Source organism: Glossina fuscipes, unplaced genomic scaffold (genome assembly GCF_014805625.2).
Source record: "Glossina fuscipes isolate IAEA_lab_2018 unplaced genomic scaffold, Yale_Gfus_2 43, whole genome shotgun sequence".
NCBI classification, from domain to species: Eukaryota; Metazoa; Arthropoda; class Insecta; order Diptera; family Glossinidae; genus Glossina; species Glossina fuscipes.
The window spans coordinates 920,337-992,425 of record NW_023998427.1 but is presented as its reverse complement, the minus strand read 5'-3'; the positions used below and the strand labels follow the sequence as shown (position 1 = coordinate 992,425).

The window sequence follows — 72,089 nt, the reverse complement described above, 5'->3', positions numbered from 1 at the left end:
CCCAGAACCTTAATCACTTCGACTAATTGATCAACACCAGAATCACCGGGAAATATCGGTTGACCCAAAAGTAATTCAGCTAATACACAACCGGCGCTCCACACATCTTTAAAAGATCAATACAATATTAAAATATATATGTTAAAAATGAAAAATGCTTTCATATTTCATGTCATCGCATGTGATGATGACATGATAGAATGAAGAAGAGCAAAAAGTCTTACCAATTTTTGTTGTATAATTAATGGCTCCAAATATTAATTCGGGTGCACGATAATAACGCGAACATATATATGAGACATTCGGTTCACCATGTAATAACTGCTTGGCGCTTCCAAAATCGCACAATTTCAATACCGCTGTCTCTGGGTCCAGTAAAAGATTTTGCGGTTTTATATCACGATGACAAATACCCAATGAGTGTATATAAGCCAAACTTCTAAATAGTTGATACATGTAAAGCTAAAAAATAGAATAAAAATTTGCAAATAATTTCAGATTTTTAGTACGCGACAACGGGTAGGGGGGAGGAGAGGGAAGCTATTGAAAAGAAAACTGCTACTCACCCTTATAAAATTAATGGGTATTGTTTGCTTGGTTTTGGCGTACTGACGAGCCACTTTATAAACGGTTTCTGGTATATATTCGAGTACTAAATTCAAAAATACTTCATCACGCTTCATATGAAAGAAAAATTGGCAAAGAAATGTTCAATTATTGATTTTCAAATTGAAATAAAATCACTTACGATATATCTTAGGAGAAGAAAAAAGCTTTTATGTTTAAAATGATAAAGAGAAACAAACTAAATAGTAATAATAAAATAATGAAGAACAAGTATATTGTATATTTTAAATGTTTGAACAAATTGTCCGAATCTCATATACACTACACTAAAAATTTAACAACTAAAATAGAGTATTGGGGGGTAATTAATTTTTTCCAAAAAATAAAAAAATAAAAAAAATTAAATTAAATTAAAATAAAAAACCAAAGATAAAAAAATTAAAAGTACATTCAACGGATATAGCCTCCGATTAAGGCATGACATCAAATTTTATAGAAAGGCGATAGAAAAAAGCCTTACTTTCAACTATCCAACTTCGATCTCAATTGCTCCTTATAATGAGCGAATTAAGTAGTAAGGGGAATGGGACATTCATTCGACTCACGCTCAGATAAATTGACTTTTTTTTTTTTTTCTTTCTTTCTTTTTTCAAATATACATATTGTAGACGCGTATCCAAACTAGAGAGAAAAACTTTGGCCTTGGAGTTAAAATCAATTGGAAAATTATTTATGTCCACTAATAACTAACTAGACGTTTTTCACTTTAATCCCGTTATAATTCCGTTCCGTTTAGTATAGTAGTAATTTCGAAAATGTCTCGTTCGCATACGTATCATCATATAGGTGAGTTGTCGTACTCGGCTTAAGAAAACATTCATTCAATTTCGTCATGTGTATAGCTTACGTTTAAGAGCTTTATTTGCCATACATACTATAAAGTAGCGAAGGAAAATAACGTGAGGTATTTTTCATTTTTGTATTTCTTAAAAAAGGAAAAAGGAAGAACGAAGAAGAATCATGGCTTGGCGATTGGACGATTAGATTCCGACGTTGGCCAATCATCAACTATTTCGTTAGGGATGTTTGGAGTGATGTCCTACTCGTAATGGATCGGCTAATGACCGAAATAATTTCAAAATTCTTCAAACAAAATTATATAGCGAAGCACGTGAGGTCTGTATTCAAGAATATATTTATATGGTTTGCATTTAGTGCGATTATAAATCAATCGCTTTTGCTGTAAGTTTTTATCGCTTGAAAAAAAACAAAAAAAAAAAAAAATAAATAACTAAATACATAAATAAATAAAATAAAAAACGACTTGACTAGGAGAGAGCAAGCACACACTTCTTACAAGTGGGCAAGGCAAGGCAAGGTAGTAGGTAGCAAAGTAGTAGTCGTATTTATGTAAATTTCAATTGAAGCAACTCGGACAAGCCAGGCTGTCGCGAATTGCTAGCATACACGGGTAAAATGAAAGAACAAGAGAACACACGATCACTTGGAGTTTTTGAAATGAAAAAGAAAATAAGATTCTGAAAATAATACATTATACATACATTTAGGTAAGAGGTGTGATTGTAAACGTAGGAAAATTGGTAGGCAACGTATTTTAATGTACAGCTTTTTTTTTTTTTTGTTTTTTTTTTGTTTTTTTAGCGGTGAGTACTATGATGTAAGTGGTGAGAGAGCAGATGAATACTGCATATTTCGTTCTATTATTTTTTATTCTTATTTTTATTTTTATTTTTTTTTTTGTTTTCTTGGCGAATAATTTCTTATTCTCGAACGAAAATTGAAAGATACGTATGCATGTTTGTATGTATGTACACAATTAATGAAGAAAAAAGAGAATAGCTTTATAAAAATGGTCAAACATTTTGCAGAATTTGAATTTGATTGGTTTGATGAGCGTTGTGAAAAGGTACCTGTGGCTTAAGCACCCCCGCAAGAGCGCCCAAATCAATTGGAAATTCGGCCAACTTGTTGTTGGGAGTTGTTGGGAAAATCAAATAGATTTCAATTTCAGTTTTCGGACGGTTAAAAATTGAATTGAATTGTTTTTTGGTTTTTGGCGTATTAAAATAGGTTTTTTTTTTTTTGTTTTTGTTTTAGTTTTCATTTTGTATTTTTTTATTTTTTTTATTTTTTGGTAAAGTTGTATGTGAAGAGGATTTTTATGTACCCACATAACGTTTAGAAAACAAAAGGAGAAACGAAACAGAAAAAAAAAACAAAACGAAAAATAAATTTTACTTCGAAAAATTAATTTATATCAGAGAAAAATTCAAATCTACGAAAAGTGGAGAAGAGAGTAAAGTAAAGTAAAGTAAAGAAAATTAAGACATTTCATTATACTTGAACTTGAAAATTCAATTTATAAAGGGGAAAACACATGCTTGCATATACATAATGTTATGTGATTCGTATTAAAAAAAAAAAAAAAAAAAAATAATAATAATAATAATAATAATAATCAATAAATAAATTAATTAATAAATATATAATTAAAAATAAAAAAAGTGAAGAAAAAAAAACAAAAAACAAAGAAGGAAGAGCAAAGTCCATATTGATAAGAAAACATCTTAAGTATACCCACCACCATTTTGGGGTTTGGGTGGGGTTAGTTGGTGTTTCATTCGAAGATTCCTAGTATTAAATAATTGCAAACGAAACTTTTATGCATATTGTTAACTATTTACCTTTTCACCGCTCGAATAGAAAAAATACAAAAGTTTTACAATATTACAATGTTCCAATTTACGCATTATTTGCAATTCGCGATTCTGTAAAAGATCAAATAATCAATAAAATTATATATATATATATATATATATATATTCTTCATATAATTAATTTATTTAATTACCTTAAATCGTCTATCTTGTAAAACTTTTTTAATTGCCACCAATTCACCAGTATCGCAAAGTCGGGCCTGAAAGACCACACCGAAGCTGCCGTTACCAATTACCTTTGTATCGGTGTAGGAAACTTCTTGTACACGATCCGTACCCTGACCGGGTGTGGCCACGACTGTGGTAATTTTCGCACCATCTCTGCCTAAATAAAAAGTAAAACCCATTATATAAATATATATATATATGTATGCCCATAATTAAGAATATCAAAGTTTCAATGACTTCCTCGATGCTTGCCTTGTTCAAGCAAAGCGAAAAGTGGCGTCAGGCTTCAGAAAATTGAATAAAACCTCATAAAAAAGAAAACATAGTCGACTTAAACGAAACACATGAAGATAAAATATCCTATTCATCATATAATGAATATTATGAATATTCACTTCACGGTGAAAACAACTACAAAACCGTAGCAACTAAGAAAATTATATTCGGTCATAGCCGAATCTATATTATACCCATCACCGTTATCCTAAAAATTGGCAAAAAAAAAAAAGGAAAAAGAATTAAATTTTCATCCACTATGAAGAATATAATATGGAGTGGGCGAGGTTGATTTTATTCTATTTTCAAAATAAAAGTTTTTATCCCATAGGTGGAAGTGTGGAAGTTGTAGGCGTATCCTTTGAAAATAACTTTTGAAAATTTGTAGGCGATTTCTTCATTCTCACTAAAGGGAGAATGTTTACCGCAGCTAGTAGGTAGTTGAGCAGGCGCAGGGGCTTCTAACTCGAACGACATAATACAAGCGATAATAAATGAGTTGTAATTGTAGCGAACAAGGGAGCTGGCTTTGCTTTATTATTATTATTATTATTTTTTTTTTTTTTTTTTTGCACTTTTCTAAAGTCCTATATAAGGATTCCAATTTTTATGATGAAACTTATATAGGAAGTAAGTAGGATGAAAAAACTCCCTTTAGCGTAGAATATTAAGGCAATTGATATGAATGATCTCGAATAGTGCATAACTTCATATTAGTTGTAGATAGAGAACAATTCATTAATGTTAATGTTTTTACGGATTTTACCTTCAGTTTCCTCAACACCTTCAATTTTCTCTTTAGCTGCATCAATTTCTTTTGGAATGGAGAGTGCGACACTGTGTTCGGGCCATAAATCATTTAGTTTACCAACTAATTGTTTCATAGCTAATATGTGTGTGTGTTTAGTTTTTTTTTTTTTTCAAATAAATAAAAACAAAAGAAAAAGCAGAAGCAGAAGAAGCAAAGCGTCGTTAAATTTTTGAAAAGTTCGTAGAGCGCAAAGAGGGAGAATGAGAGACGAAGAATTTATAGCCTAAAACGTAATAATTTTAACATAGCTTGCTGCTAGCTATCTTTTTATTATGAACCTCGTATCTATTATATTACGACAAAAAAAAAAAAAAAAAAAGAAAAAGATCTTTACTATTACATTGCGTTCATATAAAAAAGAAAGGCAGCCGCGTAATGATATACTGACGACGTTGGGTAGATTTGTACCAGAGCTTATCTTTTATTTTACAATGGTGCCATAGCGACAGACATGGGTTTTTTTATTTATTTATTTATTTAATTATTTTTATTTATTTTTTTTTTACCGCAATTTAAAAGCAAACAAAGGCACTATTAGCTCTAGGAATGTGTCTTAATAAAAATAATAATAACAACGAGTCGCTGAAAAACTATTACTTCATAGTCTAAATGGCTAAAGGTCATTATTGATTGTTTACATATTAAACACACTTACACACCTACACACCTACACACCCATATCAATCTGAAAATGTTGTGAACATTTAATTTTTGCTCTCTGATCTTGCGGCAGATGCATGCGTTCACTAAACTTTATGCCATTCGTGCCAAGCGGTACGAACATATCTCTATTACTAGAGACGGCCACCACTTAATATAACTTCGTTAATTGTCGTATCATTTATGAAGTTCTTCAAGTCTCTTCTTCTTCTTCTTCTTCGCAAAGTTACGAGCCAACGGAGTTGACAAATATCTTAGGCCATTTTTTTGATATAATTTCGTAGAAATGCATGGACAAATGGACAAACGTAACGGCGGCGTTTTAATAAATGTGCTCCGACAAGAAAATCCTTACAAATGTTTATTAACCTTTATTAACCTCGCTTTTTGCAATTTTTATTATTCATATTTAAGTTCAATTCGCGAATTGAACTAAATTTATTCTTTAACCTATTAGTGGCAAACACCCTCAAGTTCCGGATTTAAGAAAGGAATGCTTTGAAGCAACTTCTCTTCTCTTACAAAAGTTGATTGGAAAAAGAATATGAAAAAATTGATTCCGGAGACTAAATCACTTTAATCACTTCCATCACTTCTATCACTTCTACTTTACTGTCCTTTCATCAATTTCGAGTAAAGAATTGAAAATATTTCGATAGAACACACTCTTTCTTTAATATAAAATTGATGAAGCTTTTTTTTTTTTTTTTTTTTTTTTGATATTTTCTCTCCCTCCCTCTTTCTCTTTGAATTTGTTTCGCTGCTCCAGCTTCTTCTTATTCGTATTACTTGGATCTTTATAACTTTTTGAATTTGCACGCATTACAGGTTTCAGAATTCTTTTCTGTTTTGATTTAGTTGATGCTTTGGTATTTGAAGCATATGACTGTGTCGCCGGAGACGAAGACGAACTACTAGTTGTCGTATTATTTGACGTTGACGTTGACGACGACGAAGACGTCGACGATGATGATGATGACGACGATGAGAATAATGATGATTTACCGGGTATTTTTTTAATTGAACTACAACGACGTATAATTTTTTTCGTAACTATACGTTTGACATTATTTACGGAGGTCGTTCTATTGAAAACTGGGCCACTGTCATTTGCGAGGGTCTTATCATTATTGAAGGAAGAACTGAGAGAATTTTTACGTTCGGTATCATTGGAAGTAGACTCGCCGCAGTCATTTTTCTTTTTCTTGCGTATAATTTTGATAATTTTACGCGGGCGCTTCTCCGTTCCGTGATTCACTTTGACGATTTTTGGAGCTCAGTTACTCAGTTTTAAATTTCCAAAAGTTTTTTTTTTTTACTTTATTTAGAACGAAAAAAAAAAAAATAGAAAATAGAAAATGAAAATAAAAATAAAAATAAAAACGAAAAGAGAAGACAAGATAAATAAGAAACGTGGCAAGGCAACAATATATATATCACGTAATGCTATCTATCAACTTTTACGGCACAATTAAAAAGTTTCCCCGACTTTAAATTTCTCTTCTTTTTAACGTTTTTTTTGCAAAATTTCTTAAAATTAATTACTTCAACTCTTTATTTATTTAAGCTTTAATTTGTTCAAATTTATTTTTACAAATTTTATATTTATTTTCGTTCTTTTTATTTAAAATTTTTTTTTTTTTTTTTTTGAGATTTTTTAAAAAGAGTTTCAATTGCTTTAGCGTCTGTTGGAAAACTAGTTCATTATTGCCAAATTTTGATGCCAGAGACCCAATCTAAAAATGCTATCTTCTTCTTCTTAATTGACATTGTTTTTGTTTTTATTTTGTAAAAAACCAAACATAAAAAAGGTATTTATTTGAGATTTGTACCGAATCTTCGATATGCATCACACCTCTACCAATATACAGGTATATAGAGAGACCGAAATATGAAGGACAGCCTGACGACTAAGTATCCGATTAGTTGGGATAAATGCATAAATGAATGAACGCGTGCATACGTATATGAACACATGAATCAATTTGAGATATCTTTTAGCCCGATACGATATAATAAGATTCTCAATGGGCTTGATATGTTCATATGACTGCGTCCGTCAATTCAAAATTTGTATGGACTTACGACAACTACAATATCCGCTCGAGAGAAATCTATAAATTATGTTTCTTACAGTTCGTGTGTATGTAATCATCAAGAAGAATACCAGATGTGCGTTCACTATGCAATGAGATTCGATTTTTCCAGAATGCTTTCATGTTAAGGCAGCTGAAATAGAGCAACACACTTCCGCACAATAAACGAATGTAAATGTAAATATAATATATACATATATATATATATATATATATATATATATATATATATATATATATAATATTTATATAAAAAAAAAAAACTAACGTAAAAGAAAATAATTTCATTTTTAATCAATTTTTTCCCCCCACCTCTACACTTTATATACGCAGTGTATGGAATTTTCTTTGTTTACTTCCACGCAGACGAGGTGAAAAAATTAATATGCTTTTCTCAAATATATGGTATAAAATAAGCAAAATAAAATCTGTTCGATTTGATTTGATTGCTCATCTCCTCTCCTCTTCGGTGTGCACCATGCACTATGCAATCTTTGCAATTTTTTTAATTGGCATCAAAAAGTCGTATTATCTTTGTCTATGTTTCTTCCAATAATACCGATCAATGTTGTTGATAACAGGCAATGCGCTGTTGTTGCTGCTGCGACAGTAGAGCAATAAACCGTATAAAATATTTCAAAGGTAAATTAGCTGTAGTTTCGTGTGATTGCATTTGTTTTTAAAATATAAATAAATAAAAATTTTTGCTAAATTTTCTCTTTTGTTTTTTAGATCGAAATCAAATAAATTTTGCGTAAACTTGCATTATTATATATATATATATATATTTACTTTTTCACCTTCAAAATTTCCTTTTCATAAAATCATAATCATCACATTCAATCAAATCGATTGATGTGTGCTGTGTAGCTTGTAGTTCTCGGTACATTGCCATAACACACGTTCCATTGCAAATTTGAAAATGATGAAAATTGATAAAAATATTATTAGAAATGAAATAAACATTTTATATCAAGTCATAGATTTCATTGGGTTCAAGTCCTACTCATAATTGGGGGCTATGAAGACCCCTAAGGCTTAATAGCGCTAGATTCATATTTACACGACCCTCTTATCGATACATGTCTCAGACCCCGTCGCAATAGAAGAGTGAGAACAACAATTCAATTTTTAGTCTCCAATATCTTAGCTTACAAAAACGATTTTAGCGTGTACTGAGAACGGCACATCTGCGAAGAAATTCACGAATTGAAATAGAGAGTTGGCTTGGAGATGCTTGTAACACCTATACATGATAGTCAAAAAAATTTAAGAAGAGTTTATTTTGGTCGTAGCTACAGTGAGTGCTCCAATTGGCTGCGGCCACATCCTTATCTTTCTTCCTAACTCTTTCTCTTTCAGACCATGTTTTTTTTTTTTTTTTATTAAAAAATAACGATTCTTGATATACGACGTCAATCTAAAATACGACAGTCAAAGGTTTATCGGAATCGTGTAAACAATTCACGTTGTAAAATCCTATATATTGCACTGAGATTAAAGTTGTCGGTGTCCATTTTGTTGCATAAGTATTATGACCATTTTCCAAGTCTTAATTTGAAGATAACCTAAACGCAACAGGGACGACGTGCTAAGCAAGTTATGACATTTACAATATATATGCTAAAGATTATCGCGTATTCTGGCATTTAACAAAGGCAAAGATTACAGGCAATTACAAAGACGACAGATTGCAATCACGAGTCAAACCTAGAACATAGGAAAAGAAATTTTGGAAGAAAAATGTAAGCTTTACGGGTAATGAATAATATGGGGGCGAAAATCTTACAAGTGAGATGGAAGATAATTGAAACTTGATACCTTAACTGCATGGTGGTAGCCGAATAACAACGTCTAGGCAAAGAGCAATGTTGCTTGGCATCAGTTTAGCATGAAACTACTATGTGCACATACCGTAAGTACGTGAATGAGAAGATGGGAAGCTGAACTGCCTGCTTGATATAAAAAAGTATGCAATGGAAACGCACGTGGTGTTTATTCTTAATTTACAAGCAAGAGATGTAAATTTGGATAAATTTGATTTGCATTATGCATTAGATATTATAATATTTTAGGCGAAGACGAAGAAAGACGGACTATTTTGCAACATTTTACACTAAAACTCAAATACACTTTTCTTTTATTTAAAAAAATTAAAAAAAAAAAAGATAAAAAAAATCTTTGTAAAATATAAGCAATTATATGCAATTTTGTTTAATAAATATCGGTCAGGTGTCTATCTAAATATAGCTATATTCCATATCCGTATAGAGCTACAGCAGTAACTCGCAGATGTAAGTTCGTTTTTCGAGTGCAAACATATAGTTGCGTGCAAATCACTCGAAATTGGAGTTCCATAGCGAGATCATAAGATGACATAATGAAGAATTTCATCTACACTTTTCAACTACTGTACAAGCAGGGCATAGCGCCCAAAATATACAGTGCGTTTGCGCGCTATCGATTGTGATTAAATTTCTCTTACCATCAACATACGCACGTAACGAATTTGTTGACTGATCTGCGCAAGAGTCGTTCTTGACTTTATCGTATTGATATTGTAAATAAATTATAGTGAAAAAATAGCTAGATTTACGTCAGTCATTCTTATAACGCAATTACTTTCGATTCGAGTTGAGAAGTATGTATCTCAAGGTTTTTCTCTGGCTGTCAACCTTCCTATATACCTTAATAGGCCGGTTTAATGTTAAAAAGATTTGTATTTTATTGTGGAAAATGCCCCACGATATTTTATCATTCCCTTGTAGGTATATTATATAAAAAATTGCATAACATACACAATTACATATTCTATTTTCTGAATTTTTTTTTTTTTTTTTTTTTTTTTTTTTCTTCAAAACAATGCCGGATTTTTTTTTGCGAATAATATACAAATCGATTAATAACAAGTTGTTGCAAAATCAATCAATCTACTGCTCTCAACCAAAATCCCCTACATAAAGATAAAAGATCCTTCTCTCTTCGTTGCCAATCAAGCAAAAACAAAGTACACAAGCTAAAAGATTGAAAGCAATACCGCGTGTCGAGGGCTGAAGCAAATAGCACAAAAGGATGAGTAATTAATAATAGATTCGGTAGAAATTGATTACAACGCAAAGACCCAGCAGTCAGTAATCGCTAAGGAAGATAAATAATATGGAAAAGCGGTAAAAATTATCGCTGAAAAAATGCAATATCTCTAATTTATTTTTTCATTTTTGCTTATTTTTACTTAAATGTTTATTTATTTATTTTTTTCTTGCCATTTCACATGAAGATGTTAATCATATAAGCATGCTTTTAACTTTAAAAAAGCGTAGCTGAACAGAGAATGTGAAAACATTAGATAAATATTTTATTATAGTGCGATTAGTATGAATTTTATGGTACTCATCACTTGCTAGTATTTCACACGCGAATACACATACATTGAAAATTAAATAATATTTTCATTCGAAATGTATGCATATATAATATGTTATGTAAGCGTAGTTAGGTATATATATATATATATATATGTATACATATATATATGAAATATTATATTCAAGCGTAATAACACTGCGATGTGTATGCATGCCACTGCTGTTATCTAACATATCGCCCAAAAGAATACATTACGCATACTAAATAACCGACATATTGTGTTAACACAACAATATAATGGAAGAAATATTCGCACAAAGGACAAAGAACAGATAAAATAATACAAAAGTGAAGATAGTTCTAATAGTTAGTTCCACTACTTTGAAATTCCATTACACGAGTCATTTTGCCTATCAACAGAATGAGATAGGGATAGATGTGAAAGTGTAGCTAAAATCGATTCCGCTGTTGTTGATTGTGGATAAAAAAAAATAAAAAAAATAAAAAAAAAAAAAAAATTCACTACCATTGTGATCATTATCGTTATCCGTTCCATCATTATCGCAACGGTGTGATTGATATGTCACGAGAATTTTTTTGTATTTTGCTTAATTAAATGATTAAATTTAAATCGCCAAAGTAACAACAACAAAATACTTCTATTTATAGATAATACAAAATAAAATATAGGAAAAAGAAGACTAACAATAACATTAAAAATATTTGGCTAAAAAATCAATATCACATTTAGTGTAAATATTTAAAGTAAAAATAGTTCAACACAACAAAACAATTACGCTCGAACGTAATTTTTTATTTTTTTCATTTTATATGATAATGTTTTTTTTTTTTTCAAAAAAAAAAAAAAAAATTTAAACCTAATTCCAAAAATATTTAGTCCAAAACTCACTTTCCGTAACTTATCTCAAAAATCTTTTATCTCAAGAATTTTTTTTTTTTTTTTTGCTTGCAAAACTTCTTTAGATTGATCGCGAAACTCTTTCACTTTATTTTTCTCAAATTATTTACGATTCTTTATATCGCTTCGATTATTACTCTGAGGCGCACAAGTTGAGAGACAATGCTCTCGAGAACAAATTAAATGAAATGATTGTTCTGTTGAACAAAATTGAGTAGCGATAAAAAATTTATATATTGTAGCATACTTTCGGGATGCATTGAAATTAAGATTATGTGCATGCACACACAGCCCTATATAACTTTTGAATTTCAAATTGAATTTGAATCGATCAATTCACGTTTTAAAGGCAAATTTCGGACAAAGAGAAAAATTTCAAAAATCGATTGTAAACTTTGAGTCGTTCAAGAATTAACTGAAGACACTTTTAAGAATTTGTTTTGTGATTTAAAAAGACGATGTGCAGAGATTATTATTAGAAATATATTGTAATCTAAATACGCCTGCCTCTCGTGATTTCATGTCATGTCAGCACTCATATTCAATTCCTTTTTCAAGTTAGTATCGCTGAATTGTGATTTTTATCTATTTACAAATTATTTAGAGGAACTTATATTTACAGCGCTTTAATGCTCATCCTGGCCTTATCCGCTCGAATATAGGAATTCAACTCTCTTGACTCGACTCTCTTACAACTCACTTTTTAATTTTACTTGTCTTGCGCAAATATTCTGCTTATATATTCTTTTACAAGCAAATTACTATTATCTAAATTCCACGCGACATATGTACGTGGATCCATTTTTCCGGTAAATTTCTGCCATTTGCTGTTAATCTTTCCGTCAGTCAGCAGCCCCTGCATGACGCAGCAGGTAATGCGCTACGATTGTGTACCCCCCCTCCTTAGAATTTTCTTAAATTTAAATACGGCATTTTCCTAACAATATTATTATCGAAGCACGACGGTATATTCATTTTGTCCAAACGTTTGCAGTCCAAAGTATCCAAAAGGAAACTTCGGAGAGATCCTAGGAAGAAGGACATATATTCTTGATGGACGTAAAATTTTGAATAGATCCAACCGTGTCTGTCCATCTGTAAGAATATATGCGAATATGTTTTTGCTGAGTAAGATATCGATTTGAAAGTTGGCAGAAACATTTCTACATTTTGCAAAGAGCTTGGTATTTTGAAAATGGGCTCAATCGATCGAAAAGCACGCTCATAATAAAGTGTTGAACAAAAGGCATCCATTCTATTTCACTAAATAAAAATTGTACGGATCGTTGCTCAATGCCGATAACTCCGATGCATTCATGCTAATCAGAAATGGAAAAAATCGGCCGCGCCCATCTAAACCTTATAAATAATCAAATTTTGCATTTTTTCGCTTTTTTAACTTTTTTTTCTTATTACTGATAAACAAGGTAAACAAGACTAAAATTACTCTCTACATTCTCTGTTCACGAACATACATTGTATTTAGTTAAAAAAAAAAAAAAAAAATTGAACACGCCCACTCGTTGTTGTAAAATGCAAAAATGTAGTTAGTTTAGTTATTAATTTTTTCACTTATTATTCGTAGGTTACAGTGGGAAGAGCATCAATCAATATACGTTATATAGATAGTTTATTCCAAAAATGGAAAATATGAAATATGAGTCCAGTCCCAGTCGCATATGATTTTCTTAATTGTTGTTAATTGTGATAGGATTTCGAATTCGGTTAGCCCTGCCTTTTCGTTGATAAAACGCTGTAATCCTCTAAAGTACAGCGGTGTAATATTTTGAAAGCACGTGGGCTATTACTTCCAAACGTCCAAACGTCGTCGTTCGACGCAGGCAAGATTCATCTATGGCGATGCCCACGATAGTTAAAATATATATGAAGAAACATCGCAGAAAAAAGCGATTAATTTCAAAGAGGATTTAGAAGGTCCAGGCGCATGGGAAACGTAAACAGTACAAGCATTTACCTTATCGGTGCTATGCTGCCCTCTCATGAAGATTGTGCTTTTACTTAAAGAAGATCACTCTTTGTATTCTATAAAGAAATAAATGAATTGTAATGGACGAAGGGACGGAACGTACCCTACTACAATTTTTCATTCACTAACTTTCTGTTTTGTTTTTTTTCACTTTCTCGACTTAAGTACAAGGCGCACGCTTTCGTTGTCCTTTCGACGAATTAATCTCTTTGTTAAATTTTATAATGGGATAAGTGCTTCTTTGCACTCTTGAACGTTCGTTCTCGCTTGTTGGAGCCCTAATCGCTAGTAACGGACGCCATTATAATAACATCTTATGGAACAGGAGTATAAAGATCATTAAAGTCGCATCAGATTGCCGTATATTTTGATCCCGTCCAAGGAAACGAACGCATAATGTAAACTGTATTCAGTAAACACCGTAGGGGTAATATTCTGATTTGGATTGGTTTTTGCTAGTCTCGATTATTGAGGGCAGAATATGTAGGTTCTACTACATCGAGAAATGCAATGGAGCCGTCCACTATTTATGATTTTGTACTGAGCATGGGCTTCTAAATCCCATGTGTCAGAAATTTCTCGGAAGCATGGATTACAGATGCCAAGCTGTAGTGGGTAATTTCGGATAAAGCCTAATATATTGAGTGGGTGACGAAGATATCATCATTAGTTTTTAACTACTATTACCTTATTTAGCCCAATTTCTTGCAGGTAAGAAGCTTTAGCTTTATGCTTTTTTTTTTTCCTTTTTTTTATATATATGTCCAAAATTTTTAAATTTATTCTCACGGTGGTGTTATCTATGTGTGCAGGAGTGTTTATCTATCTATCTATTGAAAATTCCACTTGAATGCTTTTATTAGAGCAATCGCAAATGCAAGTGTGAGTTTGAGTTGTCAATTAGCATCTGTACGACAACAGATCAACAGAAACGGGTCGTGAAGATTTCCTTCTATTTTTGCTATAATTCGCATTAGTCCGTCTCATTTATATGATGATATTGCTATCGTTTAGAGGTTAAATTTTGATCTAAATTCGTTTTCTTCTTCGTCGACCAATAGCAATCGTTGCTAAAAGATTTGGAACCTTGGATCATACGATACCCACATCTTTTTAAGCCAGCACAAAATCAGATCAATTGAAGGCCGATTTTATCGATTAACTTTCTAATAAACTCGTGGTTATCTATGGTTCATATTTTTTAGAAAAGTTTCTCTTCTTATCACGGACTATAACCATTTTGATCATTTTCAATGCATCTGTCTTAACCTAAAAATGAGAAGTGAAGTTGTCTTTCGACAATCGACAATTCCTTAGTATTTATTGCCAAAAAGTTCGTATAAGCTCTCATACTCGCCTACACATCCTGATCCGTGTCTTTGTACAGTTGTATTATGTGTTATCTGATACAACAAATGAATGATGAGTTGAATTAAATAATGGACTTTGGGCTTCCGATTCGGTAAATGCAAAGTTCCAATATCATACACGTTATATACAATACATTATATACATATATAATAATTATTGTTATTATTAAATATAGACAACAATAACAAGACAAATGGCTACAATTAAATTATTAAGTAAATAACAAAATTACATTTGGCTGTAAACGAATCTTTTAAATCCCAACACGTTTCTCTTAAAGGATGTCCTCAGTTTATGTTGCACTGTAGACGTGTCCTTCTCTTGACCCGCTATGGGTCATTTTCATGACCGCACTAAATTAAATTTAAAATCGATAGCAAACGGACGGACGGACGGACGGGTAAGTTTCATGATCAAAAATGTGCATATATCACATGGGGTCTCTGCTAACCTTCGGTGATCGATATAAAAACAACAAAGCATTCTTTTACTATTTGAAACCCGCTAATACCGCGTTATAGATAAGAGCGAGAATCAAATGTAATATATAGTAGACTTGCAGTACAGCGAACATGTTTCAAAAGATGATCTGAGACATCCGTCACAATAATAGACAATTATCTGTTTATTGAATACATAAATATGTCGTTGTTGTTCAAACCTAACGGAAAATCCTATTTCATGGAAAAAAGATTAAGTAAACTATTGTATGCATAATATACAATAATATAAGCAATCTTTTGATTCATCGCTAAAGTATCGATTGTACACTACTACAATTGTCATTTCGCATATGCATGCGGGAAATACGCGTCATGGTTGACTACAACACTACACTAAGGTATCCTTTTGCAAAATGGAGTGAATCGAAATATTTCCGTCGCCTTGTCCGCTGTGGCGCTCCACCAAGTTGAATGAAATGTGGAATATTTTCAAGAGAGTCTTTAAATTAAAAATTAACTTGGGCACACACAACACACAAACATATTTTTTGGATTCCATACGAATTAAAAGGTTTTTTTTTGCCCCCCTAGAAAGCAAGCTTTATCTGCCAATAAAGTAGTTATCGTAGTCTATGATGAAAAGAAATGAAAAATAATTAAAATTCTTGAAGAGAAAATTAAATTTTTTTATTAATTTCGACCGTGTCACTTGACATTCTAAGTGCCAATCCAATTGTAACCGTTTAGTAAACCTTTTCACAAAGAACTTGCAAAACGAAGCCGATTGATTATAAGCTGTATTCGTTGTCGACTTCTCTATTAAAATTACGACTATAGCTCGTACTACTTTGATGACTTTATTTACAAAGAATAAATTTAAATTTAAATTTCTCGTTTCGCTCATGTCAAGGTCAAAAGAATGATAAATCATATAAAAAAAAACAAAAGTATCGGAAAGTCAAGTTCAATTTGTAACTTTTCCGAGTTCTTAGACGCAACACCACACAACTGCACGACGAGAAAAGGAAGCGCTCGAAAGAATTGGATCGAGCGGAAAGCTTCCAATTGCTTTTGTGCATTTACAAGAAATGACAAGATGACACCTTAAGGATATGAGCAAAGTGCTCGCTCGCTATATAAGTCGATCGCGGCAATGGCGAAATTTGAATTGTCACCCGCGACTTCGTTTTGTCGAGATTTGATATCTTCCCTACTCCAAGAGAGGAATGCTTTGTATCACAGGATGAGATCGTGTGAAAACTGAAACGTATTTTGTGTTTGTGTCTTGGCAAAAACTTTCTACACCAAACACACCTAAATATGCTAGAGAAGCATTGCCGATGCCGGTGGTGATCTGATTGATGATGAATTTTGAATTGAATTTTGCAAAAAGATATTTTTGTACCTTATCCCAGGATTTATTGACCGTTGTATGTGTTGTTAGTACCATATTTACGTTTGCTAAAAATCTGCGAGAGCCTAATAATTTCAAATAATTCCAAATAAATTTTTTTCGCTGCGTTGATGATAATCATAAAAAAAAAAACAAAAAAAAAAAAATTCGTTCCAAGCTGAGTATATTGCTTTCTTCATGTTTTGATGTTTTCATTTTGAACATCTAAGATTACTTATATTCGATCGTGACCGAATCTTTTATACCCATCACCATTATCCTAAAAATTGGCAAAATAAAATAAATAAAGAATTAAACGAATTAAATTTTCATCCTCTACGAACAATATAGAGTGGGCGAGATTGATTTATTCTATTTTCAAAATAAAATTTTTTTTTCCCATAGGCGTGTGGAAATTGTAGGCGTGTCCTTTGAAAAGTACTTTTAAAAATTTGTAAGCGATGTCGTCTTTATTCTCACTAAAGGGAGAATCTTTACCGTAGCTAGTAGGCAGTTGAGCAAGCGCACAAATGAATAGAGAGACGCTTAGGTGCATTCGAAATTTGTGTACTTTATCTTGGTTTGCGAAGCTCGTTTCTACGCTTTATAATGGTATCGGGAAAAAAAAAAGTTAAATTTTGAAACTCTATAATATTGCAAGAGACGGGGGATAGACAGACATGCTTATAATGATTTAAAAATTGATGCTCATCAAGAATATATGTATACTTTGTGGATGTGGCTGGCTTTGATGTTTCGTTCTGGGCATGTGCCCCTCCTCATACTCATCTTTTCATCGTTCGGTGATGAGTATAAAAATTAATTTTTATAACGAAACAGATGCTCTTACCTGTTCTCTGTTATGAAAGTCTTAATATATGTTTCTTTCATATTCAATTCAAATTAAGTCACACTTACCTAAAAGTAAAAAATAAAAATAAAGAGAAATAATAGATTAGCGTTGAGAGAAAAATTCAAATGTTTTTTTTGTTTTGTTAAAATACTTAATGTAAAATTATCTTTAAGCCAAAAATTATGTATAGAAAAAATGAATTCCTTTATTTTTACCTAAAATATTTTTAAACTTATGCACAACTTTTGTCCAACTAACACATGTGGTCGTGGAAGATTTTGTTAAACTATTTTGAGACTCCGTTGATTGATGTTTTCCGATCGCTTTCACTTCGTCTGCGCCACCAAACACAACAACCTCAACATTTTTCTTACAATTATTAACATCATTATTGGCGGTGGCCTGGCGGCTATGGCTGCTATTATCATTATCATCACCATCATCATTGTCGCGATTATTAGCTTTATTTTTTCTTACATGACTAAATTTTTTATTATTTGTATCACAGTGAGTTGCAACAAAATATTTGGACTTATTGGTTGAATGATAGATATTGGTAACATCAGCGAACGATGGATCGTCTTCTGTTGTAAGAGTTATGTTGCGTTTTCCTGTAGTTCCTGTTGTTGTTGTTGTTGTTGTTGTTGTTGTTGTAGTTGTAGTTGTAGTTGTCGTTATCTGATCTCTTTTTTGATAATTCTTCGTTCTTAACTGTTGTTGTTGTAATTTCAGTTCTTTCTGCTTTTGTTTTCGGGCGTATTTTTCACGCAGCTTAGGACTACCAAATTCGTCTAGATAGTACATGGTGTCCTGCAGGCCGTCCTTTTTATTAATCAATTTAGGATTTATGAAGTGCTCCTCACTGATATTAAGCAGAGGAAAGCGATAGTGGCCGTCAGTGGCTAAAACTTGTTGTTGTTTAGATGAAAAGGATGATGTCAGAGTAGGCGTTTGGGGAGTTTTGACTTTAGCTTTATCTTTGAACGCTAAAGCATTTGAGTATTGTGACTGTCTTCCATTATCATTATCCGGCGATTTGATTGAACGATCCACAGTCATTTGTAGGCCGCTATCGTTGGCGTCGTCTTCGTCCTCATCTTCTTCCAAGGCAAGGCTAGTGCTATCGCCATCGTCGCATTCATCATCTCCATCCTCGAGGTCTTCATCGTTCTCATTCAGATGTAAATCTTCGACTTCATCTATGCGATCTTCCAAGCCCAAACCCAAGGTACCAGCACTGCTACAAGGCTTATATCGAGGCCGTCTAAGACCAAAACTATGTATACTGCCAGCGTAACCCGAAGAAACATCAGTTTCTGCAGATAATTCACCTGATGAATTATTTACCAATGATTCGCTGCTTGACGAAGAGCAATTATTCAATTTTAATTGTTGTTGAGAACCATTTGTTGAATCTGTCTCGCCGTCTATTCCGCTGTCTTGAGACAAAAGCTGACGATAGGCAGGCTGTTTCAATTTTTGTAATTGTGATTTGGGATGAGCCGCAACACCTTGCAAGCTCAGTGAGGTACTGCGTGATTTAAAGGAAGGTAACAAAAGTAGGTTCTTTTGCTGATAAGCCAACGAAGTGGAAGACGAAGCATTTGTGGCCACCGAAGTATTAACGCCGCAACCGCTATCTGCCGAACCGGTAGATAATTGCGTAGAGAAACGCTCTGGTATCTTAATGGGTTTACTGGTCAATGTTGCCGCAACCGCTGCTGTTGCTGTTGCTGTTGCTATTGCTTTCGTAGTACGGTTCTTGTCAGCAACAACATTTGTGTGGGCATTTGTTTGCATTAAATTTGTTGTTGCCATTAGGTTTTATTTTCACAGTTTTCTTGTTATACAATTCTTTGGTAGTTAATTGGCTTAAATCACGTTTTGAAAATTCTCGAGTTTTCTTTTAGTTTACAAACTATATGTGCACATATACATATACATATACATATATAATATATATATATATATATAGATATATATATATATATTTTTTTTTTTAATTAATTTATTTATTTATTTTTTTTTTTTTTTTTGAAAAAATGCGCTATTTTAAGTTTTATTTAAAAGATGTGTCACATTTTTGTTGAAATTTTTACTGCTCGCAAAAATTAAATCATATAGTTTAAACGAAGATTTTGGCTAAAATTGTTAAAATTATTATTATTTTTTTTTTAATTTATTTTTTTTTTTCCACTTCTTTTCGAGTTAATTAATGTACACACAGAAGAAAGGCTTTTGTTTTAAATTAAAATATAATATATAAAAGAATTTGTTTAGCTTTTACTATATTTAACTAAACATTTTTTCCCTCGTAGCTAGACGATACTGTTGTTGTCTCTCATAGGTTTCAAAATGCACTGAAGACGTGTAAAGAAAATTGTTTTGTTTTTGTTGTGTTTCAGTGTAGTAGAGTAGAAAATCAAACAACGCAAATATCACAAGAACAGCAACAACAATGAATGCGTTTTGCATTGCACACAAATACACTTACGAGAATTATTTAGTTAAGTATGTATGTGCGTGTGTATTAACATATACAAACAAATAAGAAAGAATGAGTAGGAGAGGAAAATGCCATCTATCTCCAATAAATTTATACATTTATTATTAACTATTATCAGCCCTGAGCTAAGTAAAAGTGATAAGAGTATATATATATATATATATATACATATATATATATATATATATATATATATACATATATATATATATATATATGCAGTACATGCATGTATGAGTTGTATATTCACAACAAACTGTTAAAAGTCAATATGTGCATGTAAATATTTTCTATACGTACACCGTTTTGTAGTATTTATATGTATATGTATTTTGTTAAATATTTTATGTTATGTTATGACGATTATTCTATATAATAACATCGATTCTATAGTTTTTAAGATAGAAAAGCGAAAGTTTTTTTTTTTTTTTTTTTTCTTTTATAATTGCTCCGCTTCCTGTTATTATAATAAGATATTAATTATCAGAGTAACGAAGGGCGTCGTGTCGTGTAAAGCTTTTTTTTCTCATCTCTTGTTTCTATGCATCATTCAAATATGGAAAAAAGACTTTTATGTAGAGAAGATGACGAAAAAAAAAGAAGAAGAAGAATAACAGATTTATAGATTTGCCTTTGTATGCATTTACATTATTCATACACTTCCATATAATATTTAATCAAACTTACAAGAATGCGGTGCGTATGAATAATATAAACTACATGTTGAATATTGTTTTATAATATATAAAAAAGAGCAGTGAAGAGATGAGATGAGACGAGACGAGACGAGACGAGGCGCACGCATATAATTATGTAAGCAAATTTATGATGATAAATATAAATATAAATAAATTCATTTTCCCTTTATCGTTCGCACTAAAAAATATTCTCTAAAAAATCCCAACGATAATATTTTATTTGAAGTCTTTGTTCGACTTGCGACTATTGGAATTTTTATGGGAAACGCCTTTCATTTTGTTACTAAACAGAATAATGGCGCATATTAATTTCATCATTGAGCGTAAAGCAATAAACGTAAAGAGCAGGCGGCTCCGCGTACGAATGAATTTTGAATAGTGTTTCATTTTTTTTTTAAATTTTGTTTAAATTTTTCGTAACAACAAAGCTCATAAAGAGGCGGCAAATCCTTACGTAGTTATGATGTAAATATATTACAATCCTAAACCTGTTAAGAAAGTATTGTAATGAAAAAAAAAAAAAAATGTTTTAGATAAGAGACGAAAATGCCAACATAGACATATAGACTATTCAAAATAATTAATCTTTGCTTAAAGAGAGACTAAATTCTACTAACCTACTGCTAAGTCTTTTAAGATTTAGTGGGAGCTTGTTCCAGCAACGAACGCGAACGTACAACGAACAATTTATCAGCGACTGAGGTCATTATGAAGACAATATGACTATTTGGGGATTCGTATTAGAGATCGGCTAAATTGAAATCGCCTGTAACGGAGGTCGGGTGATTGAAATTTGACTTTCAATAAGGTAAGGAATTCAAAGAATGTTCGGAAATACGACACACGAAGACACATGATCTCTGAGGCGGATATTACAGATAAACATTATAGACATTATATTATGAATGATTGAGTTTAGTTTAGCAAGATTATATAGAGAATATGCGGCAACGTTTGATTTATGGATTCTTGGAACAGAATGGCAGAATACCTCGGTCTTAAATTATCCAAGGCAAATGAACGTTTCTGTGTTAGTCTAATTTTTGTTCATTTTAAAATTGTGGAAAAACCGTGAGGTAGTAAGAATAATCGATGATGGGAAGTAAATGGAAATATTAAGTTTAATTAGCTGAATGAAGAATCCATTAAACCTTACGGCGGTGGATTTAAATAAAAAATCCATTTTATTAACGTTGGCAAAAGAGAAAGATCGATATGCGGGACATGAAGACGGCTTTTAATAAAGTAGTTATTGAACTTATTGCCGTCCAAGCTGCATAACAGATCAACAGCTTCGTGCAATAGGTTCCATATATTTTTTGAGTTCGCATTAGAGAATCGTCTTTTCTTTTTTTTTTTTTTGGAACCTATAAGGATCTTTTTCCTAGTACATAGGCCTAGAATGTGTCTGCCTGTTATCATTATATCATGAACATAGTGTTGATATGCTATGCTAAGCAAGCGCGAGCATGTTATCTCCCGAGAGTTAAGCCGGGAATTGAGAAAATTTAATAACAGAAGTTGGTAGGAGAAAGAAGTTCATGAAATAATTCTTCTGAAAAAAGATGAGTTGGTTTTTTATACAATTGTTCGAATACAACACCAAGGAAAAGTCAACCGCACGCAAGTGACTGGTCAGAGCATTTAAATCTTTTCTACTGTAATGGGTGAAAAAGGTGAGTGGTTGAATATAATCGTCTCTAATAGAGATGTCAAGAAAAATGAATGCATGTTATGTCAGGCATTATTGCTTGCTTCGAATTAGCAGGAGCTATGTGTCCACTCGTCAAATAGTAATCTATAAAGGAACTAGTAGATCAATATTGAAGACTGAAGTGGTTTGGGAGCGATATATGCTTACAGATCAAGTGGTTACGGTAGCAAAAGGACCGGATATCGAAAGATTTAAAAGATTTGAAGAAATCGTAATTGAAATCACCAACTATGGGGGCATTATCGTGGAGCACGAGCAAATCTCTGTGATCTTCTTCTGCAAATGCGCGTCAATATCTCCTCTACGAATGTAGACATCAATTATGATAACTAGCTTATATACGCCGAATATTTGAACGGAATGAGTCAGTTCGAAGGGAACATTTGAGTTGAGAAGAAAGTTGAAGTTAAGAATGCTGTCAAACAAAAGTGAACAAGTCTACCCTTAAATCAATTGATTGCAAATAAAACCACGATCTTGTAATACGAACCTGATCGGGAAAAGAATTTCGCAATAGTTGACATTGGCAATAGGTCCAAGTTTATCATTAAGCAGCGTTCATATCGATGGATAGCAAGGGCAAGGTTAATGTACTTGCAGAACTAAACACATACAAATGCATCGTACATCATATCGAATAAGTAAATAAGATATAGAAATCTAAATGAATAAATAGCAAATACAACAACTTAAATATTGCATTTTTAAATTGTAAGTAAATCAAAATCAAATGAGAAAAAAAAAAAACGAAGAAACAACGAAATAATTGAACTGCCAGATAAACCGAGCTAAGCTGAGAAGCGAAAACATCACTTGGCTGCTGTAAACATAAAAGCAAATACTGATATGAAATTTACATTGTGTTTCGGGAAAGAAAGAAAGAAAGAAAAAAAGAAGAAGAAGAACAAGCCAAAAAAGAAAGAAAAACAACAACAACAAAATAAATATGGCGGCCTCACAAGGCTGTGAGGCAAGTTCAAATTGCGGTTTAAGACACTCATCAATCATATTCGTTCATAAGGCCGTAGCAGTCGGACTGCGTTGGAGAATCGTCGTTTCCGAAAAGCGTTACCGTCGGTAGAGAACTTCAATTTGTAGAGTCTTCAAAAACATGCGTGTCGGGTGTTCTAGCTTCGATAAAACCACCAATAATATCACATCATTTTAATATAATGTGACTTGAAATAATTCTTCTTCTGCTTTTTTCAGTGATATTATGACGTTGAGAACAGATACGATTTTTATGGACAATGGACTGATTAGGTTTCACACGCGTTAAACTATTCTTCTAACGTTTTAAGATCTGCGTCAAGTTAACAGCCTCACAATATGCTTTAAAAACTTGGCATCAAAATTCTCATTGATTTGATTGGCGACAAATTGCAAATTGGTCAGGCAAGCACCGTCTGCCTTCGACACTCCCAACAATTGCACAAAAAGGCGAAAGGTGAGGGCAGGATAGTGATCATTCAGTGGCAATGTTTCTACATTCACTATGTATGTAAATTATTTTCGCATTTCATACATGACATGATTGATGACTGCAATGGAAGCGACATATCGCCTTATGCACAAACAACAAACAACAATTCAGCGAAATAAGTAGACTGGATTAAGGGTAGCAAATTAAATAGCAATTGCCCGGAAAAATTAAATTGTTTGAATAACTTGCGTCATTTTTTTACAGTAGTTTAATTAGCATTTCAGTAGATAAGCAGAAAACAACTACAGGCACTACGGTATAGGATTGTCCAATTGTTCAATCATTAGTTTTAATGAATTTATCGCGTGTAGGGTGCGGTGCGCATAGTTAATAAATAATTAATGTAATTGATTTTATTTTGAAAGTCACGTCTCCATTCTTATCCTTTGGAGGCAGTCGAAAAACTCTTGAGAGATTTCGTAAAAGCGAATCACTGAACCTGACCAAATTTACCTTCGCTCGACCATTTATCTGCCGTCTGCTATTGGACGCATAGTGCGTATGCAAGTTGAAAACGTGCACAAACCATTCGTAGTACAAACATTTACAAAAGTTTAAAAAAAAAAAAATGCCGTCCCCCTGCTCCCCCCCTCCCGCGGATGAACAACATTTTTCGAATTTTACAAGTGTTGATAGCCGCATTAATCCTCAATGTGACAATCAAGCACTTATTGCAAAGGATTTTCACTTTAAATTGAAATTCATTCTTACGTGTACAAGCAAGCACAGGCTGGCTGGCTTATAATAATGAAGTGATTATAAAATTTTATAATCTTGAACTTGACAACACACAATCCCGACAATCACATTTTAAACTTAATTAATTGGTTATCATACCCACAAATCTTATCGCATGAAGTAACTATAACGCGTAAATAAAAAAAAAAAAAAGGCTACAAACAAATTCTTTTCTTTTGAAAAATTTTGTAAAAATAATTTACAAAGAATTCCGGAAATGGCGAAGAGCCCTTTCAACAAAGCAATGAATGAAACCAATCGCGTTGAAAATGAAAGCCAAAAAAAAAAAAAAAGCTTTCAAAGCAGAATAATGAAAGGAATATAATAAATAGGACAAGTTACGTATGTGTACGTAGATTACAGCAAAAATAGTAAAAGCGTGAACAATTAAACGACTACTTACTGACTGACTGACTGACTGGCAGTCCGCACTTGAAGGCCGTGAAAGTCTTGATATTTGCACACAAAAGATATTCAGTTATTACAAAATATTTCTTTCGAAAAATATTTCATTGAGCAACAAGTTTAAAACAATATTAAAAAAATAAAAAAAATAAAAAAAATGGATGAACAGATGGACGGTTTAGACTGAATGTTTTATTAATTATTCTCTGGCATATAATTGTTTTCATCACCTATTCTGAGTAAACATTTGTCGTCTTGCAACTTGAAAAGAGCGAGAGGACTGCAAGCCAGAAAACGGACATTGATCATTCAATTTCTTTGTTAATATTGATGGAAATTTTATGCACTCTTTGCGGCAAAAATTCATAAACTTAATGCATTCTTTTGCAGTATTTAATAGCATATGAAAGAATGTCAAGATCTAACTAACCGACTTGTTTGATGAGCAGCCGTTCTCTTCTAGCCCTAAAAATACTTAACACACCTACCATTATGTGGTTGTATACGATTATCGAGAGCATTTGAACACTTTGCTATACGCTGTCGAGGAGCTATAGGCAAGATTTGGAATAAGACTTCAATATCGGCCGTCTAAAGGCGATCCTTCTGCACATGAGACACATCAAGCTCGCCAGATTCATTTATATTGCTGTTTACCTCTGAACGAGAGAGGAGATCCATATTATTGCCTCTGTCTGCTAATTATGGGGAATGGAAAGGCGCTATCGGTCAATTTAAATTAATGCCTTGTTCCAATAAGACGAATTTATGCACTGTACGCAGTCTGTCAAGCAATCGATTTATTACGCAATTGCGTAATCTAATAATTTCAAACAATTCCGATGTCGAGCGCTTTCGATCTGGACTATTTCTTATGAGTGAAATGGGCGAAAATAGACCAGGCCAAATTAGAGGTGCCAAAGTAAGGCAAAATAGATTGCATAACTAATTATTAAATAGTTTTCAAAATAGAGGCAATTACAGCTACTCTATAAGATTATTTCAATATTTTATCGATAGTTATCGATAATTAACGATAAAATTTGCTTTCTCTATATTTCACACGTGTTATTTATATCTTATTTATCCGAGTGTTTACATAATTAATAAGTTATGGATTTTATTTCATTTTTATTTATTTTGTTTCTTCTCTTGTTTGCTTTTTTTTTTTTGTTGATCTATTCACTCTGTTATTGTAATATTATTATTAAAATGATTGCGATAATTTGCTTTAAAATCACACGTGTTAACAATAATAATCATGACGATAATAATAATAATAGTAATAGCAATAACGAAATTGAATTGAAATGTTTTTTGGCTCATGACGATTCTCGCGACGCCCAACATTATAAATTTAGCGCGAAGCCGGAAAAAAAATAAAAAATATTGTATATCGCATTAACGGCATTGGGGAAAGTCTCCAGTTGATTTTAATTTATTTCGAATCTTTGACGGGCAGGGCAGACACGATAGCGGCCAGTTGAGATTAAATCATTTTAAATATTTCGAAAGTGTTGCAAAAAGCACAACACATTTAATATGCTTGCATATCTATGCGGCCAACTATAACTAAGGAAACATATGCCTGTAGAAATAATTTGTTTATGTTTGGGTTGGATTATACTTTTACTTATGCTATCTAATCTTGAAAATTGCAGGTAAAGAAATACACACATTGGGTAGTATTTCAAACAATTAACGGCCATAAACGGAACTAATCGCGAGAGATAATAGAATTTAAAGAAACAAAGTAGGCATAGAACGCTTTTACAAACGCGATTTCGTATAGTTCTCGGTTAATAAGGTTTATTTTCGCCTGCATACGTATGTCAATTTATGCATATTCGGCGGCTAGCTGCCTTTCTTGCCTTTACCTTATCAAAAATCATAACAACAATAAACAACAAATGGCTTTTTATATGAATTTTTATTTATTTACTCATCATGCTATCATAATAAGAGCATTATTACAAAACGGACAGACACAAACTGTTACAATATGTGATGACATCTTTCATTAATTTTTTTTTTTAATTTCTTTCCTATAATGAAAAAAACAAAGGAAATCAACAACTTTATATGTATAAATGCATGAGCATGCATGATCAAATATCAATTTATAAAAGCAAGTACAGTGGAACTTCGAGAGAAAAATTCCGTAGAATTTTAAATTCTTTCTTTTTTAAAATATATCTTAACGCTGAGAGTTTTCACACAACGATTCCGAGTAATGTTTCTTTTTATAAGGTTCAACAAACTTTCTTTATATAGAATGGATAAATAGATATAGCTTATTACGTGGGACAATAAGTAATTGTTCTGACAAAAATTTCCGTGAATTCTTTTAAACTTTCACATACAAGTCTGCATCGAAAGCAGTGACTTGTTGTTCACTTATGTTATCACGACTTTGTTTGAAAATGCAGCAAGATATGTTAGCACTTTCAAAGCTGATTTTTTTCCTTATCCAAGATTTCACATTACTCCAATTTTCCTAAAGTTTACTTTATTTATTTTATTTGGATACAGTTAAGTGACACCGTCACTTATAATTGTATACATATATATATGTATATATATATTGTTGTGAAAAAACAAAAGATTGGATGACAAAGGCAAGACAAAAATTCATATGTGCATTTATTCGAACCGTGCGCCAGTTACTTTTTTTTCTAGCTGACACATCATCTGAACCATATGCGAATCATACCAAACAAGTCGTGTGACATATGTTTTTTTTTTTACACTTTTGTAGCCATTGATACGCTACAAATTAAGATTCACTATTTGCACTAAATCTATTGCACTGAAGGTATGGGTAATTGACCATGGCTAAATCGGTTAACAACCCTCAACCAGTAGAAACTCCGATTAACGCAAACAGAGAGAAAAATTTAGTATGAGTATAACATGCGTACAGCTACACAAAAATATCATCGTTCACAATAACGAGAACAGAACAAAAACATTACAGTCGGCCAATACTGATTATTAGACACGCGACACTACCTCATCTAGTACCGTTATTCATTCGTTTTAATGATAATACATTTAATGCCGTTACTTTTCATGAAAACTGAAAACGTCAACCGATCATATTATCAAAACTCAGCAAACGTAGATGTTGGCAACTCTGCGAGAAAGAAGACAATTTTTTTAATTTCTCTTGATAGAAAAAAAAAATAAAATAAAGTGAAATTTTCATTGTAAAGTTAACACGAAAGTACTTTGTGGCTTGAAGTTTCCCAGCTACACAAAAATAAACTAACAAACAAAGGAAAAAAATTTCTCAACGCACATTTTGCTCGTTATGCAGCTTAAACGTGGCGCTTATATACGTGACACACGCCAGCCAGCCAAAGTATAATTAGTGCGCGCTATAGTGTGTAAAAATCCATTATTGTTCTATGCAAAGGCAATAACTACTAAAAAATTCAAGTTTGAGCCAGGGGTGCAAAAAATTGTATCTTGCAATGTACAAATGAATGAATATTGGTAAGTCAGCTGATCACTGAGTACGTTATCTTATCATCGTCGCAAAGAAATCTTGCGAAAAGCCGGGAAATTTAAAGAAGTCGAATGCCTAGAAAAGTAGGCGGTCGCAGTTTGGAAAGGGTTGAAAATAAAAAATGAATTAAAAACAATTAGCAGAATCGAAAACACAGACCAGTTAACAGAGTTCGTAAATTTAAAGTCTGGAATTTTTAATCAAGTTTAATAAAGTTTTCAGAGTTATTGCAAGAAACTAAAAGATTAAGAAAAACGCTTAAAATTATAGTGAAGGCACTGAACGATATTTGCATGTCATTAGCGTTGTTCAAGATTCTCATGGTATGAACGCTAGACGCGATGTCATCCAAATAGTGTAGGTAGTATAGTTGGGGGCGGGGTAAGAAAAATTAGGCTATGAAATCAGCAGGGTTGAAATTCAGAGCCAGACTAACGGTTATAGAATCAGAGTTCAGAGAAATCGGAATCAGAAGCAAAATATAAGTGACCAACTGCATTAGCAAAGAAACACTTAAGATCTTTAAAATCATTCCAAAGCCAGAGAACATTAGTATGAAAACGTCCACGGCGGCAAAGTAGATGGAAGCGCAAAGGTACAGTACTGGAGCTAAGTGCAGATTGGGTTGGGCGAAGTTCTAGCCAAATCGATCATGGAGGTGCGGTGCAGATTATAAGTTGTTGCTTGTATTCCCTTAGTCTTACAGTTATGCTTGAATAACAATTTTACGTTATATTTAATTATATATGTGATAAATAATAAATAAACACATATGCAGCGTGACGATGAATTTTGTTAACACAGTAACCATAAACATCGGTAACGTTTCTCCCATAAATGCATTTAATCCGTTCAAATCTTTCCAAATTTGCAATGCCCGAACAACCATAGTTTCATAAAAACTGTACACAATATCAGGTTTTTCATCGATTCATTCTTGTAGAGAAGATCGGTACTGTGGTGCCCATTATATAATAACATATAATATGCTGGAGTTATTTAGTATCGTTTTGTAAATGCATTTACTCTGCAGAATTTTGAACTTGATCACAAATCGATGAAGATTATCGCTTTTTACCGATCATAAAAATGCCACGAGTGCCGCGACTTTATAAACATACTCGAATTTAGATATTAATTTATTCCAAAATCAATCTTATGATCATAATTGGCCACTATGTCTGCTATTAACCTCACAACATGGTAAAAAGACGTGGTAGTAATACAGAATTTATTTGTGGGAGTTTGTTGAATCAAATCTATCAGATCGTAAAATATTGTACGATCCAATTGAAAATAACGTAATTTAAAAATTCATTGTGATTGTATGAAAAGGCTAGAGAATACTTGCAAGGCGTCCTACTCGAACGATTCATATACGTTGGTCTTTCGTGTAGAGACTGGAGTAAGCAACTCAACCATGGCCACTAACTCGAGGGGAAACTCGATTTGAGTTGACATCTCAGGCAAGTGAAAGACACAAAAGGGTAAACAGACAGAGTTATTTAAATAATGAAAATTCATAAGCCTTGCGTTAGGCCCTTCAAAGGATAAGAATTCCCAAGGAATCAGCATAAATTCAGGCCAAATAATAGCGGATTGTCGTAACAGTTATTTTACTAAGCCCACAAACAGTCTTAAACGACGAATAGAGGAGGTTCAACAAGGCGATCTGTATATCAATTATCGCCATCGTTTTAGTCTTGGCAGTATCAGTACAGATAACAGACTGATCAAAGTTCAGGTCAGCAAAATTTTTAAAGAAATGTACACTGGAAACTGCACCACAAATAGCAGGCAACATATAACAAGTGATAGATATTCCCAAAATACACAAAGTAATACCATATATATATATATATATGATATAAGGAAACTTAGTGTTTACGCTGTAGAAAATTATCGTTCACTTTTTGAAGAAATTATTTATGGTCGGTTGATAGTATTAGTCAATATTTTACGATTTTTCAAAGGCTTTTCATCTTACAGATCATCACATATTGCTTCAGAAATCGCCTTTGTATTGTATAAAAGAAAATGAATAATTTTTATATAAAATTTATTGCACTAATAGTAAACAATGCTTATTGTACCGCAAGGAACTGAATGGGTGGTCCCTTACTTTGCTCAATAAAAAAAATTAAAAACAATTTTTTATATTTGCTGATGTTGTTTGCTTACTACACCCGTTGAAATATATTTTACCTTTAAGAACTTATAGTGAAAGAGATGCATTTCTAATATTTGAATTCTGAGAAGAGAAAATTGATTAGTTTTAGGCTTAATCCTCCTTCTCTCATCTACATCCTCCTTCTGCGTTCAAACGCAGCTTACCCAGTAAAATGGCCGAGGAAATGTTATTAGGAAACAACAAAGCAGTCAGCGACTTGCACATGAAGGAGTTGAAAACGGGAATAGCTCTAGGAATTGGAATTTTATCTTAGCTAAATCACAAATCGAGTGTGGATCTATATAGATGGAATGTAAATTAATGATATATCTTCATCGTTAATACAATCACACAATCACAACTATTTTGAGGTAGTAAAGACACTACAGTATGTCATAATCTCTTCAATTTGTGCGGAATGAAACATTCAAACTGATATTGTATATAAGCTAAGATAGTACGTTGTCCATACAACAATCATACTGTACAGGAATGTATGTTATTCGGTATTAGATATTAAAAGGATGTACGATTATCAAGTTCCACTATATATAGGTTATTTATGAAATCTATGGCACTTCAATACAAGAAATATAACGAATTTAACAACTCGTCGAGGATAGATGGTTATGAAAACGTAATAAAGTAACGAATAAATTGCGTGGGGAGCGAATGCTGATATTTAAATCTTCATACAAAGAATATTTAGTTTACGTGATGGAAACGCTTCTGCAGAAAGGTGAGCATATCCATCACAAGCTTCGCTTCGCTTCGCACAAGTAAATTTCTTCTGCCCAACACTTAATGGAATGCAATCATAATACATTGTGTATATGTTGTTATGTTGTACATTAAGAAATAAAATCTAGTCTAATCTAGCCTCTGGCGCTATAAGTATATTAAATTATTATATATAGCATTTATATATGAGGAATTGATACTAATTAAAAAACAAAAAAAAAAAAAAAAAAAAGAGAAGAAAAAGAAAAGAAAAAAAAAAAGAAAAATTCATTTGACCCAATGGTAAATGTTAAACAAATAATTATAAGGCAGAGAGGAGTGTCATGGCAATGCGAAGGAGTGGCGGCCACATTAAGCATTTTTTGAGCGCATACTTGTTCATTTGTGCTAAGAAACCATAACGAGAAGATTAATTGGAACAAATTGCAATAAGAATAAAAAATCAATGATATTTAGATGGCATATAGCATATGACTAAGCTAAGCTGCTTATTAAGAGAGTTAACTTTAAAGATTTCCTTTTCCATTACATACGTAAGAGTAGACTGACTTGACTGGACTACATTTAATTTGTTTGCATTTATTTTAAGAAAATACAGGAAAATTTAAAAAAATTCGTTTCCTCTTAAAGGGATTACGTCAACGTACTATATAACAATAAACTCGATGATAATCGTAAAAAAAAAAAAAAATAAAAAATCCATTCAACTCCTTTCAATTTATATAACTATTTTCTTAAAGTGTTTAACACATTGTATGCTGTGTCCGTGCCGTGACAAGTAATAACATTTAAGCCAGCAGTAAAAGCGAATCGCATTGGAAAGTAATTTAAAAACTTTCTTTCTTTCATATCGAAATCTTTTTTAACATAAAAGTTCCATTTTATGAGTAATCAATCCATCCCATCTGAGAATACGTTTACCATGCCGGGTTTACCGGGTAGGTCAATCAAACGAGCAACTTCAGCCTGTTTAGTTTAAGGATCCATTTCAATTTACTTACGCGCACGACCCAACCCAGATTAGTTTGTTTAGCTTGGGATTTAAGCGTTAAATGAAAATGCGTTCGTGAATTGAACGAAAGAAAGAATAGTAATAAAATGTGAATACTCGCAGCAATATATGCAGCAAATTGTTGTTGAGCATTGATCGCTAGGCGGTTGCCAAAAATAAGAAAGTAAAAATTACACAAAAGTGTAATAAAAAAAGCGCATTTCACATGTATAATATGTTTACGCTATTTTTAGCGCACAAAAAATGCTTTTCACTTTCATTTTATGCTTCTTTTTTTTTTTTTTTTTGTTTTTGTTTTTTATTTTAAATGCGTTAATTTATTTTGTGTTTTTCTTTTCATAGCGACGGCCGAAGGATGGCGGTATAATCATTTTGTCAAAACGTCTATAGCAAACAGAGGGAAGTATATATATATATAGTTTTAATCGGCAACAAACTATGAATCGATAGAAATATATTCATCTGTCTGTCTGTCTGTCTGTCTGTCCGTCTCTCTGTCTATCGATCTGGCTGTCTCTCTGTCTGTCTGTCAATCTGTCTGTCTGTCAATCTGGCTGTCTGTCTATCTCGCTGTCTGTCTGCCCGCCTGTCTATCTGTCTCCCTGTTTCTTTGTCTGTCTATCTGCCTCTCTCTCTGTCTGTCAATCTGGCTGTCTGTCTGCCCGCCAGTCTATCTGTCTCCCTGTCTCTTTGTCTGTCTATCTGCCTCTCTGTCTGTCTGTCTCTCTGTCTGTCTATCTGGCTGTCTATCTGGCTGTCTATCTGGCTGTCTATCTGTCTCCCTGTCTGTTTGTCTGTCTATCTGCCTCTCTGTCTGTCTGTCTATCTGGCTGTCTCTCTGTCTGTATATCTGTCTCCCTGTCTCTTTGTCTGTCTACCTGCCTCTCTGTCTACCTGCCTCTCTGTCTCACTGTCTCTCTATCTGACTTTTTTGTAGCCTAATATAATTTTTTTTTTTTGTTTTTTTTTTTTTTTTGTTGTTATTTTGAGTTTTCTATTTCTGTTTGCGTCTGAGCTTTAATTTAAACGATGGCAACGTTCTCTAAAAGTCATTTTTATGTTCATGTTCACCGCCGACGCGAGGAATACAGTACATTTTTGCATTCTGACTGTACTGACTGATGATCAACAGCATCGAGAGTAGACATCATTTGGTCGATTAAGTACATTTATTCTTGATCATAATATTATATATACCTCCTCTTGCCTGACTGGCTTTTTTATACATGTCATGTCCCTGATTGACTATCTATCATAAAGACTTAATTACACCCTGGCATATACGAGAAGTCGTGTACAAAGCAATGCGATATAATATAACAAGGCAAAAAAGACATCAACAAATATATGTGATACACTGAAAATTGCTTATGAAAGTGAAAGGCGAAGGTGTCTAAGATTCGTCATGAGATGGCTATAATTTCTAAATTATTTTCATCTTTAATTTAATGTAAACAAATACAGGCGCCGTTCTGCGTCGTCGCTCTACAATGTCCTAGACCCAAAAAATAAATTTAAAAAATTTTTATATTTATATTTATACTTATTAAATTAGATGATTTTCCAGTATCAAGTAAAACTTTTGTAAAAATTTATTTTTAATTTTTTTTTTTTTTTGGTACGCAAGAATAAAGAAATTAGAGAAAAACAATATTTGCACAATTTTGTGCTTAGGTAGTCCGTAGAAACCGGGAGAATGTTTTTTTTTTTTTTTACGCCATTAATTATTGCGACGGAAGATGATCCTCGAACGGAGTGTTGCATTAATTCGCTTAAAAGTTTTCAGAGAAACGATTTCTTATTGAACAGTTATTTACATGTTTACTCGGGCCAAAAGTGCAAAAATGCACTCGATCAAGCCATGTATTGTAAGTTAAATTTGCGTTTAGAAGAGTTTCACAATTCAATTTTATGGGCATTACACGACCTATGCATTGAACTTTTGCAGTTGTTTTCCATTAACCAAGTCTACGAAACGCGACAAATATTTCTATTAAAAAACCTATTATCGAAGCATGGCGACACAAACTTATTATGCCTTTCATTATCGTTTTAATTACGTCATTCAATTATGATTAATGCAAAGATTTTCTTTTTGCGGGTAAATGGAAAATCGAGAGCAATAATATCAGTCGATATTTTGCCGATAATCATATTTCAATAATAATGAGATGCGATTTATGGGAATGGCAAAACGAAATATGTGGCACCCATATGGACTTGCGATGAACCCATCTATTGTATTAAACCGAACGATCTTAAAATCTTTTCATGAATCCATTCAGGGATCGCATTTTTTGAGATGTGGCGACGTGTTTTGCAAATGAATCGGACAAGTCAATTTTTGCGACCACTTCAATCGTAACGCCTTATTTAAAAAAAAAAAAAAAAAAGAGAAAAAAAATTAATTAATCCTACTTCGTCATATTAGATTGATATAAAACATACGGATCGGATAGGACAATTTCTGCGATATCAACACTGTATTATTGAATAACGAAATCTATATAGATTTCTGCTAAAACGTACCTAACGCAAACAAAAATAACTCGAAATCCGAATATGTCCGCTGTGAAACATAACCGTTTTCGAACTGATTTTTATTATTTACTCTTCTGTATATAGCACATCTTGTAAGGTCAGTGACCAATAGTGACTTCAAACTGATGCAGTGACATTTCGGCTTTGACATTTCACCTTTAATCGCATATTTGAAATCTTAAAAAGAAAATCATGCATTTGTCATGGCCGCCTGTTGAGCACGCTACAAAATATTGGATATTTGGGTTTTTCTTTCGATTCCAAGTCGCCTGAATTGCCTGAAGAAAAAGTTTTTTACTTTTATAACGAAAATCAGAGAAAGACAGAGGGAGAGAGAGAGAGAGAGAGAGAGAGAGAGAGGGAGAGAGAGAGGGAGAGATGAGTTTAATCAAAAAAAAATGCAAACACTTTTTGGTTAGAGAATCCTCTAAACAAGATTACATTCAATGATAATTAATTAATTGCCCCTCTTTGATAAGAAAATATTAAAATTGAAATCCGCGTAAGTGGCGTGCCCAACTAGCTTATTGGTTTAAGTCTCAAGTGCGATAGAGCGTTCAATAAAGCCGATAGCCTTAGATGCCAATGCTTTAAAAAGACTTTAACCTTCAAATTTATTTCTCTGGCTAAATTAATTATATGTTTAATCATAATAATAATAATAATTAAAATTAAAATAATTACAAGTGAAATAAAATTTAATCAGATAAATATTTCGACCTCCTTGCAAAATGCTTATATCAATTGCGTCGCAAAAATTCACCTATGGCAAATAAGCATTTGTCAAGCACAGCGTATGTGTAATATGAAATTACTTTTTCCAGCAAAAACATGAACCGACGTGGTCCATATTTAGCAAAAATCCATTATTTTGTCAAACAACTTGTCACGTCTTCGTTTAATTTCCATTTTAGTCTCCTTGGTTTGCATCAACTTTCGCCATCAAACATACTATAAATTAAAACTAAAAAAAGTATTTTTTGTTAAGAACGTTAATGAATTAAAAGATGTTTCAAATATGGTCGCTTCCATCAGTTTTTCAATAACGTTTGCGTTTTGTCCAAATATAATCTCGAATTTATCGATATAACAACAAAGTTTGTTTTGGATGACGCATATATCCGCACAAACGTAGTACATATGGCAAATGGTGAAGAGTATAAAAATGAAAATAAAGACAAACCATTGACCAAGACCGACAAACATATATAGTAAATGCGTTCAGGAATTTAAAGGTCACTTATATCAATTACTACAAGACAGAAAAAAACAAACTTTACTAAACGAACTAATCGACCGACCGACCGACCGACCCACCGACGAACACAATCCAATCAACCAATCAATTCGTTGATTAAACCATTGATTTTGAACGGCAGGCACCTAAACATTACTATTACTCGCCCCACACACAATAACACAATAATAATAATAATAATAATAATAATAATAATAATAATATGATAATCGCATCGCAGTAACAGGAAATTATTAACTAACAGTATGAAAAATGAGCCCCAATCACTAACACACAAATAAACACGTGGGGAGAAGGATAATGAAACGAGTGGTCAAAGGCGACAAACTAAACTTAAATATACACAACAATGAAGAATGTACGCACACACACATAAAGTGTTGAGAGAGAAAAAACGAAAGAATACGACATTCGAAATTTGAAAACGAAGGTGACGGCGATGGCGACGGAATACCTTTCTTTTTAAATTCTCTACATATTCTCTACATATGACTATGCCGAGCCGCCGTCTTCAAGGAATGAAAATCAATAGAAAAAAAGGAAAGTTTTAAAACGGGATGGACGAGCGCTCATACATACATACATACATACATACATACATACATAGATACATACATACATACATACATACAATAATTGAAAAAACGAAAAAAAAAATGCAACATTTCTCGTCAATTACTATGGTCTTGATTAGATACAGACCACTTAGATACTTGCAATTAACAAATATGTTAAGATCTTCGGCACTCCCTCCTTCTTACACTTTTTTTATATTTTATATATTTTTGAAAAAAAAGAAAAAAAAAAAAAATGATTCAAATAAAATGAATAAAAATGGAATTTTATATGAACTGGATAATCAAGAAGAATTTAAGAAAAGCAAAAAAAAATTCATTCATAATCTAATATATTTAAAATTCAAGTTCATTCACTTTTAATGGATATCTACATTTTTCTGGCAATAGAGAAAATAAATAACACAATACGCACAATATGATCCAATGGAAAATTATAAGACAAAAATAATAATAATAATAATAATAATCTCGAATTGTAAATGTTAAAAATTAATAATAGAAATTATTGTTGTTTTTCATTTTCTTATAAAACATTGTATTTGTATTGTCGTCGCGCGAAGCCATTTCGCAAGAAATTATATTTCATATTTAAAGAACGCGGCAAAGCTTTTCGTTAATTCTTAACGTCATTTCGCGTCATTTCACGTCATTTTTCAAACGTTTCGAGATCAACTTTGATTGTATCCGGCCAAATTTTAAATCGAGATTTATAACAGATTGTTAATTCATGACGTAACAAATTATTTTATCATTATATTGTTTTATTGTTTATGAGGTATCCGTACGTAATAATACCTTGAGGTATTTTAGGTAATATTTCTAGATGTAACTAAAATATTACTATGGCATATAAAAAAAAGAAAAAAAAAAAAAAAGGAAAGACCCTTAATAGTCTATTAACTATTAACCACACTGGACACTTACACCACCCCATTGTCTAACACGATTCGTATTTTTATTATAGAACACAAAAAAAAAGTTATATCTTGTTTCTATATAAAGGCATAGTTTTCATGTGCGTATTGTGCGTATGGTAAAGCGGGCTCAAACCGCAACCTAATGTAGTACCAGTTTAATCCTTAGATAGGGTAGGATTCAAAAATACCTCTAGATAGTCGAATGTTGAGTTCATTTGTGTATGAAATTACTATTGTGGATCACTTTTCGCCACCACGGATTAATTTCCATGAAAATCCTTACATAGGGTAGGATTCAATAAATAGGCCGAGATGATCCAAATTTTGTTTATTTAATTTTTTTATATTAAATCACTATTATGATTCAAGTGTCATCATTGAAAATTATACCATTCTCTTGTGTAAACTTTAGTTGTCATTATATGACAGGGGGTCCAAAAATTGCCCCCAGCTTGTCGAAAGTTTGCACATCATTTTGGAATGCCCAAATACTTGCACTTAGTCATTTTTGTTTAGAAATTTTGAAAATTGCAATTTTTTTCCATATATAACGAAAGACTTTTCAGAATAGGCTATTATATGGGGTGTGGCCGAAAAAGTAAACCGATCCGAACCATTTTCAATATCATTCGTTCTTGTACTAAATTGCATCGAAATATCACCGAAAATTGCGACCTGTAGTTTGAATGCATATTTACATGGATATATATCAGACGGACGGACAGGCGGACAAACAGGCTTAGATCAATTGAGATTATGATTCTGAATCGATCGGTATAATAAAAAAATATAGGTATATCTTAAGCCCTTCTGCGTGTTACGTAAATCCGCACTAACTTAATATACTTTGCTCCACAAGTGATGTAAAACAATTTCTTATCTATTAAAGAAATTCATTTAAATTAAACGTATCTGACATAGATATATGATCCAAACTTTTAAATATAATATATGAATACCTAATATGAAAGAGATAACAAAACACACACCTGTGCAAGAAAAAAAAAAACAACCAAACTACTAAGACCTAATTAGCTATAATTAAAGCATTAAATAAATGAAAATAAAGACAAAGCCAAACATATGATGAAATAGTAGCTTTCAACAAAATCATCATTTCAAATATATTTTTAAGTCGCCGCCACCACCACGACCCACCAACCCCATCGAAAAAAGATCCCAGAAAAACCACGACAATAACGCGATAAACGCAATCAAGCGCGCTTAGAGCAAGAGAGCAGAACAACAAGAAAGAATTACCCCAAGAGAGAGAGAGAGAGAGAGAGAGAGAGAGAGAGCAAGAGAGAAAAATATTTATTGATCGGTTGAGAATCGCTAGAATAATGCCCTGATTATGATGAGAAAATATCCTATAAAACATGTTGCCTTCAATTATAACGTAATAACAAGAAAATAAGACAAATAAATAAATAAGAAGAAAAAGAAGAAGAACAAAAATTAAATGTTAAGTAAGCGGTGACGCACTTAAAATTAAATAAATAAACTTTAACGGAGAGCGAAGCAAAGCGCTCTCGATATAACAATAAAAACAAAAGAATGGCGATAAAAAAAAAAAAAAAAAAAATTCAAAGTCCATAAGAGAAAAAAAAATTGTATTTAACGTAAAATAAGCCAGAGGCACGATTAAGCCGAATAATGAACACTTAACTTAACTTGGAAGCTTTTAACAAAAATCGCTCAACAATTAATCTTTGAATTCCGAAGAACTATTGCATATACGTAACATTTTGTAAATCTTTGCCAGATATTGAATTTTCCATTAATATGAGCGAACAAATTCAATCTTCGAGTGGAGAGTTTAACGTTTTGAAAATCATTTCAAAATTTACTCTCACTTACTACTTTCCCTTAGAAGATTGTAACGACAGAGAGACAAAATTGACGCGCATCGCACGGAGGCCCTTCCCCTACTAACGTATTTACGACGTCAGGCCATTAAAAATGCAATTTTATTTAAGGAGTAGAGAGCACAAAAACTTTCAACATATTCCCCAAAGGGGAAATATCCACTAAAAATATGTTGAAGTAGAATTTTTCTTTCGAAATTCTTTTCAAGTAAATCTGAACACACACACACACACACACAAATGCACTATCTTAAAATATTTGTCCAAATTTGCATATGAGGATATTATCATAGTCTCTCTCTCTCTCTCTCTCTCGCTCATAATATGTCGTCAGTAAGCCTTCAATATTATTATGCAAGAAACGTTATGTTCGATGTAGCATAACTCTTCCTAGGTAGTGAAGGGAAAACCCAATATATATTTATATGTATATGTATATGTATATGTATATATCTATATGTATATATATAGAGGCAAAAGAACTTAAAGGCGAAATTATTTTAGAAATTTTCCATTGAAACGTCACCACAGGCTGATGATGGATGGTTTGGGTTTCTTCGTTCGTTTTTTTTTTTATTTTTTTATTTTTTTTTTTGTTCACTTAGAGAAATCCATATGTGTGGTGTTTGATTTGTGCTATGCTCACATTTAACAACATCATCTACAGTAATACTCCCTTTAACACGGTATTTTTATAACGCGATTTAATGTCCCTCGTATATAATACATGCTTTTCGCTCACATAATATTTCTGTACTGTGAAATTTATAATGATTTGTATCATTCATAGTCAATTTCACATACGTTTCGCGTATGTAACTTGCTTGAAATGAACTATTATTTCATCATATATGTATAAAAAGGTTCGCACATAACTTCGTTCTTCATCTCCCTTTAATAAAGAGAGTCATTTGTACATAACGCTTTATACCTGGGTCGCCGTCCTAATCCTAGTCTCATAACACGAGCCTAATCTACCATGTTATAGGGCCGTTTACTGTAATTTGTTTTGTGCACATTTTTGTTAAGGCGATATGATGTGCGTACAAAAGAAACTAAGTCAATAAAACGAAATGCAAAATCCATAATAAAATCTAAACATTTGCGTTTGCCGAAAAAAAAAAAGAAAAAAAACAGCGGGCGTAAGTGATCAACCACGCAAAACCTAAATTCAATGAATTTGAATTAACGATAAGATATAGGTTAACGTGAAAGCGACTCGACAATTAAACTGAACTGATTAAAGAGAATTAATTAAATCAATTCAACACAAAAAATGTACTGTTTTTGTGCGGCATCGATTATTGATTATTGAAGCGAACGAGACGACCAGGTGCACACAGCATTTTTATAAAAATGCTCCGCTAGATCATTGCCAATTTGCTTTGGATCATTTTGATTTGGCTCAGCAAAGTGTTGCACCAAATAATCCAATGTATTTTGCGAAATTTTCCATCTCTCTCTCTCGATTTGTTACACGCGTTACATTATTTAACCATTCTTGTACGTTTCGCAAGCTAAAGTTCTTTTAAGTCAAGCGCGCGCAATTTAACCCTAAAACTCATATGAACTTTGAACGAAAACCGAAACGTAATTAGATCAATCAGTCGTCACTCGCAATGGTTATTAAAATTATATAAAATTTTTTTCTTTATGCGAATGGAAAGAGCCGGTTACTATGTCCTTCTCTCCCCCAAATAGATCACCATATGTATTAAAAAAAAAAAAAAAAACAAAAACAAAAAAAAAACAACAAATTCTCTTTAGACTTATGCGTTTCACGATGAGAATAATAGCGATAAGAGAGATGAGAAATGAAAAAAAAAAATAAAAATAAAAAAATAAAAAAATAAAAAAAACACTTTAATTAGATTTTCTTTGTTTTCTGTAAAGCATAAACAAAAACAAAATCAAAATAATCGCAATCGCACATAAGTTGAATGAATTATTCCGCGAAAGTATCTGCAACGCGTAGGGTCTGTGCAATCGAATAAAATTGGATGTGTGCCTTGTTTATATACATTCCCTACTAAATTTACAAAAATAACAAATAAAATAAAATAAAATGAATAGATAAATAATAAGCGAAGCTAAAGTAGGGAAATAAAAGCAAACACAAATTAATGAATATTTTCCCAACTTTTGCTTTATTTGCTTGAGAAAGAAGCGCCGGCCGTTTTCTTCATCGCTTAATATCCTCAGCTGTTTAACTTACTTACTTGTCTTCAATTAGTAAAGATAGTTAGTTGTGTATAAATTTACATATGTGGTGAAAGGAAGTCGGCGAAGGAAAACTTTCATTGGCGAGGGAAAAAAATTCAAAGGACCTTTCTGGAGTCTCTATAAAGAGAACACTTACGAGCTAATGAGGGAAAATTTCCCAAAAAAGCACAAATCTTCATTTGTCAAAAAAGGCGAACTTTCAATATCCATGGACGGGCATGCGAGCAAAAAAAAAATTGATCGGCATTTGATCATCGGGACGGATCTAATAAATGCGCCATCATTTCTTTGCAATAGACTTTACTCGGAGAAGGTAAGAGATTTTATTCGAAAGCTTTAACTCAAAGAGATTGGTCAGCCTAATTTCGCTAACGGAATTGGATTAGGCGTAACACATAGGGCAATAACCGCTAGATAATATGATTGATTGATTATGTTCTGCTCGCAGAATAAATTCAGTCTGTGAGAAGACATGTTGGTGAATAAAAAATTCACTTATCCTATATTAGGGATTGCGACTAACGAAACGCCAATGCAATTGACAACTGGCTTAAATGGAAAATGTCGTCTAAAGGAAAGTGCGATCATTCTTTATATAGAGCGGATATTTGAATGTGATTAAGGGCAGGTATGTTATAAAAATGATTCTCGTCGGTGTTTTTTTCCTTTTTTTTTGTTTTATTATTCTATCATAAACGAATAAAACCTAATCAATGTGACTACAATTTTCACCTCCACTTATGACTACTCGAACAGATGGATATGATTTTTCATTCTAGGGGGCATACGGGGCGCTTGTCCCTTGCGAGCGTATAGAAATTTGATAATTGACTTCGAAGTGAGTTGCGGCCACAACAACGCTTATCATGCTGGAAAAACTTTAATTTTTTAGTTTACATGACATAGTGTAACGTAATTTCGTGGAATCGGAAAATGCCAATTATCGCCCCGGGGTTAATTGCATGCATAGTGCCAGCTAGAGACACACTTTACATGAACGTCGGCCGTGATCAAAGCATCTCTTTAGATTGACATCGGACGGTGGCTGCAATGCAACTTAATACCGAAAAAACTCTTATTATTCCAGCTCGGTCTTGGCCAAGACAAAAAACCAGTAAAAGAATTTTTGGATAGACGAAGTCAGTCCATATTGCGCGCATGGACTTGTCCCAATGTCATTGGGCGAGAGCGAAAGCGAGATCTAACTAAGCCGGCAGGAAATCGCATAGCCACATGACGATGTGGCAAAAAAAGTGAAAACACAATCACATTACATGTAATAACAAAATTAGAAGAATGAGAGCGAGAAAGAGAAAGAGGACTTTATACAAAATTCGCATGCGTCTCGGCTTATTCATCATCATCATCATCATCTATCGCCTAGAATCTAAAAGTGCACTTGAAGGGCGGCTTAATAAGATAAAATGCTTGAAGAAGACGAACGCGGCCGGTGGTCTTAATTGTTTGGCAATGATGCCTGCCTTTTGCTTAATAAAAATATTTGTAATGAGCTGAAGAAAATCTATAATACTAAATATAGTTAGTGTTTTAGTCTAAATCGCGATAAAATTGATGAAAGACAAATTTAGTTGAAACTTAAAACTAACTTATCTTAAAGAATAGCTGAACTGAATAACTATAACCGCAACTCTCTGAAGAAATCCTAAAACTGAATACGAAAAAACGCAGACTAAAACTCATCAAAGCTGAGAATAGAGAGAGAAAAAGTCGTCTGTCGGTTGGTTGTTGCTTTTTTTTTTTTTTTGTAGATGTATAGCCAAATAAGACATTTATTTAACATCTTTTTTTGTTATTTTATTTTGTATTTCTTACGAAAAATACGAAAAAAATATGTATTTATAAAACGAGTTGAACAAACATTTACACAAACATACATTAAATAAACACGCTATAACCTATGCATTCAAGGGGGAAAGTGATGGCCTGCGCGTAATCAGAAAGAGAAAAAATATAACAGAAAATTTTCCATTGATAAATTCATGGGAATATATTAAAGAAAAAGAAGAAGAACACAAAAAAAAAAATGAAAAAAATAAATAAATAAATAGTATGCGAAAATAGAGTTTAAATGCAAAAAAAAAAAAAAAAAAATTATAAAATAATAAATAAATAAACTGCAAATTGATGAAATATAATATAGTTAAATACGAATTAAATAAATAAATTTTATACGAACAAGGTAAAAAACACAATCGAACCAAATTTTAATAAATTGTAATGGGGGGATGAGTGAAATTTCATAAAATTGTTATTGCATTATCACCATTTATATACTTATTTATATATTTATTTATTTATTTATTTATTTTTAAGATATAAGGAATAATCCAAAACAAAAGCCATTTTCTTACAAAAAAAGCATAAATATTTTTTAAATTTTTAAAATTATTTTTGCACATTTTTTATTTGTTTATCTATTTTTTTTTTTTTGTATTTTTTTTTTATTCATTTTTTTTTTTTGTTTGTTAACACTTAAAAAAAAATTTTCTTTTTTGCTTTTTAAGGGAATTTTAGAATAAACACAAGAAAATATTTGTGAAAAATAGAATTTTTAGGTTTTTTTTTTTAATTATAGGGCACAGATACACACACGCACACGCACACGCACACACATACACATGCATACATACATACATACATACATACACGCGCGCGCATATACGCACAAACATACGCACGCACACACACACACACGCACGCAAAAAACTCGAAGGCATTATATATGTCCGTATATAGAAAATTCGCATTTACTGAAAAAGAATTTCACAAAATTTCATCGGAATCGTCGTCATTGAGACGAGAGTAATAAGATTTTGGTTTTATGTCTGTTGGACTTTTGCTGTTATCGGAAAACGTAGCGATTTCAAAAAAAAAAAAAAAAAAAAAAAGAATTTACAATACTTTGCGTGCGATTTGTTGAACGTTCGAAAGTAAACTAAACACACAATGAACTGCTACTCATATACTGGACATGTGAATCAACAGAAATGTGCACAAACCTACTTACGATACTTTGCACGTAAAAAATTTTTCGTACACAAGGCGGTAAAAAAATACATCCACCAGCATATGTTGGCGTTTAAAATTAAAAATACAAAAAATACAAAAAATACAAAAAAAAAACACAAAAAAGACGATCATAAGCATAGGTTAATAGCAAATAGAAGAAAAAAAAAAAAAAAAAAAAAAGACTTATGTTCACAAAGCAACGGCAGGCAGCAACAAAGCAGAATAAAAATTACAAGGCGCCTACTCCTCAAAATGATGAACAGAAAAAGAAGAGAACGAACTATATCTTTCCCCGGTTCGCTCTCTCTCTCTCTCTCTCAGTTTCTTTATCTATTCTACTACTTTACTCAAGGCACAATTCTTGTCTCTCGCGCTCTCGCTTTTTCACTCTCTCGCTCGCTATCAATATTTTGATCTTTGGTTATAACGAACTTAAAACTCTTCCTGCACGTGAGTGCGTTATTCAAGCCCTGAGATTCAAAAACGAATTTTTGGTAAGTTGCCTACGCATCAATTTTTGTGAGCCGAGCTTACTTTTGGCTCGTAAATTAATTTTGAAAATAATCTTATTAGAAAGATGATATGTTGTCATGATGACCATTGCGCGGCCGGCGGCAAGCAGCTTTTATGATCTTATCATATTTTTTTTTCATAAGCGAGTTTTGAAGCGCGTAAATGATTAAAATTTTCAACTTTGATTTATGGAATGATATCGAGATGGTTTGCTTCCAGTGTTAATTTAGAAAATCGTAATAATGACAGGGATGCCTTGCTCTTCATATCAATCATCGAACTGTTTCTTTCGAGTTTGCACAGACTACTTTGCAACGGACAACCGAACGTTCCGAATGAGTGTCAAGTTAAATCTGCTAGAAAGAAAGATTTCACAACGATATTTTCTTTATTTAGATGATGTAATTCGGAATTTGTATTCGAATCGAATAATCTAAGAAATCAAGTGGAATTATATAACATTAGCTTTTATTATGTTCTTTATAACATCAAAAATATGTTTCAACTAAGCGAGAACATATACCTTTTGTTATTCATCATGAAACGATTGAATGCCTTAACTAAAATCGCAATTAAGCCGTAAAGGGAAATGTTAAATAAATCCTAACCGCCTGAGTGGCCCAAAAAAAAACAACGAATCTCGTCGACTGGCAACTCAATAATCATATGTTCGAATCTCAAATGCGGTAGAGTATTTAAAAAAGCCGATATCGTTTGATGCTTGAGCTTTAAGACGTTAGTCTTTCAATTTACTTTTCTGAGTAACGTAATAATAATAATAATAATTCGATGCAAGACTTGGCTAATATATATTCTCAATTATATTGAAGTTGAATGAAATGAGCCGAATCGCCAGATGAAGTATGCCGATTTGTACTGCACATATGAATATGATCGAGGAAATTGAAAAAATGACTGAGAAAGAAAATATTGAAACTGTTTCATTATTATTATTATTATTTTTATTATTATTATTATTTTTATTATTATTATTATTTGATGTATCTACGCATTTTCCTACTTTTCCAAGTAATTTACGGACCTATAGAAAATGATGGATGGACATATATAGAGAATCGATTAATATTTGTGTCTATTTCGTTGGAAACTATACACACAACAATTTTTGCCGCCATTCGGAATGGGTGCGAAAAGCAGATTTCAAAACCAGATAATATCTTTTTCAATCTGTTTTTCGAACGTTTCTCAACACATACAAACTTTTGCATTTCCGATCGTTCCAAGTCGTTCTGGTCCCACAACCTATTAAGCTTATTATTGAAAATTGTGATAAAACACGGAACGATAAATTTTTGAAAAAGGGACTTATACTTCGTATTGACATTTGACGGGCATTTAACGTATAGGGCTTTGAAGCAGAATAAAAGCGAAATTATATTTATTTTATGACAGCTGACGTACCCGTCATACCACCTTACGTACGGATTATATATATTGTGAAAAAAGTTTACTTTAAAGATTATCAAAGCAATAACAATATTCCTTAACATGAACGTGCAAACACAAGGAAATTATTGGGGCGCAACCGCATCGCACGTTCGTATTACAATTGACTTGAGAATTTCAATAGCATAAAAAAGGCGAGCAAAAATTAACTTTTATATGAACACATGTATATGTGCATCTTATAAATAATACCCCACGCGATCGCTTGTCTGCCTATTTTTGGAAGATTAATTCAAACTGAAATATTTTGATAAGGTGAGAAGTAGTAATGATGGTCCCTTAAGTCGTTGCATGTGTGTTATGCTTTATTATGATCAGCAATTTTTCGTTAGCCTAAAAATATGCCATCACAAAATTAATGAAATATCTTGTTTTTTTCTCTCTCTCTCTCTCTCTCTCTCTCTCTCTCTCTCTCTTTCTCTCTTGCTTAGGGGAATGATTATTTTAAAAAGAGAGAAGAAAACGAAAGCAAAAGGTATTTTTCCGCTTGCCGGTCCATTGGCAGAAGAAAGGGACACTTAAGAATCTGTTCTATAAGAGGACTTTATAGAAGTAAGTTGCACACAAAAAGAAAAACTTACCTGAAAAGAAAAAAAAATATGACAAAAATAATAAAAAAATTTCATAACAGAGTTGCAATCATTATGTAACAACACACAAGTCCTCTGTTTTTTATTTCTATGCATTAGAGCTTGCTTCGTGTTGTGTCCTTTCATAAGTAAAATTTCTACAAGGCCAAAAAAATTGTAGACCACATAACTAAATATTAATGTTACATAGAAAAATGATGGGAGCTGCCTGACTCAAAGTACACATCGACTCAATCATTATTATTATTATTAATTACGTAGGCAATGCGTACTGCGACCTGAAAAAATCTATTGTACATGCTCACGTCTCTAACTCTCCAATTTTAAGATTTTTATGAATTCTGCCACCTTCTTTAGATCCGAGCAACATACCGTGCCCGGGTTTGTACAATGCTTGCCAAACAAATGGTATCTGATTTTGCAGATGACCTCACATTCACATAGAACATGATGGAACGTTTCATTCGTCCCTTGGCAAAAATCTGCCCGAAATGGTATCGAACCTATGTACCCATGTTTTGCAAATGGTACCGTGAGTGCCGAGAAGCCTAGACGTAGATGGCTTCTTCTTAAATGCACAGTGTTCCCAATGGCAATCCGCTTAATTGTGTGCTCATTGCGACGCCAGACTAATAATGTGACTTCTTGGTACGCCACAGAAAATTTCAGGACTTATCGTGGCCCCTCGGGCTACCCTGTTCGCCAGACAGTCAATCATAAAGAAAATGCAAATAAAAAAAAAACTAAAAAAGACCATATAAATGAAAGCTTGGTGGTATAAGATTTTAATTTATAAATGATCACATAAAATTGGCTGGGAAAAATTTATTTTCCATTGTTTAGACTTCTCTTAAATGAAAGTTTATTCTTACAAATATTTTTATACAATTTTTTTTTTATATAATTTTTAGCCTTATTCAGTTCGGGTTCTACTCTGTAATTAACAGGTTTTGGCATCAATATCGACGGGGTTATTAAAAACCAATTAATGCACACCCAGCTTGTCGAATTCTATGCCCTAAGTCCTCTTAAGGCGCCCACCACATATATAAATAATGGAATATTAAAGGACTTAGCTTGCTTGTGACACGATACACCCGAAGTCCCCTCTTCATTAACACCCAAATCTACGGAATTATTAAGAAAAAAAGAACGAAAACATCACTTCACGTCTTCCGGTGCACTTCACGTCTGTACGGAGATCGATAAGGAAACAATAATCCGGCGCTATCCTAAGTATCGGCCGTCATTTTGAATATATAGACAATTTCACATTTCCTTGTTGCACGGCCGCCATTTTGAAAATGAACAAAATTGGGTTATGCTTGCAACATATTAGCATAACTGGAAGGACATTCGGAAGCATTCGAAATATCGATTGAAAGCGTCTCTGTCAAGAGCAAGCAAGTTACATAAAGCTTATAAAAAGAACAACAGTTAACGTTTAAAAGGATCCTTTCGCCGTTATAAACATTGAAACACTTCGTATCTATTGCGGATGGATGTGGTAGATGACGCAATATATTGAATTTATTTAGAGGAAGCAAATCGAGGTAACAGACACAAAGCATTTACTTTGGTGTTACAAAAATATATACGCAAACTATGTAAACTGCTAAGAAGCATAGAGTATGAGATCATATATCAGTTTTTTACTTTCAAACTTTTATCGATCACAAACGATGACACAGTAAGATTTCGATCATCTAATATAAGGGAAAATCAATCGTCTTTGTTGTACAGGATATACTACGTTAGTGCGGACGTATGTAACGCGCGGAAGGTCTTAAGATATACCCGTCTTTTATTATACCGATCGATTCGCGAGAATCGCAATCTGAATTGATCTAAGCCTGTCTGTCCGTCCGATGCTTATCCATGTCAATTTGTGTTCCAGCTACAGATCGCAATTTTTGAGATATTTCGATGAAATTTGGTACAAGGGCAAACGCTATTGAAAATAAAAATTCGGATCAGTCCACTTTTTCGACCACTCCCCATGTAACGGCCTATTCTGAAAAGCCTTTATATATGGAAAAGAGTAGCAACTTTCAAAGTTTCTTGGCAAAAGTGGTTAGATAGTGGTTAGTGGTATTTCGGCATTTAAAATTGGTATAACAACTATCGACGATTTTTGTAGTCACTCGCATGTAACGAAAACTAAAATTCACACGAGAAAAAGGTTAATTGTCAACGCTTCATGATGAAAATTATATCATAATAGCGACTTGACATGAAAAAAAATAACATGTACAAAATTTGGACCAGCTTGGCCTATTTTTTGGATCCTAGACCATGTAAAGATTTTCACGAAAATTGATTCTTTGTAGAGCAGAAAAGTCTTAAGTTGTAGTATGTGATGATGAATATTGCCCCCCACAATAGTAACTTCATATAAAAATAAGCTCAGCGTTAGACTATCTACACCTATTTTTGGATTCTGCCCTATGTAAGGGGTTAAACTTGCACAACATTAGGTTGCGCTTTCCCTTAAATAGGCAAATGAAAAATATGCCTTTATATGGAAACAAAATATAATTTTTGTGCTCTATAATAAAAATAAGAATTATGTTAGTCAATCTGGTATAAGGTGTGGTTAAGGTGTGTCGGCCTTGCCGCTGCTACGACTATTATATTCTTATTAGTTTTTTCAAAACTATTAGACAAAAGAAAACACCTTTTCTATTGAATAAAATATCTTTAAAAAAAATTATTTTAAGACATTTTAGCACCCGATTCATCGTCCAATTCGATGTGCAACACTTTGAAATTGCCAAAGTCGTCTTGAAACTAGGATTTCTGATGCTTGAATACTGATAATTTTTAAAGCAATGTTACGGTCGAGAAAGTTATATATATATTGAAAATAAGATCGGTCTTAACTTGACCTGATCCACAATATTTTAATGTTGGCTCTATAAATAATTTCCTCAAATTATTGGTAACAAAATTTTTTTTTTTTTTTTTTTTTTTTTTTTTTTGTGGACAAATCATGCCAGCCGTTAAGCTTGCCTTGTCGAGCAACGCGATTAGTATGGCCACATGTTCCTGATGACTAACAAATATGTTGACGCAATCAGGTTGTCTCTCAGACTTGTTCTTCTGCAAAAAAAAAAAAAAAAAAAAAACCGGGCTTCCAGCTTTTTCTTTTCCTCACAGGAGGTTAGATTCAAAAATCGTTTAAAACGATCCACAAGTTCCATCGCATTTAGTAAAAGTTTACAAATTATATATCCTCTTATATTCTTAGTTTAATAAATAATTTTTCGTTATATTTCTATGATGAACTTTATGGGCGACGCTTTACATGCGTGCATGCATAGCATGTTGTGTTTACACTATTGTTGTCTATGTTAAAAATAATAAAAAAGAAGCAAATTGGGGAAATTCTTTCTAACGAAGGCCAACAACGCGCTAAGCATATGCAAACAGATTAAAATGATCCCTTGGTTATCGAGGCATCAACTTTTTCTCATCTCGTTCGCATTTATGCCCAAGAGAGCTCGGCAGCCCAGCTACGAAACGAATTTTCAAAAATTTAAATAAAAAAAAAAACAAAAAAAACATAAAGAGAAAGAAAGCAATTCAGAAGACAACTCATTTACGAAGAAGTATATTTTTCAAAAAAATTCTTTCAAGCTACAAAAACTATGGAAAATAATTTTTTTTTTATTTTTTTTAAATTTTTTATTACCTTCATTAAGTGAACCACGATTGACCAACATTGTACAAGCTGCAGGAGCATTTAGGAGAAATTTATTTTAACTTCTTTAATTTCTTTCCGCTCTTTCCTTAACAAAATAATAATCATAACCATAAAAAAAAATATAAAAAAATCTGCTTCTTTCTGCTTCAATTATTATTTTACATATATAAATTCACTACTATTCATTTCTTTGGAAAATTATTCTTTCTGTTAAATGCGTAGCACGCCATTGCTTCAAACAATAAAACGCATATGCACTTAATGTGAGAGTGCGTGTATGCGCATATATAAATGATGTTGTAATTTATATATATATATTATATATATAATATATATATATATATAATTTTTGTAAACGGCAAGAAAATTCAACGCGTTGACCACAGAAAACACATTAAATTTGGTGTAAAATGCATTGAGCAAAATTTTATAGAAAATTAAAAAAGAAAAAAAAGAAAAAAACGTTCCCAGATAAAAATAATACACAACGTAAAAATTATAGACGCGCGCGTCAAGCGTTGCTCTTCTTTTTCAATCGTCACAAATTATAAAACTGAATAAAAATTTTTATTTTAAAAGGAAAACACATAAGAGCAACAACAAATATCATATATAGTGTGTGTTCAGGAAAAAAGCAAAAGCAAGCAAGTGCTGCTGTCATGCTAGGCGTTGTGCCGTTATTATATTGGGGAAAAACAAGAGCGCTGCAAAGAAAAAACAACCGTAAGATAGAAAAACAGTTCAAATTTAAACTTATTTAAGAAAATGTATACATATGTACACCTATCTACACACACACACACACACACACAAACACACACACACACACACACAAAACGATAACAATTCGAAATATACAAAAGTTGTTCAAAAACTAAGAAGACAATATTGAGATCCTATGTTGGGCATGTTGAAAGAGAGCATAGCACGTACATCGTACGTGAGAGAGCCGATGCAATAATATACGAATTTTGAACTCCTACCCCTAGAGTAGAAACATTTTTAACAACGAAGGTGTATGAAATGTTTTTTTGCACTTTTCTTGTAGATCGGACAGACAGACTGGATTAGATTCATGAGCAATTTATTTATAATCGAACTCATATTGTTGATGAAGAACAACATTTGAAATAGTTTTCGATTTTTTTTTTTTTTTTTGTCGAAAATGATTTGTTTTTGTTTTTTCTTTTTTTTTCGTTTTTTTTTTCTTTTCATTCACTTCACTTGTAGAGTCGAAAAGATAGTGTCAAGCAATCCTAATAACCCTATAACATGGGCAGGCGCATTCGCATTAATTGGTGGCGCCCGTTTGTTGCAAGTTATTTTTCAAAATAATATAACTTAATGATTGATATAAAGAAACCAATGACATGCATAACATAACATATGCGACAAGAACACGAGCACACGCGCGCGCTAGGGGTACCATCCACAGAAATGCAAACAAGCGCAATTTGATTATTAAGAAAATAGAAAAACGAAAGCACAAAAAAAATTATTACGCTTCCGTTTCTCCCCCCAATAGGGTAGGTAGGTAAAGCGCAACAACAAAATTAAACACTTAACGCAATTATTAATTAAAATAAAAATAGCTAAACACGATAGCGAAGCAAGTAAGCTAATGATAAACATTGATGGATTGATTGTTTTTTTTTTTTTTTTTTTTTTTTTCAAAAATTTAAAAGGGAGAAGAAAAAATTTACCAAAGTAAATAAAATAAATTAGGGCGAAGAGAGGAACGACAGGCAGGCAGGCAGGCAGGCAGGCAGGCAGTTGAAGAAGGTAAAGAATACTCTGAAAACGTTCGTAGTATAATAAGGTAGTGGCCGTTTTCAAGCACAAATCATCAACTTATTTTTTGCCATATTAAAAAACGTGATGAAGTGATTAATTAATAATAGTTTATAATGAAAAACAAGTGAAAGCGTATCTCAATCTAATTTTAACGACGGTAAACAACACAAACACTTTGTGAAATTGCGGTTAAAACGATATGAAAAAATCTTGCTATATATTAACTATCAAAAATTTGTAAAGGCTTTCTTTTTCGCTTCTTCTAGCGAGCTACACATTAGCATTTCTTGCGCAGGTAAAATCATGCGCATCACTGCAGACATACCAGCCGCTTATTAAACTGATACAAGGATTTGCATATAAAATGGGCATAATTGGACGCAGACGACACATAGTCGAAAATATTTTCTCTTTTTTTTTTTCTCTCTTCCAAGATCGATAACATCATCCTATCTTTGTATGTAGTAGGCCCCTCACAACAATATAGAACAAAATTGAGACAAGCTCGAAGAAAAGAAAAAAAAAAAAACACCAATAATTGTTCATAATTCGAAAATACCCATATGTGTTCCCTACAATCAATCAGCTGCGTTGCATGTTCGATTCAAAAATAGTTGAGATCGATTTACTACTTAACACATACGATCGATTTTTAATGCTTCCGTCAAATTTCAGTTTCCTATCCATTGTTTTTTGCGAATGCGATGCTCGTCGAAATGATTTCTTTTGCTTGAAATAGGTATAGGGATAGCATTGTTGTTAATAAGAAATGTTCTCGCTTAGTTATGTCCGTTTTTTGAACGCGATACATGATTAAGAAAAATAAGGTAGATAGATACATACATTCGCCCTATATAATATTCAAAATCCTTTTAACAATCAATTTGTACAATTTGTATGTGTATATGTAATTACGCTTTATAAAATTTTCCTAAAATATATTTAAAAAAAAAAAAAAAAAACAATTGCATTCCAGAGTAATTAGTATTTGCAATTTTTTTTTTTTTTTTTTTTTTTTTTAAATCTATTGAAATGCTTAGAAAAACAATTCGCAAATAGAAACACTTGCGTTAGTATTCGAGATGGTATTTAAATAAAATTGCATGCAATTAAAGTTGTAAAGATTGTTACAAAATTCCAATAAGAAAGTTCGACTAGACAAAGCTCAGCTTAAATAAATGTTCTGAGACGCCCAGTATTTGATTGTTTCTACTCGATTCTATTATAATTGAAGTCGTTTCAGAAATTAAAGCAATTCTATCCCATAAATATTATATATTAGTATACGGTTCGGTAGTCACGGAATGATATACCAACCGTAGGTATTTGCTAATTGTAGGGAAGCGTACTTATGCATCGATTTTATAGCTAATGTGATTTAAAGTCAACGTGACGGACTACAAAATAAATTACGTTTGTAGTTACGTTTGATTTGTAACGATCTTTTCACGCCACCGCGCGTGCGAACAAAGCGATTTATATGCGGCTTTTAATTGCAAGATTGAATGAAAATCAATTTAGTTTATATATATATATATATGATAACAATATATGCAACATTTGATGAACGTACCAGCATATTTACATAGCGTTTCTTACGCATCCATAGACCGCCTTTAATAACTTTTCACTAAGTTGGAAGAAATTTGACGTTGAAACCCGTGAGAGTACAACAGCCAGACGAGACACAGACATTGATTGAGAACATATGTCTGTCGTACGCAGATAAGTACCCAGAAAAAAAATTGCTACACTTCCTTCATCCATCGAAGAAGATCGATATAAAAAAAAAAAAAAAAAAAAAAAAAAAAAAAATTAACAATACTTTCGCTCTTCATGTCACCCCACCATCATATGCCCTCTCCCCCTTCATTAAATTTATTGATCTAAAAAGCGAAAGTATATAGTTAAGCAGCTGTAATAAAGGGTCAATGGAAACCTCAAAAGTAGGCAATGGTATATTGCCTTAGTATAAATTAAGGCCAGCGATTCGTTTGCGTGGCTTGTCTACCATCGTCAAATTGTTTATGTGTCTTTGTTTGTCACGTTTTTACATATTTACGATTATAGCAGAAAATTTGATTTGATTTGATTTGATTTGATTTGATCTACTTACTGCTTGTTTTAACGCCTCCTAATACTAAATTCGGTGACGGCTTGTTGCCCTCAGCAAATGAGGTTGTCCTTGCACGCCCACTCATATCGTCGTCCGCGTCCTCAGTTCCAACTACTGTTCCTTTCGCTTTCGCTTCTGTTGCTTTCAACGGCTTATCAACACTGAAAGCCTGTGTGTCCGCCGTGTTTGCGGTTTATTTCTAATTAAGACCCAAAACGAATAAAATTCAATAATTCCGCACGTGCAAAATATGGCTGGCGAATACAATCTCAATATAAATTAATTTATTAACCGTTGCTGTTCAACTCCTTTGTGGCGTAAAATATTATATATAATGATCCACAACGATATTTGAATTTTTTATATATAAAAATATTTGTCGGTATTTCGTTTTTCTTCTTTCCTTTCAAAGTTTTTTTTTTTTGCGGACGTTTTTAGTTGTTACTATTGTTGTTGTTGTTGTTGTTGTTGTTTTTGGTTTTGGTGTTGTTATTATTACTATTACGGCTTTTGATTGAAAATAAGTTTATCAAAGATGCTTTCCACTTGTTTTGCCTGTAGTGCTGCTGATAATAAATTCTCCAGCTTAACTACCGCCAGCATTCAATAAGAAAATACACAAACAAAAATAAAATGGATTTTCTTGCTCCCGAGAGCAAACTGGAAAAAAATTAAAAGAAAAAAATAAAAAAAATTTTTTAAAAATGATATTCAAATTACTTACTCTCTATATTCCTTTTCATAAAAAATAAAAACAATTTTTAAACAAAAATATGAAAGAAAGTAAGGCAAGCGCAAAGAAGCAATACTCGGACGTAATTTCTGATTTGATGTCGTGTGTCTTGTCACTTGTGCAACAGGTACTCAAAAACTTATATATCGTCCCGTCTATCAATTACTGGCTTTAAAATTTCCAAAATGTGGGGAAAGCATGGCTTGATCAACTCATTGCAATATTATATATTATGCGTATTTCTAGTCATTACATAAATGGAACAACAAATCATCTTAGGATGCAAGGTATAATAATCTATTTAATGCATGAGGTAAACAAACTAAATGAACATCAGAAATAAGTTATGTTCGGACTTTGCCAAATGGCTAGCCGGAGTACGACATGTGATTACAAGATATTGCGAACATTCATTCAATCGTATATCATGTATATACGATGTTTCTTATATATATATATGTCTTATGTTCTATATCTCGTATATGCCATAAACCTTATGTTATGATATTAAAAAATCATACTTATCATTGATGGACCCTTGGGACTTTGGGACCCTGGGGCAGATTTTCAAATTTAATTTGACAGCAGTGATAAGAAAGGGTAAACTTATTCCCCTAAGTATTCAAGCCGCAATCTTTATTTCAACATTTTGGCAGAGAGGTCCAAATCTATTCCGATATTCAAGAGTGTTTTATATGTATATATATCTTAACATCAACGACACTAATTCCTATGCATTTGCAAGCATATTGAATTTTACATATTCCCTATGGCAGCTAGTACAAGTAAAGATCTTGGATTCTCATTGAGGTGTCGTTTAGACAAGAATATGGATGTCAGTCGTCTTTGTGGTACAAACCGAAGTCATCAAATCGTTTGGTCAGTTGCAAGCATTTTTTGATGAAATTTTTAGATTCAAGCCTGGCTTCAAGATGGCTATATATATATAGATGTGTGTACGTGCATACATATATATATATATATATATATATATATGCAGATTTTTGTGTTTTATTACTTACGTCAGAATCTCGAAAAAATATTTGGTTTTGCCTCCCTTTCCCTCTCTCTATCGTTCGTTTTCTTTAATTTTGTTAAAATATTTTAAATTCTTTTCAAATAATTGCACAAAATTCTGGTTTTTGCTTTTCCCTCTTGTTTGAAAAACCGTTCTCTTGGAGAAGACATATATTAGGTGGAGAGAGAGAGAGAGAGAGAAGTTGTGCTACTGTTGTAATCGTTGTTACGAAAATTAAATCGAAGTAAAACAAGTCTTGCTTGCTTTTTCTTGACGATATTTTGGCTGTAGTTACTCTGCAGGATGTCTTTTCTTTTTCGCCTTTTTCTTTTTTCTTTTTTTTCTATTTTATCAAATATTTACATATTTTGTTGAATTAATGTGTTCACTTATTTCCAATAGTATAACATAACGATCAACGAATGTGCGGCGTAGCTTGTTCCGTTCAGTCGATGATGATTCTCAAAATCAATTAAAAATGGGAAAATAAGAAAAACGAAGAAAATGCAACAAATTTTACAAATCTGTAAAAAACACAAAGAGAAATCAAATTAATTATTAATAAATCAATAATAAAAAAAAATTAATAAATAAATAAAAATAACTAAATAAATCAAATAATCTTTTATATAATTTTTATTAGTTTTTTTTTTTTTTTTTTTTTTTTTTTTAAAGTTATTAATTAATTGTTATTATAAAACAATACTTTTTCGTTGTGCCGCAATAAATTGAAATTCGCATTCAAACGCACACATTTTCATAACATGGTCTTAGCTACTAAAAAAAAAAAAAAAAAAAAATTTCTCTCACAATTTGAACGATAATTTTCATTTACTTTTCGGATGAGACACTTGCTTGCTTGCCTGCTTGCTTGCTGCTGTCCGCCTTTTGGTTTGATTTAATTTCAATTAGCAACAACAAATACACGTTGTCATCATATCCTTTTTTTTATTTTTTTATTTTATTTTTTTTTTTTGTTAGCGTTAATTAAAACAAGGTCTCTTTTCTGTGGAATACTTTTAGGCGATTTGCATAAATAATGGGATAGTTGACTTCACTGTACTGACAAGCTTTTTGTCTCGCATTACGTGTTCAAAGGCACAGCACAGCTATTCTGCTTTGTGTTTTCAATTTGACCTTATTATTGATTTTATCTTTGCTGCGACGACTTGCAACCAAACAAAAAGTAAGGAAAAAGTAAGAAGTAAGTTATGTTAAAAGCACGTCTTGAAAATTTAAACTTTCTTAATCAGAATGCATACATACAAATATAAAAAACGAATTGCTCAAATTTTCGAGATATCAATATATTACCTACGCGCTCGTCTATGTTTAATTAATCGCATGAGATCACCAGAAAACCGCCTCACTCTATTGGCACTTCGCCTAGTAATAAAAGCATATAAAGATTTTTAAGATTTCACTCGTCGCATGTTAGAAAACAAAGGCGCTTTATGAAAGTCGTGATTAATTAAAGAGACTAAATATAATTCACATTCAAGGATTAGCAAAAGCTAATGCGGACAAAATGCGGTATTCATTACGCCTTACCACATGTAAAGATAGAGCGGCATTGTCGGAATCTTCAAAAGAGTAACTAGTAAAAACTAGTAAAAAAGGGACTTGTGATCCGTTATCTGTTATCGCTAAAAATAGTAGGGCTGTTAATTAACAGCCGGACAGGAATTTTGCTGAAATGTTACAATGTATGACGATTTTACAAAGCGTAGGCACCTAGATCTCGATGCCGCTATGGTACAAGTGCTTGCAAGTGCGTATGTACGAAAAAAGGCCAAAAAAAAAAACCAGGTACGTAACCAATATAACTTGATTTCCTTTTATCCTTCATTACGTATTGAAGCATATTAAAGTTCATGTTCGCCAAATATTTGAATAAGTTTCAATAAAAGAAAATATTCTATGAAGGAAGCATGAAAACATTTTTTTTTTGATTAAAGCAAGTAAAAGCAATATATCATGGTTCGTAGCCACGTCATTAAATACCCTACAACTTCCTGCAGACACACTCATAAGACGCTCATTGGATTGACTGAGGTGCTGTGAAATTTTGACTCTCGCAGTTTCTGCAAATAAGTTCCTTACGTATAATGGTTTTTTTTTTTTTTTTTTTTTTTTTTTTAAATTTCGTAGCGTATACTTACGCTGTTGAAAATCTCCAACTATTTTACGAAACACTAACGATAACACATAAAATAAAAGGGAAAGGGAAAATTTACATAAGAATACATAAGCTGTAAACCATCTTGATGTCCTGTTACCAGTAGCAGTGTAAGTCGATTATATTGCCATGACCTTTTGCCACTTAATGTCTTCGATATATGTTCATCGAAAATTTAAGGCAATCTTCTGTTATCGGTAAGGTAGGGGGGTTAGACAAACCTACTTCCTTGCGGTATATTCCGAGTATTCCTCTTGTCAAGAAAACAAAGACAAAGAAAAGAAAAACGATTCGCAAAGAGGATAATGAACGAAGTGTATCTTTATCTTTTCGGCATATTTAACACACATATATATCGACAATGTATATCTTTCATTTCCCAATATATGATCATTTAATTATGTCCCTCTTGATAGATATTTTACGAAAATTTGAACATGAATTCCTGCGTTCACGCAAACGGTGTCTCTCTTATGCAAGGGATACATACAAAGAAGAAGAAATGCGAACATGCGAACGACACACTGGCTACTAAGTGAGCATCAATTCACTTAATATACATACACGAAACGGGTAACAGCCTGCGTCAAATTACCTGAAATGAGCAGAAATGCAAATTTTCTGGGCTTTGTCTTGCAAAGTTTTCGTAAACTCTTTTTCCCATTGCCCTTTGATTATACTAGAGTGCTTTAGCTTATACTATTATTATTATTATGGGAAGTTTGAAAGAAGAAAAGTGAGAAATATCGGTTATTGTTTTAAGTAAAATCATGCCCACCCCCACATACTTTGGTTATTTTAAGTAAGGGAGCAGTAGCGAAACCTTTATAAGAATTGATTAGTCAGTCATAAGAAAGCGACCATTTTATCATTTCAGATAAACACCGAATATCTGCACTACGTGCACATACAAATATGCAGGGTAGGGACAGTTTTTAGTAATGAACTAATCAATTATTTCTTCTTCTTCTCTCTCTACATTATTTAATACTCATCTGCAATGAAAGAAGAAGCATCCACATACTTAAAACAGATCATTTTTTTTATATTTTTTTTTATGATCTATGGATCATCGTATCGCAGTTTATCGTAACAAGTTCTTATCATACGCTGGCGTAAGCATTGCGGTGTTAAACATCATCTACCCATCAAGATTGTAATTGTGCAGAAAATCGAACAATTAATTAGAACAGAATTAGAAATTATCATTTATCGTGTATGAAGAGCAAACACACACTAATAAAATGCTTCATTTTTACTTTAATAATATGTACATAGCATATATATATATGGGTAATTTTATACTACATACATACATATATATATATATATATGTATGTATAATCAATACTATAGAACATACGCATATACACGTCGTCTTTGACAATGACACGATTCCAATGCGGGAAATATAATTGCATTGTTGTTATCCTTGCTTTTTTTAACCCAAACAAGGATTGTTTTCTCAACCTATTTACCACAATTTCATTATACATATAATCATTTATTTAAATATATATGAGCTACACTCGTAAAACTTAAATGGGAGAGCTACAACGGCCAGGCTAAGAGAGAAAATATAATTTAAGAGAGACAAAATGTGTTTTCTTTTCTTTTGTTTTTTTTTCTTTTTTTTAATATACAAATATAGATATATATATATAACGGCTTTAAAAGGATAAGAGGCTATGAAAGAAGGCACCCCCCCCCCCTCCCGCTCCCCCACCCCACCCCACTGCACCCTTGCCCTAAAAAAACCATTCAAATTCAGAGAGCATAAACTAGATACGGCAGCAAAAAAAAAAAAAAAAAAAAAAAAAAAAAAAAAAAAACTAAGACTCAAACTATGCGTAGAAATAAATGAAAAATGGAATAGAATGAAATAAATCGGAGATAACTGAATGTGAATATCATTATCCGCATAGCGAAGGTATATGAAATAATGCTATGTAATATTTATATACAACAATTTCGCTGAACTTAACGGCATTTTAGGGATAATTGCAAAAACTGTGAAACACTCAAAAATCAAAAATTCTTTATCTTGTATATACTTATCCGAATGATCAGATAAATTTGATTCGAGTTGTGTAGATTTGAGCATTGTAGGCAAATACACATTGGCATTGTGCTTAAAAACGCCTATTTTGATCAATGTGGATACACTACGAATGAAGTTATTATTATTATATTAATTATACACCGGCATTGTATTTATTTTATTTATTTATTTTTTTTTATTTAAAAAGTAAACCCACAATTACAATTAGGATGAACGATAAGTCATAAGTTACTATCTATTTGCATTAATAAATGTCCCTTGCAGAATAATACATTAATATAATCGATTTTTAATACCGCTACGATGATGACCTTAATGAACTATGAAATATATCACATGGAATTAAATGATTAATCGGGTTCAGCCACTAACCGATTATCTTTAGAAAATCTCGCTTTCATTACAGTATATCAATACAAAGGATAAAGGATGTGTATAACTTCATAAAATCAGGACTTCGAGATTACAATCACATTGGAAGCACCCTGATGCGAATCATAGCAGAGACTAGTCAATCTTCGTTTATCACAATCATACATTGTTAGAAGTGCTATAGAACGCCGTAAAGCGGCACTTGTCAACAATTGATTAGATATCCGCTGTCAAAGGAGCCGACATCTTTACCGTGCTAATTAAAAATAGATGATAGCCTGTCAGCACCAGTTTCATACAAACTTAAAGAAGTGAAGGTTGTCATGAAAATACTCCGGAGTACGGGGAGAAAAATTATCTTATGGATGAATATAAAATTTCTAACCTTTAAATAGATCGGAAAATTGTTATCTAAAATAAATTGAAAAGTACAACGATATCATCCTAACCCGCCCTATTTGCGTTTGCCGTAAACATATATCGCCCACCTATTTACCGTAGCTCGGTTGCTTCTATAGAGGCATACTCAGGGATCTCCCTCCATATATATAGCGGAATCTTACTCTAATTTCAAAAGAACACAAAGGATGACGAAAGCGTAGATTACCTTAAAATATTGTGTATTTTCCTTAGTCTAGGGTTTATGCGATCATCTGCTGTCAGAATCGAGTTGACTTCAAATCCAATAGTTGTCACTAAATTGACAATGCCAATCGGCGCACCTACCAGCAAAACATTGCGGCGAATTAATATAAAACTTGTTAATTGTGTTTACCGGTGACTCTAATTTTGGTTGAATTTAACTATGAATTATTTATACCAGATCTATGTACAATTTTTAATAATACACAAATGAATATTGCAGCTTGGATAGCAAGTCGCTAAATCATTTATGAATATATTAAACAAAATCGATCCTAAAATAGAGCCGAACAACAGAAGAAGTTCGTCTTATCCCCGAACGAGAACTGCCCACTGAAAACACACTGAAAACAATTATCTAAGGAAAGTAAAATAATCTTTTTGTGACCATTAAGCAATGATTAACCGTATTAAAGGCCTTGGAGAAACCAAGACCATAACTAACATTGTTAAATTGCCCTTGTCTCGTACGCGGAACGGATATTTTCCAGAAATTTGAGCATTGCCTTAGAGAATTGCTTATAAGGTGGCACAAGAAGGAGGTAGGAGGAGACCTAAAAACGCTGTTTTATTGTTAGAAGCAAACAATGTGGGCCATACCTTAGCTAAAAGAGATCCAGAGGATGACCTTACAGGCAATCCATCATCCGTTCTAGTTATTCCACTAGGGTTGTGCGCATACGCACAATCAAAAATCTCATTTCAGAGTTACTCCATCTTACTGTCATTACCAGACTTTAACAATACTCTGCATCTCAAAATGTTTGCTATAGGTATAGCAACTCCCCCACCTCTGAAATTACGAGATCTTCTTCTGAGGTATTAAAAAAATATTTTTTAATCTATCCGCCTGAATAGCCGAGTAGGCAAAGGATGCACGGGTAAGAAGTCAATGGTCGCATATTGAAATCTCAAGTGCGGTAGAGTTTTCAGTGCAGGTAGTACAGTCATTATCCACATTTTATAAATTTATATACAAAATATATAAACAATAAAGAAAGAAATTTTTTAATTTAGTAAATCGTGTTATCAATATCCGACTTAAGTTATGTTTCAATTTTATAAGCGGCGTCAATGGGAGCACTAGTAGCAAAGTAGATAGTTCATCTATTCAATTCTAGTCCTCTTAAGTAGTTCTGTTATTATGTGGCCGCAGCTTCTTGAAGTCACTGCTGCATACTTCCCCAACACCCATCATCAATGTTTGCGTGTTAACATTGCTTACATAACAGTTACCATTAGCCATCGAGTATCCCATCAGTTTCGTAACTAAATTCAATTTACTGAGGTACGCATAGACTAGGTTTTACTTTGATCAATATTAATTTAGCATAGATTCTTTGATAGCTGTGACTCCAATTGTAACATTACATGACATCTACCCCATAGCGAACTTTACATCTTGACAATAGCACAATAATCGATTTTCTTATCCGTCTTGGTTTTCTTAACTCGCAACTATACTTAATACCCCTTTTTTAAAAAGCAATTTTCACTCTGCAACTTAATCACAATCTCGTCAGTCGCATACCATTCTCCGACGTTTTAAATTTTGTTAGGCGAAACGTTACATTTCAGCGTCTTTTATGCGTCAAGCTTTACCAGAGATTCTCCTAGGTTAAGCATAGAGCGATTGAGTCGATTGAAAATCGTGTCTATTTCTACCCTTGCATTTGGATCGTCTTTATTTATATATAATACAAGCAACACATCCATCTCATCTTTTGTAACAAGCTAATATGCACAATGTTCCCCGCACGAATGCCTAATTCCATGCATGTTTTTCTTTTTTTAGTCTATTCAATGCATTTATTTATTTAAAAGTTCCCACCTTTAAGCTTAATATGGCCAAGTTCGAATGATTTTTGTTTGCTATGAAGACCTACAAAGACTTTAATGATTTAAAAAAATTTACTTTCAATTGTTGGGGAGTTTGTAAAAACAGAAAAAGAAAACGAATTGATCAACCAATGTATTGCCTATCGCAGGCTCTGACTTCTTACGACTTCGCAGGCAATTTCCGAACTTCATATAGAACAACTGTCTCGTGCTTTGAGGCTACCACCAAAAAAAAACGCCAATTCGGGTAACGTAATAAGAATCGGAGCAAAGTTTGAACAAACAATAGACCAAACACACCTATTGCAACCCATATTAATGGGAAGGAATAACGACTGCTGGTAACGGGCAGAAAGGGGAATGCATCTCAAGTTAGAACTGCAAAAGTTTCCTGAGCGAGCTTCGCTATATGGCATAGCGAAAATTCACAGTATAATGACTTTTGACATATTACGCCTTTTTTTACCGTAATTGAGTCAACGAAAGTTGTTTGGTTGGAATACATCATGACACACCAACCACTCCTAGCTAAGTTTGCCAAATAGTTCCAACATGGATATTTGGCTTTGCCGGTATTAATGGTTCACCCACTATGCTGCCTTTGGATATCTTAACGTATCCACTGTTCACCGTTTATAAGAACTTAGAAGCGTCTCCTCTCGAATTAATCAGCAAATGACACATTGTTTGCACGGAACTATGTTATGTACGTTTTAGTATAATAATTTATACGGTTTCATATATATAGATTAAAAACATTACTTTCAAACGAAGAAGTCATAGTTGTATTCGGCACTCTATCGTACTCTTTAAGAACGAAGCAAAATAGTTTATACTCCCATATAATAAGAAGACACAAGAATCAAAAAGATTCCAACAACAAAATTCAGAACTTTATTTTTCACCACATAAAGTGTTGGAAATTAGGAAGACGCCAAAACCTAATCCAAAGCAGTCAGTTGCCTACGGATAGTCTTCAATAAAAAAAAAAAAAAATTGATATGAAAAATGAATTAGGAACAGAAGCAAAAACAGTGCGCAGAATCTATTTTTTATAAAAAGAAAGAAAAAATAAAAAAAAAAATAAAAAAGTTTACGAACATTTCTAATAATTTACTGCAGTATATAATAACGTTTTAAATAGAAAAACAAGTTCACAAAACATTTTTTTTTTTTTTAATAATTTAAAATTCATTTTCTGAATTCTTATTATTTTTCAATTAATCTTTTTGTAAACTTTCTTTTCATTAGAAATTTATGCAATTTTTTATTTTATTTTTACACATGTTCTTTATCGCTTCTTTAAATAAATTGATTAATCAAGACTTGATTTCTGTTTTTCTTTTCCATATTTTATTTCATATAAAGTTAGCCAGGTTTCGTTTCTAATTTCCTGCGTAATGTCGAGGAATTAACTTTTTTAATTTTGCTTACATATATATATACGTATAAATGTGTATATATATAAACATGCCAAACTAAAGCATTTAACCAGAAAAATCGGTAAATTAACGATTTAAAAAAAAAATTGCTGACAAACCACCATACATTTGGTAAGCAAATATGGTAAAAGAAACAAAAGAAAAATACTTTAGGGAGCATTGACGAAAAATCCTTTGTCTCTGTGCTAATAAATATTCGCATTTCTGCCACTTCTATTTTTCCCTTACACTCTCTTATACCAAGGAGAATTAAACCAATGACTGAGGACTGCGCGATGATTTCAGATCTAAGAGAAGCCACCTACAACAAAATTGCTCTTGCTTCCTCTCTTAGCTTTGCATATGAGATAGAAAAAAAAAACGCGGACATTCGTGACATCAACTGAATAAATTTGAAATGCCTGCTCAGCAAAATTGAAAGTATTGAGTATGTTTCACCCGAAACGACTAACTAAATGACAAGATGTCCCAACATTTTGTCCCAAATTCAAACTAACAAAATCTCATTTTCTTTGGATCATAGTTGCTTTGTTACCAACCTTTTGTTTTCTTTCGTACATACGCACATACACATAACGAATATTCACTTAAAAAGACCGAAATCTCAATTTGCTTTTGCTACAGTGCAACAGTTCAACAGCACTTTTATCCCATACATATAATGACTATAAAATTAAATGGCTGCTGAAATTAGCAGCGTGGAACAAGCAAAAACAAATATCTTAGTAATTTTGAAATTTGAATAAAATGTTGTGACATCTTGTCATTTAGTTGTCTCCAGTTTCATAATCATTTTTCCTTCTCTCATATTTCCCTATCGCGGAGAGCGCTCTCCTTTTCATGCAGACATTTTTGCCCTCTATTTGTGTTCGCTGCTTATAAAATGTTCTCTTAAAATTCTGCTGATGCGTTTTTATTCATTGCATTTTTATGTAATACTTTAGTTGAGAAGTGTTGCTATGTGTAAAGGCATTCTATAATGGACAGCAATTTGATTTTTACATATTTTAAGGAGAGACGAACAGCACGCATGTGATGACGAAATTGACGTCATCAATTGAAAAAAAAAAAAGCGTAAAAAATAAAAAAAAAGTGCTTGAAAACCGGATTTCTAAACGATTTTTATAAGATTTCCGGAAGATATGCTTTGAAAAGTGTATGCTAAAGAGGAAAAATGAATTTGAGATGTTAAAATCAGAGAGAGAGAGAGAGAGAGAGAGAGAGAGAGATAAAAAGAAAGAGATAGATAGATAGATAGAGAGAGAGAGAGAGAATGGGTAAAAGAAGAGTTGGAAATTTCCGAATTTCTAATGTCAGAATGGAGCTTACAGTACAATCGTAGTAGGCAAGCTTAGCAAGTCAATTGAATTACATTCTATTACAAGGACAAGAGGTAGACGTCATCACGATCATTTAGAAATACGTCTCACCATCTCCTCTACAATTTAATAATTTTTAATGTAATTTCACCAGCAAGTTTTTACTTGCTATACCACACAGCTTAGTTGTTTCCATCAAGCATTCCGCGATTGAATTTCAACTTTTGCTATTTTCGCCCATTTTACGCAGCTGTAGCGCAGAGGCACAACGTCAAACAATTGAATCAATAAACCACAATTAAATATAACCTTTAAGCTATGATTCTCGCCACTAATAAAATAAATTAACACAAGCAGATCCTTTAGTTAGCGAGGTGAAAGCTTAATACGACAGCAACCTAGCCCCAATTTACTGTTACCTGAACCTGATAAGCTATATAGTTTCCAACAGCTCAAAGAACTTTTAGCAATACCCTATCAGCCTCAAAAAAATTTTTGTTGAGGTAAATAGTTAAAGCCATGAATAGATAAATTTTTATGCAAGAATACAAAAATGAATAGCAAACTTATTTTACGACATTTAATTAAATTCTCACTAATATTGAGAATACTAACTGACAGAGTAAATGGAAGAAAACAACTGAAATAGAAACAATGGCATTTTCAATAAGGAAAATTGTGAGAATCAATCGCAATAAGCACACATTCTCTGCAGATCACATTAAACTAGCAATTAGCAAAATATAACGCAACTTTTAGTTAAGGGCGTCCAGTTAAAAATTTGCCCATAAAGCTTCAGACCTAATATAGAATATAACAAAGAAGCAGTCTTTCATGGGTGTGATTACAATAGAAGATGTTTATATTTACATTAGACACGTTCCAATATTTTAAGATAATGCAGCACTTTCCCAGCGAATCTTTTTAGAGAAGCAGTATGTATTTGGAAAACTTTTTGATTAAGATCAGCATCGAACATTTTCACAAACATTGAAGAAATAAGATTTCACAGTGCTTATGCTACAACGGTTTTTTCCCACTTTTACCAATCGAGATAATTTCTAATGGATTTTGAATATGTCAACATAATCTCAAATATCTAAATATCAAATCTAAAATATATGATTATCGAAACAAATGCTAGAAAACAATTGCTGCAACAAAAAAACATATTTTCAAAAAATGTATTTTCTAAATGAAAACATCTGCATAATTGAATTGTCATTATTAATTATTATTACTAATTAAACAAAACCAAAAAACCCAACCTTTTCACTTGAATTTTGAAAAGATGGGATTATTTACGTATAAATTTAGTGAGGGTGGGTGGTGAGGGGGGAGGGCAGAAAATATTCAAATATTGTAATGTTGTCCTCTTTGATGACATCTAAACCTCTGCAGAATATGTGTATTTCCCTCTTCACCCGTCTATATGTCAACTGCCTGAAGTTTAGCGCACAAATTTAGTCAAATCTCATCTCAGTCAGCTTAGGGACCTGAAATAATAACCCACCTATATAAAAAAACTAATATATATAAAAACTAATATTTATAATTTTTTTTTTTTCATTTAAGGGCCATTTTTAACTGAATACAACCTACGAAGAACTGTTGGTGAAGGCACTTTTTTTAAACATTTTTTTTTTTTTTTTTTTGAAAGCAATTGGTTTTTTCCACGACCATCGTTGATTTAATAGATATAAATAGGACGAACTGCTTGCAAATAATTTAGACAAAATTAACACAATGGAAACACCGCAGAAAGACTGTTTCTTCGAGTCCATAATTTTATGATTTTTAAACTGGTTTTGGGAAATTGCCTACGTTCGTACTTTTGTGATGTTTTTTCATTTTTGTAATATGAAATTAACTTTTTAAAGTTTGGAATATTTTAAAAACGAACTTTTACCTAATTTCAAGCATCCAAGAAAAACTATATATATACACATATACGCACTTTTCTGCATCTAAATATGTATTTTCTGCAAAATGCAGTACAAAGGTAATGTATTGCTTTAATGAATTTTCAATGAATTTGCACAATTTATCTTTTTAAATTCAAAGATTTTCTAAAAACTAACTGTCGAAAGAAGCTACGAAAAGTAGTTTTTAAGTCGCGCAATGACTGTTATAAAGTAAATGATATTACAAAAAACACCTGGGAATTTATCACATTGCTTGCTTGTGTTAAATATGAAAAAAAATATTGTTATTAATTTCACCGTTATAAGTAAACAGAAGTAATTGCAACATTCAATGCGTTATAATATTAATAAATATTATTTTCCATTAATTTATGGATTTTTTTCTAAACTTCTACCAAAAATCTTCACATTTCGTTTCTCACTTTTCTTTTTTACAATCTCCCTCATTCTCAAACTCTCACTTAAACACTTGCTTGAAGACTGCTATCAAAACCAGAGTTGTCTATATCGCTCTTCCGCATGCTATAGTGATGACTATATAATATACTCTTTCCAACTTACGGTTTTTAAAACGAAAAACTTTCTTCTCGTTTCATGCTTGAATCATTTCACATTTTCTTTTAATCTTAATATTTCTGCTTTTTTATTGTCTACGAGGTTTCGTTCTATTTGGCTGTGTTTGTGTGTTAGTTATTTTTCAAGGATAATATTTGGCAAATCAAATTTTTATACATTAATTAATATTAAAATTTTTTAACTAAATTTAATTTAGTAAATCTGCAAGACGTGTTCCTTTTTCTTTTTTTTTTTTTCTCTTTTGACTATTCGATATTTACATATATTTACCGACGAATTTAAGTTTTCTTAAAAAAAAATTTAAATTTACAACAAATGCGGATTGCTAATCGCTCTTTGTTGTAATTTTGATTTTTTTTTTTTTAAATTTGTACTCGCAACACATACACACTATCCTTACTAAGCACTCTTCCCTTTTCTTGCCGTGTAGATTATGTATAAGATTTTCTTTGTAAAATCTACACGCATACACTATAAACTTTTGAGAGATTTATATAAAATTACCCTTTACTGCTGGTTTTTTAGAAAAAGTTGAAGAAAATGTTTGCCTTTTATGCAAAATATATTTTTGTAGGAAATTTTTTCTTTTCAGGAAATTTTTTTCTTTTCTGACAAATTTTTTCTTTTAATCACTTTTCCAAAAAGACTTGCCACAATTTTTCAATTGTAATAAAAATTCTGCTACTAATGATGCTTCTTCTTTGCGTCAATTTCCCCTTGTTTTTTTTTCTTTTTCTTTTTTTTTTTTTTTGTTTCTTTGTTCGTTACACTCCGATCTTTTTTCTCTCCCTCACAAGCAATTATGAAATATATTCTATATAAAATGAAAGAAAAAAGCAGCTATCACCCTCCCGCACGTAAAAATTTTTTGTCGGTTTTTTTCAGAGAAAAATTTTATTGACTTTCGTGTCAAAAATATTATTTTCCACTTTACTAATATTACTTATTGTTGTTTTGAGAATTACTAAAAGCTTTTTAGATTTTTTTGTATGTGGTTCACCTGCAGAACCAAAGAATTCAGCCTAAAGAAACACCAAATTTCACTTCTGTTTAATTATATTTTGAGGGCGAGACATTAGATGGAGATGCCATGATTTACGAATATTCGTATTTCGGGCAATAGTGTTACCGCTGTTCCTTTGATTTCGGTAGATTGATTTAAGAAAAAATATTCTATAGTTTTTCTTTTATACATATTATAATAAATAGTTACATAAATATAAATATAATCGCGCATATTTTAAATAAAATGATTTTCTATAGACAAAGAAAATTAATAATATCTTTCCGACTACTTGGATTGATTAGATAGATTAGATTAGAAATTAGCTCTTTATGCAGCAAAATTCACATATTTACTTTTCAACAAGTAAAGTATATATGACTTGAATTGAGCGTTTAGAAACACGCTATCTTCTTGATTTTATATTAAATGCGTTTCATTTAAGCTAATATATTTTCGATGACTTTTCGGAACAGAGAATAGTGGAGAGCCAGCATGAACGTATGATTTCTTTTTCTGCCATAAGAATGTTTTATACCAGCGGTTTCCAATCTTCATGCCACTGTTTTGCTTCTTGATATAAGAAAATTTAGTAAATTGTTTATCATTATGCCTTATTTGTCACATTCGTTATTAAGTGGTTGCTTTAATCGTTACAAATACGCTTCAATCGTTTCGTTGCTATGAAAGGTGAAAAATTGTAATCGTCGTTTAATATTGTGCAAAATTCTGAACGATGAGTATCTGAACACTTTTAAAATTTCTTTTCACAAAAAATTTGTGCAAGACAATCTACGATAATATGTACACGCACCTGTTGATTATTACCACAAAAGAAAACCTAAAAAATTTATGCATATGCTTAAATTCATCTTATTATTTTTACTTTTAATGATTGGTTTTATATTATTGTCCTTTTTTATCAAAACTTTGGATTATTTTCTAACGTTTCTTTCTGAAATGTTTCTCTTGCAGTTGGACACTGTTCCTCTTAATAAATAATTTTTCATATAAGTTTAAGTGAGAGGCACAACCCCAAGCAAAATAAAAACCATTGAGTAGAAACTTTACTTTCGCTCACGATGTTATATACCTTTAAAAGTAAAAATATTGTATATAAGCCTTTCTTTTAATGACTATATATATTCTTAATTCAATAAAGTCAAAATTTTTTTAGATCAGTTATGTATGTGTTCCCACATATATATAATATATTCTAGCCACCTTATGTGAAATTGGCATAAAATGGAAAATGTTTTTAAATGTTGTTGCTTGTTGTTTCTTCTGTCTTTATTGGCATTGATTTCGAAACAATTTATAACAACATTTAATAACTTATATTTACGTATTACATTAGCTATATATAACGATATATACACATGAAAAAGAGAGAGGAAGAGAGAGAAACAAAAAGGTAATAAAAAAAAACGCAGTTTAACATTAAATTTACCACGTTTCGCATTTACCTTTTTTGCGGAAACCCGTTAATTCGACAGTTAACTCTTGTGAATCGTCATAGTCGCAAAAATTAAAATACGAAACTGAAATGTGGAACAAACACTCCCACGTCGGTTAAAAAAATTGACGCATACACGCGCACAATGTAGAAAAATGTAAAACAACCTCGAAAACGTCGACAATTTTTTCAAATTTACATCTATCATTTTCGATCCTGTAAATATATTTTTTATGAACTGTTACCTAAACGGTCGCCACAACGACCTGTTGTTCAACCTAAAAGTAGGCTTCATC

At 32.2% G+C, this 72,089-nt stretch overlaps 1 protein-coding gene and 3 long non-coding RNA genes across 6 annotated transcripts in view; 1 reads left to right on the top strand and 3 right to left on the bottom strand.

Moving 5' to 3' along the window:
* Positions 1-19,617, bottom strand: part of LOC119637124 (probable serine/threonine-protein kinase dyrk1) — a 26,950-nt gene extending 7,333 nt beyond the window's left edge. For both annotated transcript variants that reach the window (XM_038032961.1, XM_038032962.1), the window contains exons 1-6: positions 17,864-19,617; positions 3,440-3,630; positions 3,273-3,356; positions 567-677; positions 225-462; positions 1-106 (exon numbers count right to left, since the gene is read on the bottom strand). The exon at positions 1-106 is cut by the window's left edge and continues 88 nt beyond it. In XM_038032961.1, the coding sequence (XP_037888889.1) occupies positions 1-106; positions 225-462; positions 567-677; positions 3,273-3,356; positions 3,440-3,630; positions 17,864-19,466 (2,333 nt within the window). In that variant the 5' untranslated portion in view covers positions 19,467-19,617. The remainder of the gene's footprint in view (positions 107-224; positions 463-566; positions 678-3,272; positions 3,357-3,439; positions 3,631-17,863) is intronic.
* Positions 19,618-41,721: 22,104 nt separating this feature from the next.
* LOC119637125 lies at positions 41,722-44,042 on the top strand. Its single transcript, XR_005247219.1, has 3 exons — positions 41,722-42,324; positions 42,460-42,639; positions 42,768-44,042. It is a non-coding gene; the product is annotated as an uncharacterized LOC119637125 (long non-coding RNA).
* An 11,669-nt stretch (positions 44,043-55,711) lies between these two features.
* LOC119637083 lies at positions 55,712-57,016 on the bottom strand. Its single transcript, XR_005247216.1, has 2 exons — positions 56,983-57,016; positions 55,712-55,887 (listed from the first exon to the last, which is right to left on the bottom strand). It is a non-coding gene; the product is annotated as an uncharacterized LOC119637083 (long non-coding RNA).
* A 298-nt stretch (positions 57,017-57,314) lies between these two features.
* Positions 57,315-69,859, bottom strand: LOC119637084. Of its 2 annotated transcripts, none has more exons than XR_005247218.1 (2): positions 69,839-69,859; positions 57,315-57,502 (listed from the first exon to the last, which is right to left on the bottom strand). It is a non-coding gene; the product is annotated as an uncharacterized LOC119637084 (long non-coding RNA). The 2 variants fall into 2 exon arrangements; XR_005247217.1 differs by lacking the exon at positions 69,839-69,859 and adding an exon at positions 69,320-69,516.
* Between the last annotated feature and the right edge of the window lie 2,230 nt (positions 69,860-72,089).